Consider the following 72,089-nt stretch of genomic DNA (forward strand, 5'->3'; position numbering starts at 1 on the left):
ATTGGCTGGTGATTTCTCTTTTTTTTTTTTTTTTTTTTACTCGAGTTGGGTTCTTTTAGAAATTGGATTTTTGACATACATTGAATTTCTTTGGGTTCTCATTCTGGGTTATAATGTGAGGATTCATTTCATGTTTTCTGATCAATGTGCACCCAATTTCCTAATTTTTTCAGTTCAATTTTGTGCATTAGATCTTAGATCGTGTCTCAGTCTATTCTGGATTGCGAGTATTTTTGCTTTACTCTTTGTTATTAACTGAGATTACAGGGTTTTCTTTAGTGTAATTTGGAATTTAGTATGGCACTAGTTTTTTTTGGGATGGCATCTTCAATTTCTATCCTTCCCCCATTTATTGCATGTTTATTTAATCATTAGATCTCATGATTATATTAGTTTTCCCAAATCTAAAATGAATTTGATATTCATTTTTTTATGACTTCGGCCGTTTTCTGGGCAGGATTGTTTTGATTTTATTTACTCTTGTTTGGTCTAATTCAGTATGTTAGATGAAATTATGATGGGTTTTTATCGTGTGAAGCGAAGTAGAAATTTCTCTTTTGGTTGATTAAGTGTAAAACAATTTTGTGCTGATTTAAGTTGTAATTTCAGTGTTTTTGGATGTTCGTCTTTTCTTCCTCGATTGTTAGGACTTAGGGTTTTTAGTTTCGATTAATTTTTCTTGGATGTGACTTGGAGTGGGGTAACTTGCAGGTTCTAACAAATGGTATAGAGGTGAAACTACAGCGGAATGCGCTTAGTGTGATTGAGGCTCCGACGGGTAATGAAGAAGACGACGATCTCGAATTTGAGAACTTGCAATGGAATGGAATTGATATGGGTGGGTCTTGCAGCTGATGATTCAATGTCTCAGCTCAATCATTCTTTTTTTACTATTTTTATTAGCTGTCTTAGAATAAAAATTGAGTTTATCCAATAATTGTTGTCTATCTTTGTCCGGCTGTTATTGGATTCATGTCCTGATTTTTCTTTTGTTAACTTGTTGCTAGTAAAAACGTATAGCTCTGCCTCTTTGTTGGAACCACAGCCATAGATTTATGCTTTTTTTAAACCAATTATCAGCAGAAATAAGTTTTAGTCTGTGTCTACAGTGATTTCAAGTGCACAAGTACCTTAACCCTTACAAATATCTTCACTGCAATTCTTGAAAATGGAAATAAGTCGTAAATTCTTTGAATACGTGCAATGGTGGTGAGAGGTTGCTGTGGTGTAGCAGGCTCTAGCCCGATTGTTTGTTGGCTCTAGATAGTGTTGATGGCAGCATAGGATCCTTTGTGAATTCACTTTGTACTTTTCCTCTTTCTGAATCGTTGTTCTCCACATTTTTCTGTAATCCTTTTTCTGACCCTTGTCACTCATTCATGATAACGCTTTCAACTATTATTGATTCTCAGCATCTGATGACGCCCAAAAATCCCACAAATCAAGGCATAAATTACACAAATCATCTGGGTCATCTCACAAGACTATGAGCAGATCACTTTCCTGTGACTCACAGTCGAAGAGCTCGGTTTCTGCACTGCAAGGATCCACGGTATACTCTCTTAATGTTCCGTATTGCAAAATGTGTTTGGCCTTGTAATTTAAATTGATTCCCTGTTGCCTTGTCGCCTCCTGTGTAGAAGGTTGACCTTAGTAAATTGGAGATGGCTGCATTGTGGAGATATTGGCGACACTTCAATCTGGTAAGGTTCAAAAGCCGATGCATGGTTTGTTATGAAGTTTCTTTCTTTACATCAATGGATTTGTGCAGGTTGGTGCTATTCCGAACCCGTCAAAAGAGCAATTGGTAGATCTAGTTCAGAGGCATTTCATGTCACAGGTAGTTGGAGTTTTTCCCTTTTCTTACATTGAGAACTGTTTTTCTTCCATGTTACACACCGTAATTGTCTTTTGACTAATTGTCGAAACCTTACGTTAGCTTTGTCTTTAATTTCATTTTCGGTTGCGAAGCAACTGGATGAGTTGCAGGTCATAATGGGTTTTGTGAAGGCTGCAAAGAGGCTGAAGACAGTGTGCAAATGAGGAGTAGAGAAACTGGGGAATCCATTGAGTTGATACTCATGCTAACAGATAATTCAGCTGAACCAAAAATGTTCCGATTCTCTCTGTAACATATGTATCAATCGATCGCAAATGGTTTTTGTCTATCGGATCGGGATTAGAAGGGGGTTATTAGTGCGATTCTATTGTAGTAGTTAATAGAGTAATATCTTGTTTTAGTGACGATGTTACTTGTAAGTTGTAATGTAGATATGTGTAAACTGCAAATATTAGAGACCTCCGAGAGAAATGCCCCAAACGACTTGCTTTCTAGCCTTTGTTTAATGTAATGCTGACTAGCTGTTGGGGTTTCCATTGCCCAAAAATGTACATATTTTGTTGTTTCCAAATCCCATCTCTTTGATCATTGCTCTCTTCTCTTGGAGTCAGAGGTCTAAATTTCCACATCTAACACAAAATTCTGGGAAGTTAACCATTAATTTGTTTAACTTAAATAGAATATAAGATGTTTCTGTAATTATTACTTTGTTTTTATTTAGTATACATTTTTTCAAATTACTTTATGGAAGTAGGAAGTAGTAGTATAATTTCTGATGGAAGTAGTAGTATAATGTCTGTTACTGTTGAACTAGACTTATTTTAATAAGTAGATGTTTTTGTTGTATTAATTTAATACTAATTATTACTATGTGTATTATAAAAATATTGAAAAATTCTTATAAATAGAAAAATTTAATTTTTTTTTATAATTTATAGCAAAAAGTTTCAAAAGTGTTTTATACTTGAATTTTTTTTTTTTGCTATAAAGTATAAATATTTTTAAATATATGTATACATATATATTTTATATTTAAAAAGATCCCTCAATAAAATAATAATTATTAGTGTTAAATAATGCTAGTTAAATTTGGTTTAATCATAAGTCGATTCACTAAACTTACAAGTTCAATTGCGTCTAAACAAAGATGTCCATTCTTCCTGTGGGATTGAGACTCGAGGGGATCCGTCCTAAACGAGGTGGGGAATCCCTGGTTGAACAGAAAATGGAGGGACTGGGAAGAATTTTCTCTCCGTTGACTAAATGGAGATAGGGACGGAGATTATATTCCTCAATCCCGTCCCCGTCCCTATTCTCCGCTCCGCGTTAGTGAATATAACACACATATTTACATATATACATACACTTATTAATAATAATAATAATAATAATAATATAAAAAACTCACATTCTGTAAACAGAATGAGTTTATATATATATATAATAAAGTTATTTCTTTATTATTTAATTTACAAATATCATAGTTTGGACATTTTCATCACAACTTTTTCATATTTAATACATTTTAAAAATGTTTCAAGATTAAGACTTTCTTATTTTTAAGATCATGAATGTAATAAAAAAGAGAGAGACAATTATTCTTAGAAATGAAGAAACTTTTTGCCATTTTATTATATTTGTAAATAAATTGGTCAATCTGCTATATATGAAAACAACCTCATAAAAATATTATTATTTTTATAAGAACATTTTACAGTTGTTTCTTTGAATAAAAAATGTATTGAAAATAACTCATTTAATATATAAATCTTATTTGGTCGAAGATAAATTGAAATTTTTGTTAAAAAATAAGTGGAATTTTTTTTTTCCCGTGGGAACCCGATCCCCGAGAGGAAATCTTGCGCTAATCCCCTTGGGGACTTTCGTAGGATGGGGGACGCTTTACCTCGTGGACATCTCTATGTCCAATAAGTCAGGTCATGAACTGTAAAGGTGTCTAAAAAATATTTAAATATTTAATTTTGTGTTGAATAAGCTTCTAGATTGTTAAAAAAATTAAAATTAATTGATCTAATTGATCTATAAGATATAGATTTAAATTTGATTTTTTTTTTCTTTAGGTTTCAAAATATTATACTTTTATTCATTTAGCTTTGAATTTGATTTCAATTCAATTTAGTCCCTAAATTTAAAATTGTACAATTTTAACATTGAGATTTGAGTATTATTTCAATTTGTTTATTATGGTTTGAAATTTACACTATTAATCTCGAATTTTAATTCAATACTCACTTCATTTTTTTTTTTTGACGTCAATGACCTAATTAATTTAAATGAAATGAAATCTTAAAACTAATTTTAAAAGTGATGAAAAAAAATAGTAAAATATAATTAATCATAATTCTTTTAAATTAATTAATAAATATTAACATTAAAAATAGAAAGTGAGTATTTAGTATAAGATCGAGGTTAAAAGTTTAAATCTTGAAATTTAGAGGTTAAGTTGAAACAAAATTCAAATCTCAAAGGTAAACATGTACTATTTTGATGCCTAGGAACTAAATTAAAATCAAACTAAAAACTTACATAACTAAAACTTGTAACCATTTGATTTTTTATTTTTGTTTTTGAAAATTAAACATATTTCATCCACAATTCTTACAATGATTGAATTCTTAGCCAAATTTCAAAAACAAAAACAACTTTCTCTATTTTTTTTAGTTCTCAAAATTTGGCTTGATTTTTTTAAACTATTGGTGAAAAGTAGATAACAAAGGAACAAATTTGGATGTGAAAGTAGTGTTGTTATAGGCTTAATTTTAAAAAACAAAAATAAAAAAGAAATGGTTACTAAACTGGGTCTAAAAGTGTAACATTTTGAAATCTAAAAACCAACTAAAAACTAAATCCAAAACTTATGGACCAAAAGATAGTTTTTTTCCCTTAAATTTTGTATCTATTGAAACTCTATACATTGATTTTGAATTACCAAATAGGTCAAAAGATTTACTAGATACAATGAAAATTTTAAATATATTGAATTCATTAGATATTTTTTTTTGAAGTGGAAGACCATAGTGTATATATATATATATATATAAAAGAATAATTATATTCCATCAAACTTTATAATAGTCGTTATTTTGTTAACTGTCGAAACCAAACACACACACAGTGCTACATAGCACCAAACTCAAAGTGATGTATGATTTTGTATTTAATCATGAAAATGTGTCCGTTCATCATAATGTTTTTTTTTTTTTTTTTTTTAAAAAAAGAAAAAAATATTATTTTAAATACCATATGATAGAGGTTGAATCATACATGTTTAGGAATTAGGACCAAAAGATAAAGGAAAGAAAAAAAACAATAAAACGTAATGAGTGTTTAGCATTTTTCTCGTGAAATTTTGTGTATTTTACACAAAGCACGAGATACCAATTAAAGTGATGGTTGGAGCCTCAGACTAATCATTTTCCTATCTATTTTTCTTAGAACCAATAACATCTTTTGAATTCTCAAGATTTTGTGCTTATTCTCATTCAAATTTTGTTCTAATTCTCATTTTCTATCCGCGAAAATATTGAGGATGATGAATATGTCTAAATAAATGTTTTATGCTTTTAAAATAAGTTAAAATATTTGTTATATCATATTTGTTGTAAAATTGAGGAGCACAACGAATCACAAATATTGGAAAATTATAATATTAAAATAATATAAATAAATAACTTAAATAAAATAAAGAAAATAAGAAAACAATGAAGTTATGAATTTTTCTCTAATTTTTCTCCAAAAAGTTGGGATTTCTCACTAATATTCACACACCTATATGAACCTATCAAATGACTCTATTTATAGACAATTTGGTAGGTAGGAAGTAAGCTTATTTGGATAGAGTAATGTGTAATTGTAAGACAGATGACCAACATGTACAAAGACACATGGAGACATGAAGGATTGACATCTATTTTATTGTAATATTTATATAATACTTCCCATTAGATGTCCATTATATATATATAATATGTCTTGTTAAAACCTTACTAGAAAAAACCCAATGAGAAAATGCCTAGTGAAAGAAAAAGGATACATATTTCATATAATTTATACTCCTAAAAAATACAATATATTTGCTTCCCCATGGAAACATCACTTGAGATCTCTGAGTCGTCACATTCCAATATTGTACACAAATTTTTTAAAGGTTGTGGTAGGTAATGACTTCTTAAGTAAGTCTGCCAAGTTATCATTCGAACAAATTTGTTGTACAGTGATGTCATCATTTTCTTTAAGATCATGAACGTACAAAAGCTTTGGTGAAATATGTTTTGTTTTATCTCGTTTAATATATCTTTCTTTGATTTGGACTATACATGTTGTGTTGTCTTCACATAACATCGTTAGAAGATTTTTACTAGAAGACAAACCACATGTTCCACAAATATGTTGAGTTATTGATCTTAGCCATACACATTCTCGACTTGCCTCATGAATTGCAAGAATTTCAGCATGATTTGAGGAAGTAGCCATTATGGTGTTTTTCACTGATCGTCATGATATAATAGTTCCTCTATATATGGATAGATAACCTGTTTGAGATCTAGTTTGTATGGACCAGATAAATATCAAGAATCTACATAGTCAACTAGATCAAAATTTGATTTATGTGAATAAAACAAATCCATATCAATCATTCTTCAGAGAAAACGGTGTATATGTTTAATTCCATTCCAATGTCTTTTTGTTGGGGAAGAACTATATCTTGCTAATAAATTTACTGAAAATGTAATATTTGGTATTGTATTATTAACAACATACAACACCAATTGCACTAAGATATGACATTTTAGAACCAAAAAGTTCTTCATTATTATCTCGAGGTCGAAATATATATTTCTTCACATCTAGTGAACAAACTTCCATTGGGATGTTCAATGGATGTGCTTTGTCTATATAAAATCTTTTCGAAATTTTTCCTGTATAAGTTGACTGATGAATAAATATCCTATCTGCTAAATGTTCAAAATTTGCAAACCAAGGCAAAAGTTTGTTTTTCCAAGATCTTTCATCTCAAATTCTTTCTTAAGATATTCTATTTCCTTTGAAAGCTTTTCAGGAGTTCTAATTATATTTAAATCACCAACATATACAGTTATAACAACAAATCCTGATTGTGGTTTCTTTATAAAAAACATATGGATATATTGGATTATTTTAATATCATTTTTTCAACAAATATCCACTTAGGCGATTGTACAACATTCGTTCGGATTGTTTCAATCCATATAATGATCTTTGTAACTTTATTGAATACAATTCCCTAGAATTGGATTTATATTTTTCAGCTACCTTAAATCTTTTTGGAATTCTCATATAAATATCATTATTAAGAGATCCATATAAGTATGCTGTGACTATGTCTATAAGATGCATGTCTAGACTTTCATACACAGTCAGACCAATTAAATATCTTAGTCTAATTGCATCCACCACCGGAGAATATGTCTCCTCATAATCAATATTAGGTATTTGTGAGAAACCTTATGCAACTAGTCTTGCTTTATATCTTGTGACCTCATTATTTTCATTTCTTTTCCTCACAAGTATCCATTTGTATCCCACAGGTTTGACACCTTCTGGTGCTCAGACTACTAGTCCAAAAACTTGACTTTTTGAAAGTGAGTTTAATTCTGCCTTGATTGCCTTTTTCCACTGAACCCTGTATTTTCTATGTCGACATTCTTCAATAGATTTTGGTTCAGGATCCTCATTTCCATATATAATATCAAGAGCAACATTATATACAATAATATTGTCAATAACTATATTAGTTCGATTCCATCTTTCCTGTTATGACATAGTTTATTGAAATCTCATTATCTTTAGGTATTTTACCTTCTCCACTAGTCATGTCAAAGATTTCTTCATGGGTGTTTATATACTCAACCAAGTCTTCTTGACTATTAATCATTTTTTTTCGAAGATTTTTATCTTTGGAACTCACTGGTCTACCACGCTTTTGGTTTTTGGTGTGTTTCAGACTCACTAGTGACAACTTGTTGTGTTGGAATATCAATTTTCGATGGAACATTTGCAGCTGGTATATGTGATTTAGTTACTTTTTTTGCATCTATAAATGCATCTGGTAATTGATTTTCTATATTTTGCAAATTAATTATTTTCTAAACTTCAAGTTCACATTGATCTGTACGGGGATCTAAATGAGACAATAATGATGCATTCCATGAAATTTTTTTTTTTCAACTTCTTAATGAAGGACTGTGAAGTCTAAAACGGAAGCGGGATCAGTCCAAATTTTAGTTTTTCACAGAATGTAAAATACAGAAATTATAAAATATGCATTCAAGATAAAAATTACAGCATGCATCGGAAAAAAAATAGAGAAAAGAAGAAATTAAGATTTGTCACACTTACCTGTGAAGCTAAATAATTATTCACGAATTTTCTCTTGATCAGTCACGAACAAATCTTCCTCCTTATGAATCATGGCCAAAACCCAATTCCAATTTGGAATGCCACCAAAAGTGAGACCTCCGTATTCTCCTTAAGGGTTGAGAATCACATGAGTGTGTGAGGCTTTGTGATCTTAATTTCGAAAGAGATGGAGAGGAAAAATTTTGAGAGAATATCTTTGAGAAGTTTCTTGGGAATAATAGTCAATTCTAGATAGATATATCGAAAAAAACTTCAGGAACAAATCTAAACAAAACGAAAAAAAACTTTTTTTTTTAATTTTTTTTAATTTTTTTTTTAATTTTTTTTTTTTTTTTTTTTATAATTAGAACCATCCACATCCCACGTAGGGATTTAGAGAGAATCGTGAAGGGAGTTACATAACTCTCTCTCAATTTTACTTAAAAAAATATATAAATTTATAGGGATGTTCAAATAACTCGACAATTCGAACAACCCAGATTACCCAACCCTAAGGTTGGGTTGGGTTAATTTTGTTCTTGGATTGAGTTGGGTTAAACATTTTCTGTTTTTGTTAGGTCACGGGTTGGCTAAAGAAAAAATTGGGTTGAACCATCCCAACTTGAATTATACACACACACACACACACACATTTCTCTTTGTTTAAAGTTTATTACTTTGTATTGATTCGTTTGTGAATTTTTAATATTTTTCTTTAAAATTGTTATGATATTTATTTTTATTTAAAATTTGTAATAAATATCATAGATATTTGATGTTTAAAATTTGAATTTTATGAGATTTTAATCACTAGTCATGTGTTGTAGATAAATTTACATATTTTTAATTAAAAATAAAAAAAGATATAACCTGAAGTAAAAAAGTCTCCCATTCGTCCTAGCGGAGGAGTGTCCTCCCTTTCCTACTCTTACTACTCCTTGAAATGTTCGGGAAGCATACAAGCGATGGACAAGGGCGAACGAGAAGGCCCGAGCGTACATCTTGGCCAACCTTAACGAAGTTTTGGCCAAGAAGCATGAACCCATGGTCACTGCACGTGAGATCATGGAGTCCCTGTGGGGAATATTCGAACAACCGTCCGCATAGCTCAGGCACAATGCTTTTAAGTACATCTTCAACTCATAGATGCAAGAGGGGTCATCTATTATGGAACACGTTCTCAACATGATGATCCACTTCAATGTGGCTGAGATGAACGGGTCAAGCATCGATGAGGCCAGCCAGATTAGCATATTTCTGGAATCTTTACCAGATAACTTTCTTCATTTTCATAACAATGCTGTTCTGGACAGGATTGACTACAACCTTACTACTCTGCTCAACTAGCTGCAGACTTTCCAATCCTTGGTGTAAAGCAAGGAGAAGAAGGGTGAAGCAAATGTTACTTCATCATCTAAAAAGTTCTACAAAGGTTCGACCTCTTGAACTAAGTCTGCACTTTCTTCATTCAACACCAAAAAATTGAAGAAGAAGAATGGTGATAAGGGGAAGACACCTGCTAACCCACAAGCTCCTTCTTCAAGGGGTAGACAACTATTAAGGGTTGACAAAGAAAAATGCTTCCATTGCAACCAGGACGGGCACTGGAAGAGAAAATGCCCCAGATATTTGGCAGAGAAAAAGAAGGCTAAACAAGGTAAATGTGATTTGCTTGTCTTGGAAACTTGTTTAGTGGAGAATGATGATTCTGCCTGGATTATTGACTCTGGGGCCACTAACCATGTTTTTTCTTCATTTTAGGGAATTATTCCTGGCGACAACTTGATGCTGGTTAGATGACGATGTGAGTTGGAACCGGACATGTCGTCTCAGCTGTGGCAGTGAGAGGTCTCCGATTAACTTTACATAACAATTTTGAATGATGTATTTGTTGTTTCTGATTTAAAGAGGAACTTAGTGTCTGTAATGTGTCTGTTAGAATGTAATTATCAACTGATTTTTTCTTATAATAAAGTGTTTATTACTAAGAATGGAGTTGATATATGTTTTGTCAATTGAAAAATGATTTTTATGTGCTAAGGCCGTTAGCAACAAATGCCCTCCATAACATAGAGATGTTTAAAACTACCGTAACTCAAAATAAATGACTTAGAATTTCTCCTAAGGAAAATGCCCAACTTTAGCACCTAAGACTAGGACACATTAATCTCAATAGGATCGAGAGGTTGGTGAAGAATGAACTTCTAAGTGAGTTAGAAGAAAATTATTTACCTGTATGCGAGTCATGCCTTGAAGGCAAAATGACTAAAAGGTCACAGGGCAAAAGAATCTCTAGAGCTAGTGCATTCAGACCTTTGTGGTCTGATGAATGTAAGAGCCAAGGGAGGTTATGAATATTTCATCACTTTCACTGATGATTATTCAAGGTACGGGTACATTTATTTAATGCAACATAATTCTAAGTTCTTTGAAATGTTCAAAGAATTCAAGGCAGAAGTTGAAAACACATTAAATAGAATGATTAAAACACTTCGATCTGATCGAGGTGGAGAGTTTTTGGATTCTACTTTCCAAAACTATTTGATAGAGCAGGGAATAGTTTGCCAACTCTCAGCACTTGGTACACCTCAACAGAATGGTGTATCAAAGAGGAGAAATTGAACCCTGTTGGACATGGTTCGGTCCATGATGAGTTATTCTTCCTTACCTGACTTGTTTTTGGGTTATGAAGTGGAGACTGCAGCTTATATCCTGAACTGTGTTCCTTCTAAGAGTGTTGCCAAAACACTTTTGGAGTTACGGAATGGTCGTAAAACCAATTTACGTCATTTCAGAATCTGGGGTTGTTCAACACATGTGCTTGAGACCAACCCTAAGAAACTGGAACTACACTTAAGGTTATGCCTATTTGTAGGCTACGCCAAGGGAACGAGAGGTGGTTATTTCTATGATCCTAAAGAAAACAAAGTATTTGTATCGACAAATGTTACTTTTTATGAGAAGGACCATATAAGCACAGACCCAGAAGTAAAATCGTGTTGAATGAGCTTTTCAAAGGAACTACTGAATCTTCAACAAGAGATGTTGAAGAGCCTATTACCTCAACAAGAGTTGTTGAAGTAGGTCTATCTAGTTGGTCAAATCCACCTCAAGTGTTGAGAGAACCTTGACGTAGTGGGAGGGTTGAAAATCCATATATTCGCTATATGAGTTTAACTGAATTCCTAGCTATGGTAGCTGATGACAAGGTTGAGGACCCATTGTCTTATAAGAAGGTAATGGAGGATGTTGACAAAGATGAATGGATCAAAGCCATGGATCTAGAAATGAAGTCTATGTACTTCAATTAAGTTTGGAATCTTATAGATCAACCTGTTGGGGTTAAACCTATAAGTTGTAAATAGATCTATAAGAGGAAACAGGGTGCTAATGGGAAGGTGCAAACCTTTAAGGCTAGACTGGTGGCAAAGGGTTATAACTAGGTAGAGGGAATCGACTATGAAAAGAATTTCTTGCCCGTTGCCATGCTGAAGTCTATCCGGATCCTCCTATCCATTGACTCATATTATGACTATGAGATATGACAAATGGATGTCAAAACTGCTTTTTTGAATGAAAATCTTGAGGAGACCATTTATATAGTGTAACCCGAGAGATTCATAGTCCAAGGTCAAGAGCAAATGGTTTGCAAGCTTAATTGGTCCATTTATGGACTGAAACAGTCATCTTGATATTTGAATATAAGATTTGATACTGTGATCAAATTTTATGGCTTTGATCAGAACGTCAATGAGTCTTGTATATACAAAAAGATCATCAACAGTTCAGTAGTTTTTCTAGCGTTATATATAGATGATATCTTACTCACTGGGAATGATGTAGGTTTACTGACTACAGTTAAGTACTGGCTAGCGACCCAATTCCAAATGAAATATTTGGGAGAGGCTCAGTTTTTTCTTGGTATTCAGATCTTTCGAGATCGAAAGAACAAAATGCTAGCATTGTCTCAGACATGTATATTGACAAGATGCTTGTCAAGTATTCGATGCAGAACTCCAAGAGGGGCTTATTGCCTTTCAGGCATGGAGTTACTTTGTCTAAGGAACAGTGTCCTAAGACATCTCAAGAGGTTGAGGATATGAGACAGGTCCCCTATGCAGTATGCGATATTATGTACCAGACCTAACATCTGCTATGCAGTGAGGATAGTAAGTAGATATCAGTCTAATCCAGGATTAGATCACTAGACAACCATTAAGAACATCCTTAAGTATCTACAGAGAAAAAGGACTACATGCTTGTATATAGTTTTAAGGACTTGATCTTTATAGGATACACGGACTCTGATTTTTAGACTGATAGGGATTCTTGAAAATCCACTTTAGGATCAGTGTTCACTCTTAACGAAGAGGCAGTAGTATGGCGAAGCACCAAGCAGGGGTGCATCGTGGACTCCACCATGGAGGCTGAGTATGTGGCGGCTTGTGAAGCTGCTAAGAAGGCCGTTTGGATCAGGAAATTTCTGACTGATCTAGAAGTTGTTCCAGACATGTCAAAGCCCATCACACTTTATTGTGATAATAGTGGTATTTTAGCTAATTCCCGTGGGCCTAGGTCATAAGTGTGATAAGCACATAGAGCAGAATTATCATCTCATCCGAGATATTCCGCATCGAGGGGACGTGATTGTCACAAAGATAGTTTCGGAGCACAATGTTGCTGATCCGTTAACGAAGGCCCTCATGGCTATAGTGTTTAAAGGTCACCTACAGAATATGAGTCTATGAGATAGACCACGACTGGACTAGGGCAAGTGAGAGATCTTATACTGGGCGTGTTATGCCTTAATTTATTGTTTTGTGTACTTGTATTTTATTTTCTTGTACACCCCACTAGCTTTTGGACAAGTGGGAGATTGTTAGAGTTGATGCCCTAAATCACGTGGGGTTCTATAGTTTGTAAACCTTGTATGTGATTAATAATATTTGATTTTATTCACTTTGTTTATGAAATATGTGATATTTTAGTTTCATTAACCACAAACCAATAAACTAACATCCAAGATTATCGTTGTAACATCCAATATCCTTTGTCAACCCTGACAGGTTGTCTACCTTTTGGTGCAGTAACTCCTGGGTTAGCAGCAACCTTCCCCTTTCCACCATTCTTCTTCTTCCACTTTTTGGTGCTGGAGGAAGAAGGTACAGACTTAGTTCCAGAGGTCGAACCTTTGTGGACCTTTTTAGAAGATGAAGCAACATTTGAGAACATGTTGTCGAACAGATGCCCCCTCTTGCATACGGGCATTGAAGATGCACTTAAGAGGAGTTGGGGTTGATGCCCTAAATCTCGTAGGGTCCTATAGTCTGTAAACCTTGTATGAACAAACACTTATGTGATTAATAATGTATAATATTTTTATTCACTTTGTTTATGAAATATGTGATATTTTAGTTGTATTTACCATAAACCAGTAAACTAAGATCCAAAGTTATCGTTGTAACTTAAACATGTATGTGGAGACATACAAGTGGATCATGTTTAAGTGATAACCTAAATAGTCTGTAGTATATGGATAAAGCTAGTACCTTATCCTATTGACACTACGAGTATGGCCCGCTTTGTAGGTGTTACAAATGTTATAAAGTACTATAAATGATCTGATCCTGATCATTCATGTATTAGACATGCGAGGGGGGATATTCTATACAAAAGAGTTTATATAAGACCGGACCACGAAATGTTTAGTCTCATTATATAACACCGTTCATAATAGAGACTTTCATTTCACTAGGATGACCATAGGTAACGTGACCTTAATCCTGAATGAGTGTTGAACTCCTACCTACGAGGGCGGTCCTTTGATTTGTATGGGTGAGAGTGGTTAGATCGTCGACTCAACAAGCCTACCATTTTGGGGATTCGTCTAATTGGGAGCTGGGAACACAATTACACAAGATGGAATTCACTTCTTTTCCGAAGCATGGATAAGTAGATAAATTGCTCCCTTAAGGATTGATTCTGGGTCTTAAACAATGTAGCGCCACACCCTCTCCTGACCTGAAAGGGGTTTAGTCATAGTGAGACTATGATCCTATTGTTCATTAGAGGGACCAATGGTACTTAAGGAGTTAGAGGTAACTACAGGGACAAAACAATAATTTGGCCCAACTGTACTTACAAGCAATTTGTAAAGGGTCATATTGTATTTGATAATGTTATAATGTATTTGATATATTATAGTTTAATTGGAGGAAAGAAATATTTGAATGAGATTCAAATTATCGTTAATTTTAATATAAATGTGATTTATATTAATTGCCATAAAATAAAGAAAAAGAACTATAGTTTATATTGTATATGATGCAATATTAAAACTATATGTTATAAATATAATATGATAAGTTGTTTATCATATTTATTATTTTGAATAATAATCATTTTTTTCTCTCCAACCACCTTAGTGGTGGTAAAATAGTTTTTTTTTTTTTTTTTTTTTTTTTTTTTTTTTTTTTTTTTTTTTAAAAAAAAAAAGGCAAATGGGATAAATGAAAATAAGTTTCTATTTTTCCCTAACAAGTCTACACGAAAAATATAGAGTCTATATGATAGGTTGATACACTACACGATTGAGAAGCTTTCTATATGATAGTGTTCTTCCTCAATCTTCTTCCTCCCTAAAACTCAAACTCCTTCCTAACCAAAATAGTCAGAGCCCACAACTCCTGGAACTCACCCCGAGTATACTGAAGGTTCCAAGTGGCCGTGTCTTTCATTTTGGTTTGTGATTTTCTTGAAGAAGGTCTTCAAGTTCTGTTGTTGTTTGTAGAGTTCATGACAGTTCGAGGTTTTTACGAGAAGAAGTATTCTTCAAAGGTATAATCTCTTGAACTCTATTTCTTTTTTAAAAACATGCTGTAGTTTTACTTAGAATGCGTAATTTGTATGTTTACTGTAAATTTGTGTTTTCAATCTAAATGGAATTTGGACGATTTGCTTCCGCTCATGGATTTCCTTAAAACGAGATCCTTCAATTGGTATTAGAGCCAAGTTTGCATTCTGATTCCAAATTCCATTTCTATATTGAAATAATTTACAGTTTGGTGCGTTTTAGTTTCTATTTTATTGTAATATTTATATAACAATATTAACATCGTTGACATTACTTTGCTCATTTCTTATGTTTTGAAAGAATACATTTGCGGGGTTATTTTTCTATATCTTTTTCAAGGCTAAAATGCTTTATTCTTTGTTATTCTTTTCTGTTATCTTTTCGCCATTCATGTAGTTTCACATGGCATGTATTTCCCATATATATGTTCTAACTTGTTCATTCTTTTGAATTAGTGAAGTTTACTTATTACTCATATTGGTAATATTTTATGATGGCATTTGAGCCGTGGCTCATTTGATTCTATTCCATGGTGTCAGGTGAAGGGTCATTTTCTTCATTTGAGCAGTTCACATATGTGGCTATTTCATCGACTGCCTTGATCAAAGATGAAAATATCTATGGATATATTGATATTCCACCGATATATCTGTAAATTCAAGGGTTTGATATCAGTACTAAATATCCATGGATATCTTCAATATATTCTAAACATGCTCGTAAAACATAAAAATGTTTTCTATTTTTCCAATATGAATATGGCTATTAGTAACTGTTGGGGTTGATGCCTTAAATCTCATAGAATCCTATAGTTTGTAATTGTATTGTACAAACCTTTTATTTATTTAATAAAATATGAGATGTTTTAATTGACATTTAGTAGCATTAAACCCACAAACCAATAAATTAACATCCAAGGTTATCTTCTGTATCTTAAACATGTATGTTGAGACAGACAAGTGGATCATGTTTAAGTAATAACCTAAATGGTCTATAGTAGATAGATAAGGTTAGATACTTTATTCTGACGACACTACGAGTATGGTCCGCTTTGTAGATGTTACAATGGTTATAAAGTGTTACAAATGGTCTAATCCTGATCATTCATTTTCGCTTTATAGATGTTACAATTGAAGTTTTTCTCTGGAAAAATAGTTTTTCTTCTTAATCACTTCCTCTCTTCCAAAAACTTAAGAGCTCACAACTCCTTAGTGATTCCTATCCCATTAGAGAATACATGAGGGTTTTTTTCGTAGTGGAGACCATTTGGGTCGAGTATGTTCATGACAGATCCAGAGAAAAGAAATACATGAAGAAAAGTTCTTCAAGGGTAAGTTTCCATTTGGGTTGAGTATGGTCATGACAGATCCAGAGAAAGGAAATATATGAAGAAAGGTTCTTCAAGGGTAGGTTTTCTCTCACCATAATTATCTCATTTTCTTTTTGTTTGCTTGCTGTAAATTTATGATTATGCATAACATTTGTACTCTGTAAGTTTGATTATGTGAAAATAAACTTTGGATCGATCTCCACGCTTCCACTCAAGGATCTTCAAAGGCTCTTTCAGTAACAATATCCATAGCTTAGTTTTGGAGTAAAAATAACTTAATTATGAAACGAAATAAATTTTATAAATTTCGTGACTTACAGAAATATCCGTCAACATCAATATTTTATCGATATATCCGTCAATATATTTGTAAAATTAAGATCTCAATACCGATTTTGTCATCGATATTTCAATCCTTGCTCTAGACTACGTCTTTGGTTATACCGAATCGGTTTGTTTAAACCACGATTACTACATCTCCGGTGATTACTCCTTATTACCGATTTCGGCCTCTAGGTAATCATTTTACACCTACGTTTCGACCGCGTCCTCTACCATGAGGTTATCCTCAACCTTGTTGGGGTTGATACCCTAAATCTCGTGGGTCATGTAGTTTATAATTGTAATGTACAAATATTTTATTTATTTAATAAAATATGAGATGTTTTATTCGACATTTAGTAACATTATCCCACAAAACCAATAAACTAACATCTAAGGTTTTCTTTTGTAGCTTAAACATGTATGTAGAGATATACGTGTGGATCATGTTTAAGTGATAACCTAAATGGTCTGTAGTAGATAGATAAGACTGGGTGCCTTATCCTAGTGACACTATGAATACAACCCGTTTTGTAGATGTTACAATTGTTGTAAAGTGCTACAAATGATCTGATCCTGATCATTCATGTGGAGACATGTGAGTGATGTATTCTATATAAAGGGGTTTGTGTAAGACCGTACCATGAAATGACTAGTCTCATTATATAACACCTTTCATAATAGAGACTTACATTTTACCAAGATGACCATAGGTGACATAACCTGAATCCTAAATGAGTTTTGAACTCTTGCCTATGTAGGTGGTCATTTGATTTGTATGGGTGAGAATGGCCAGATCGCTGACTCAATAAGCCTACCATTTTGGGAATTCGTCTGATTGGAGAGTTGGGAACACAGTTACATATGATGGAATTTATTCATTCTCTAGCGTTTGGGTAAGTAGATAATTTACTCCCTTAAGGACTGATTCTAGGGCTCGAACAATGTGACACCACACCCTCTTTTGGTCATAATTGGACTATGACTTAATGTTCATTAGAGGGATCAGTACTTAAGGAGTTAGATGTAACTGTAGGGGAAAAACGGTAATTTTGATCCAACTGTACTTACAAGCAATTTGTGAAGGGTTATGTCACTGATTATATTCAATGGACAGAGAAATATATTTGTAGTGGGAAGAGTACGGTCTTTAATGACAATAGTTAATGGATATTGAATAATTTAATTAAAGAAGTTTAATTAATTATTCAAGTATTATTGAAGCTTCAATCTACAGGTTCATAAGGTCTTCTCTTTAACTCAACAGGGATTAATGAGAATCAATTTTGGATTAATTTGATTTGTTTAAATTAATTGAGAGAATTAACTATATGTGATATAATTAAATTAATTATATATGTGATATAATTAATAAAATATATTTGATACATTATAATATAAAGTTTATTTGAGAGGAAATAAATATTTCAATATGATTCAAATATTAATTAGATGGATTGAATTCATATAATTAAATTTAGTATAAATGTGATTTATATTAAATACCACATATGATTGAGAGAATTAAAAACTATAAGTTATATTGTATTTGATACAATATAAAAACTATAGATTATGTGTTATATTTGATATAACATATAGTTATATATACATATAATAAATTAGTTATTATGAATATATATAAAAATATATATAATTGTTATTTAAATTTATTTTATTTTATTTTAAATTTAAATTTCAAAATTAAAGGGAACTTCCCCTTAATTTTCTCAATCAGACGTGAGTGGGTCAGTTTTTTGGTTTTTTTTTTCATCTTCATCGTTTTTCACAGACTCTGTGTGTGGATTCCGCAAACTCTCCCAATAAAAAGAATTTTTCTCTCCTCTAAATATTATTCCCTCTTCCCAAAATACACAAAGCCCACATATCATGTGGATTCTTATCCCAAAAGAGAATGCGGAGGTCTCACTTGTGGTGATGTCATCATTGGATGTTCGTGTTTCAACGAATTGTTATTGACTTGTTCGAGGATTTCGTGAAGATCTTTGGCTTCAAGACTAAGCACTATTCTTCCTCTATTTTAAAGTATGCTGTAGTTTTTCTTGTTAATGCATAATTGTTTGTTGTCCAAAATTTTTGTTATGTGAAAATAAAATTGGACCGATTCCGCTTCCGCTATGAAACTTTAGAGTGTCTTCAAACCTTTCACTACATCTCATACTTGTGCCCACCACCAATTTTCCCTCCTAAACATTTTTATTCTCAAAATCTTTCTCCTCAATCGCATCAGTTTTACAATCAATTCACTCATCGCCCTAATTTTCTCAATATTCCATAATTTTCTTCAGCATTTCCACTGAATTTTTCACCTAATCCTTACCCGTCTCTACCTACACCACTTTCTGTGAAGCTCAACGACAACAATTTCCTGCTCTGGGAGAATTAGCTGCTGAATATTGTACTTGCAAATGGTCTTGAAGGCATTTTGTATGGCACGGTGACAACTCCTCATAATTTTCTGGATCAACTTCAACTTCAGCCGAATCCTGATTCTATGGTATGGGGGAGGTATAATCGGTTTATTATATACTGGATTTATTCTTCTTTGTCTGAGGAAAAGATGGGTGATATAGTAAGTTTAGGCACTACTTCTGCTATCTAGGTATCTTTAAAACGAAGTTATGATTCTAATACTACTGAAAGAATTATGGGATTAAAAACTCAATTACAGAAAATACTTAAAGATGGTCCGTCTGTTAGCCAATATCTATCTCAATTAAAGAGGTTGCTGATAAATTTTTTGTTATAGGAGAGCCTATCTCTTATCGTGATCATCTTGCCCATATTTTAGATGACTTAAGAAGTGAATACAATGCTTTTGTCACATCTATTTAGAACAGATCTGATCATCCCTCTCTTGAAGATGTTAGGAGTCTTTTGATTGCTTATGAGACTCATTTGGAGAAGCAGAATTCAGTTGATCAACTTAATGTTAATAAAGCTAATCCTCCAAAGCCTTTTAACTTCAACTTAAGACAATCCTCCCTTCCATTCCCGAATCAAAACCAACAGGCCATGCCTTCTATTGTCCCAGGTAAGTCCCAGAACCATCCAAAATGGCCACCCAAACCCAAACCACAATGTCAGATATGTAGTAAATTCGGTTATACAGCCTTTACTTGCCATCAACGCCATAATCTTTCCTTTCAACCAAACTTACCTCAAGCCCAGACACATATGGCTTCCGTTCATTCCAGACCCCTCCACGGTACCTGACTACTAACACCTGATGAAGGATGGTTGATGGATTCACGAGCTACACATCATTTAACTCCCGACTCATCTTCATTATGCACCTTATACCTTATCATGGTGGTAAGCAAGTCATGGTGGGCAATGCTAAGCATATTCTATTTCTCAAATTGGTTCTGTCTCATTCTATAATTTTGTCAAAACGTGTTTTACTTCAGCATGTTCTTCATACTCCTGATATGTCCAAATGTTTCATGAGTATTTCACGCCTTTGCAAAGATAATCAAGCTTATGTTGAATTTTATACTTCTTTCTTTCTTGTTAAGGACCTGAAATCCAAGAAGATCCTTCTTCAAGGCAAACTCGATGGTGAATTGTTATCACCCGTCTTCCGATCCTTCTTGTTCATCTTCCAATACATCTTCACCTTCCGCTGCTGATTTTCTGTCTTCGATTTCAGCTTGGGACATCCTGCTTCCTCTAGTTTGAAGCAAATTTTGGTCTCTTGTAATGTTCCTATTTCAAAGACTCATGAGTTTTGTAATTCTTGTCAACTTGCTAAGTCACCGTATTCCTTTTCCTACGTCTCAAAGTCACACTAATGCACAATTTGAACTTGTGCATTCGGATTGTTGGCTTTTTAACCTTTAACCTCAAATTAATTAATTTTAATTAATTAATTAATTAATATTTTGAAGATAACAAACCTGTTTTTATTCATTAACAATTTGAATATTTTGAAGCGTCTATTGCATAGAGCTTGGAACAACGGTTCCAACGTAATTTGAATTGCTCAAATTGAAATTCAAATGAAGAAGATAGGATCGAAACAAACTTAATGGAAAAGTGGATGTAGGCCGATTGTGTCGAATCATTATAAAATTCTTGGTGTCAATTTAATTGCTCATATATGTTTATTTTGATTGGTAGTTCTTAAATTTATATATCCTTTACCAACCATTTTATTATATTTAAAAATTGTGTTTTAAAGTGTGATGGTTAATTTCTTTAATTCAAAGTGAAATTATTTGTATAGATTTATTGTTTAAATTTCTTGTTAACAAAAAGTTTGTTAATTTTTTTAATTAGGCTTACATTAGTAAAAAGTTTTAAAATTAGTTTCATTAAACCTATTCACCTCCCTCTCAAGTTGCGATACTACCATTGGTATGAGAGCCTGTTGTCTCTTGTTTTGATAAAAATTTCATAAATCATTTTAGATTGATACCTATTGTTTGAGTTCTCACTCTTACAATTGGTATTAGAGTAGACAACTCTTCTACGAAAAATTACATTTCAAATATTATTTTGGTACTTGAAGTATCTTATTAATATTTTGAAAAATTATTTGAAAAGCTTAATTGCTTGAGCTGTGGAAACTTTAGATCATTGTGTTGAAAGATCTCCATTCTTTGATGGTAGTAAAAATTATGATGTTTAGAGAAATAGAATGAAATTTTTTATACTTTCTATGGATTTTAACATTGTATATGTTCGTGAGCATGATTTGTCAAAATTGCAAATAAATAATGAGTTGCTTACTTTTAATGTCAAAGCTATAAATTGTTAGCATAAATTCTTTATATCTATATTGAATAGATAAACCCTAGGATTATTCATGTCAAATTGTCAAGAATAACATACCGGATTCCATTACAAAATTGATGATAGCTTCAAGATGTTGATGGATGATTATGGTCTTCCTCAACCAAAACTCCGAATGCCCTTAGTGGGATCTCTCTAGATGGGATTCAAGAAAGACTGAGTGCTTAATAGCCCTAAGGTCTCTTTATATACTAGTTCAATTAGAGCTTCTACCCATTAAGTTCATACTCAATTAGGAATCTAAGGCCTTAATTAATTAGATCACATAATAGGGCCCAATCTAATAAAATAACCCTATTAATCCACATACATAGCCCATACTTTAATTAAACATATTATTATTTAAATATGTCTAACAATCTCCCACTTGGGCTATGTCTATATACCTAATATAATTAAATCAAATAAACGTTAAACGCGCATAAACAGGTTATTTCAATAATAGAATTCCCCTTTAGTTCAATTCGGTCCATCTCCTGTATTAACATGGAATCAAGGCGGCTTTCGTCACTACCCTTATGACTAAAGCTTCCTTGATCACCAATTCCAATACATTTAATGATATAGATCAAGTATGGATGGATAACATGGAAACTACATGCAAAGTGATCTGGATCATGTCTGTTTCCAACTGGTCCAAATTCCTTAATGAGATCATTAAAAAAAAAAAAACTTTATGCTAAACTGCATGCATGATAAATAAGTTCAGATAATAAAACACAAACCATCAACTTTATTCTATATAGAAAATAAACAAAATAAGGTCAAAGAACATCCTCAATAACAAACTTCCACTAAACCATGGAATCAGAAAAGTGACTAACACCCATGTGAGCAACATGCTCATGAAAAACTTTAGGTGGTAAACCTTTAGTCAATGGATCTGCCACCATAGAATTTGTTCCTATGTGTTCTATCGAAATTTGACCATTCTGAACTCTTTCTTTAACACCCAGAAACTTTACGTCTACATGATTTGACTTCCTATTGCTTCGTCGTTGTTGGAATACATTACAGTCGACTTATTGTCACAAAATAATTTTAGTGGTTTTTCTATGCCAACCACTATCTGCAGTGACAAAATTTCACAACCATATTCCATGATTGGATGCTTCATAACATGCTATAAACTCTGCAGCCATGGTAGAAGAAGCCATAAGTTTTGTTTAACACTTTTCCAGGATACAGCTCCTCCAGCCAACATAAAGATATAGCCTGAAGTAGATTGCAAAGTGTCTTGACATCCAGCATAATCAGAATCATAATACCTAATGATCTTCAAAACTTCCGATCTTCGATAAGTGAGCATATAATCTTTTGTTCTCTGTAAATACCTTATAACCCGTTTGGCTGCTTTCCATGGTCCATCCCCGAGTTACTCAAATATCTGCCTAATACTCCAACCATGAACGTAATATCTGGACGCATACATACTTGAGCATACATTAGACTTCTAATGGCCGATGCATAGGGAATCTTCTGCATCTTCTTAGTCTCGAGTGTGGTCTTGGGGCATTGACCTAAATAAAATTTATCACCTTTAGCGATCGGGGTATCTCTCGGCACACAGTTTTTCATGCCAAATCTACTCAAGATGTTTTCAATATAGTTCTTTTGTGACAATCTCAAAATACCTTGAGAACGATCTCGTAGTATTTCAATTCCTAATACAAAAGAAGCACTAAGATCCTTCATCTCAAAATTTCTTTTGAGAAATCTCTTAGTGTCATGTAATAAACCTACATCATTACTAGTATGTCATCAACATGTAACACTAGAAAGATTGATTTACTCCCACTGAACTTGTGATATACACAATCTTCCACAATGCTCACCTCAAAACCAAATGAGGTTATCATTTCATGGAATTTGTGATACCATTGACGAGAGGCTTGCTTGAGACCATAAATGGATTTCTTTAATTTGCACACCATAGACTTTGAATTATTAGACACAAAGTTTTCTGGTTGTTGAACCATATAAATCGTCTCATCAATGTTCTCATTCAGAAATGCAGTTTTTACATTCATCTGGTGTAGCTCTAAATCAAAGTGAGCTACCAGTGCCATGATTACCCTAAAAGAGTCTTACGATGAAACCAGAGAGAAAGTCTCTTTGTAATCAATATCTTCCTTTTGAGTAAAACTCTTTGCAACAAGATGAGCCTTTTTCGATATTGCCATGTGAATCCCTTTTGGTTTTAAATATCCATTTACAATCTATGGGGTTTCACTCCTGATGGCAGTTCGACAAGTTCCCAAACGTCATTGTCTTTCATGGATTTTATTTCCTCTTCCATGCACTTATCCACTTTTGAGAGTTATTATAAAACTTGTTGGAAGTTGATTGGATCATCTTCCATTACGCCCACATCATCCTGATGTTTTTAAAGAAACACAATATAATCATTTGGAATTGCACTTCTTCTCTCTCTAGTAGATCTTCTTAGTGGCACTTCTTAAGTTGTTGAGTTTGAACTTCAGGTTCAACAACGGGGACTTCAATGTTGTCTTATTCTATAATTGGTTCAATAATGAAGTCAGGAATTAGAGCCTGAACATCATTTATAATGAAAAGAAACCAACAAAAACAACTTTCCTTATGTTATCTTCCCCTTAAACTCAACATTCTTAAGGAATCTAGCATTTCCTGTCTCAAACAATGATCTAGAAGTGGGTTCATAAAACTTGAAACCTCGAGAGTGCTCAGAATACCCAACAAAATAGCAGCTAATAGTTCTTGAGTCCAATTTTCTTTTATTAAGCCTATAAAGCCTAGCCTCAACTGAACAACCCTATATGTGAAGATGCCTAATGCTAGGCTTCTTTCTTGTCCATAACTCATAAGAGGTTTTAGCTATTGCTTTACTAGGTACCCTATTAAGGATATATGTTGCAGTCATTAGTGCCTCACCCCAAAGGATTTTGGTAGAGAAGAATGACTAATCATACTTCTTACCATATCCTTAAGTGTTCTATTTCACCTTTCCGCTATACCATTCATGCTGAGTTTGCCCGACATAGTGTATTGCAGGACGATTCCACATTCCTCTAGGTATTTAAGGGCCCTGGACGTTGTTCACCTGATCCATCATATCTACCGTAATATTTACCACCACGATCAGATTTGACAGCCTTAATTTTCTTTCTAAATTGAAGTTCAACTTCAGCTTTGAAAGACTTGAAAACGTCCAAGGATTGAGACTTCTCATGAATTAAATATAGGTACCCATATCTTGAATAGTCGTCTATGAATGTAATAAAATATTGTTGTCCATTCCAAGAGGCCGTTGGGAATGGACCACAAATGTCTGTATGTATTAGTTTTAAGACGTCTGAGCATCTGTTGGCACCTAATTTTTTTTATGTTTGTCTATTTTCCCTTAATACATTCCACACAAACGTTGAAGTTACTTAAATCAAGGGAATCAAGAATTTCATCTGGCACACATTTCCATAATGTATTCCCTTATGTTTCCATTGCTCTTATACCTCATAGAAGTTAAAGAAGTCACTACTTGCTTTCCCTTTCTCATTTTTAGCAAAATATTTCTCAATTTGAGCAAGGACCTCATTGGCATTTTCACATTCCGTGATAGAGTCTCGAAAAAACTCCGGAATGGATTGCCTAATGATCATTAGACACATGCGATTTGATCGTTCCCACTTCTCTATATTAGCTGTATTTGGTTGTTCCTCAGTAGAAGTAGGTTTATCGGTCCTTAATGCAAGGTCCAAATCCATAAACCCAAGAAGTATCTCTAGGATTTCTTTCCAAATCTTGAAGTTCGATCCATTAAATTAGGGATTGAACTTAGATTTCCAGATATTTGAGTAAGACCAACTGAAACAATAAACAACAAAACATATGCTCACAATTAAAACATAACAAAATAATTTCACATATGTGGTGGGTCCCTTTAACAAGATACCTAGCACAACATTGATGTCCAGCCTTTGGGCAAAAAACACCAACTGTAAATGGTACTCTCAACGTAGTAATCAAGGTACTGACAATTAACTCTGTAAAAAAAAAAAATAGCCTTTCTTTGGACTGACTACTTTTCACAGGAGCAATCCTTATAATTGCCACATACTCATTACCACATGCATACCCACAATTTGGCCAAATAATTATCTTCCTCTGGGCCGATAATTATCCGCATAAATTCATGAATATGCACATCTTATATTTCATAATTAAAACGATCTAGATAATAGAGGCTACTTTTGTAATATATTATTTTTGACCAATTCAATCTAAAATATAAGATACAATAATATTAGGAGGAAGAACACCAAATAGTCTTTTACAAAATTCACTTAATAATTGCATACACATAATATAATTAAAGTAACATAAACATGTGAATATCACAAAAACAATCAAATTGTAGATTTTAATTCACAAACTTATCCATCAAGAACTAAGAACCCTTTTCAAGAATTTCACCAAGTTATTAATCAATAAAACTTAGAAACGCAGGCAAGAAGTTCAATCAGCAATTAATCCAAATAGTTGACAAATTCAATATTATCAAACTATTAAAAAATAAATTCACTAAATTCAATCAGTTTTTTTTTTTAAAATTAAAAAAAAAAACCACCAGTTTCCAAAATTATCAATCACAATTCAATTTTTTTTTAAACTCATATTCATCAATTAAGTATTAACATAACTTTTCAGTTAAAAAAAAAAAAACAGCGACAACATTAACTTTTCTATTATTAATCAAATTTAAAACCGAACTCATAAAGTCATCCATTAAGAATTGAAGAAAAAAAAAACTGATAATTAAAACCAAGAACCGCCGGCAAGACTTTAATCGGTAATTGACCGATACCTTCGCCCAACGGCAACTCCAGTCAGTCATTAACCGAAAGTCTTGATGGGTAAAACTTGCAGAACTAAAGACCTAACTCTTTCGATCGGTCTTTAACTTTTTTCCAATAGATTTCATCACATTGGTGGACTTTTGTCAAGAATGTTGAACTGAACATCCTTAATTTTGACAATAATAGAACTAAGGTTTTTTTTTCCTTAAAAAAAAAAACTTTAAGAAACCACCTTTAATCAAAATAATCAACCAAAAAAAAAAATCACTTTAATCTACCACTAGCACATCATTCATAATTGGTGATGGGTATGCCAAATACCACAGACAAGAATACGGGTTGCAAGAACACATATTGCCAAAGAAAAAAATGACCGCCGAGATTTCCATCCTACCATCGATGAGTTTACAATGCTGCTATAATAAACCGACCATTTTTTTTAAATTCTTTAAATTCTTTACCGAAACCAAAATTTAATTAATAATGCCAATGGAAAATGCATAAACTAACAATCCAACATGAAATTCATGCTCTGATACCACTTGTTAGCATAAATTCTTTATATCTATATTGAATAGATAAACCCTAGGATCATTCATGTCAAATTGTCAAGAATAACATACCGGATTCCATTGCAAAATTGATGATTGCTTCAAGATGATGATGGATGAATATAGTCTTCCTCAACCAAAACTCCGAATGCCTTTAGTAGGATCTCTCTTTAGATGGGATTCAAGATGAGTGCTTATTGTTTTGGTATATATTGGGGACCATAGCCCTAAGGTCTCTCTTTATATACTAGTTCAATTAGGGTTTCCATTAAATCCTAATTAACTAGGAATGAGCTTCTTCCTTTAAGTCCATCCTGAATCTAGGGCCTTAATTAATTAGATCACATAATAGGGCCCAATCTAATAAAATAACCCAATGTGATAAATTATTAATCTACATACATAGCCCATACTTTAATTAAACATATTATTATTTAAATATGTTTAACATAAATATCATAAATTATGCATTGGATAGAAAAGTATGTGATAAAATTCTACATTTTGATTATGCATATGACATTTGAAATTTTCTTGATAATATATATAGTGTAGAAATTTTCCTTGTACTAATGATTTATTTGATGTGAAGGATAATTGTAGTCCTCAAAATCAAGAAAAGTTTCATGAAGAGAAAAAGGAAAAAGGTGTTCAATCCTCTTTATGTTTGATGGCTCATTCGGATAACAATTCTAGAGATGAGAGCGAAGAAAATGAGGTAATTCATAAATCTGTTTCTTACCATGAGTTGTACGATGCTTTTGAAGATATTCAACTTGATTTAGAAAAAATTAGCTCTAGATATTTGAAATTATCAAAGAAGTTCAAGGCATTGTCTTTTGAAAATAAATCTTTGATAGAAGAAAATTCTTGTTTAAAGAATAGGGCCAATAACACATTGTTGCATAATTTCTTGTTGTGATGAAAAAATTGACTTGAATGATAAAATTATTTTTCTTGAAAAAGGGAATGATGAACTCAAATTTTTGTCACGTGAATTGAATGATTTAAGAAATAAAAATGAGAAATTGGAATCTTTCTATTTGGAACTAAATGGTGAAAATATTAATTTGAAAAATAAAATTATTGATTTAGAAACTAGCAATACTTCTTTAGAAAAAGATAAAATTTCTCTTATTGACAAGATTAAATTTCTTGAATATGATATTGATGAGAGAAATAATCTTTTGCATACGCTTAAAGAGAAAGAATTACTTGTTAATAAAGAACTTGGAGTTACAAAAGAGTTTATAAAGAAATTGTCTGTAGATACGCAAAACTTGGATAAAATTATTGACTTATGTATACCATTTAACAACAACATAGGATTAAAATATATAAATGAAAATTCATCATCTACTTCTAAGACTACTTTATCAAAGTCACATTTATTATGTCTAAAAATATTTTATCTAACGTGTCCAATTTTGTTGAATCTAAATTTGTGCCAAATGTTAGACACATCAATGGAAATTCAAATTTGTGCATAAACAAAATCATGCTCAACCAAATTGTGCTTAATGTGAAATTTGTGCCTAAACATATTCATGAAAAATCTAAATGTATGCATAGTTCTAAATTAGTGTCTCGACATGTAAACGCTAGAAATGTGCATGAAAACCTAAAATTTGTGCCTACATATCATTATTGTGAAGTTAAAGAACATATTAGACAAATTGTTTCAAATTTAAAAATACTCTTAAAAAGATTATCTTTGAGAAAAAAAAAATGTGAAAAATCAATTAGTTATAAAGAAATTCTTGCCAAATAGTGTATGAAACTCTTGTAGCAAAATTGGTCATAAACTCAATATTTGTTACTTGCCATAGGTCAATAATTTTGGAACTAACTTGGAACGAGTTCCAAAATCTTTGCTCACTAGCAATGAAGGTCCCTAAGAAATAGGCACCAAAATCTTTTGGTTGAGCTTTCCTTGTAATTATGATTCAAGAAGCAACTTGGACTTTAAATGGGGAACTAATTCAAATTGTAACAACTTTTATGGCTTGCTTGAATCTAACAAAGGAAAATAGTTTTTTTTTTGTAATTTAATATTTTTTTTTATTATTGAGATAATTATTCTTCTAGTATCTTTATGAATGCTTTTTTTTTTTTTTTTTTTTTAAGTTTGGATTTAATGGCATGAGAAATGAATGTATATCTATTTGGCATTTATCTATTTTGCTTATAATTTGGCTTTTTTGCCAATTAGATGTTTTGCTCTATCGTTGTATTTTTCTTGAAAAGTTTTAAGCTAAAAGGATATTGAGTTTGAAATAGTTTGATTATCCTTTGGATGAAATTGATTAGAGTTTTTATTAAATACCTTTTGAGCATGAAGTTATGCATATTCTATGGTTTATATTGTTGAATGAAAATCATTTAATCCATAAAATTGCTACATTCTTGAATTCCTAGTAGCATATATTCAAAATTAGTATAAATTCATTTGTGTTGCTTCCATACTTATATTGTTTTGCTAATATGGCTTTGCAATTATTTGGTATCATTTGTTTTACAATTGGTGTTTATGTTATAATATTTGATAGTTTGGTATATTAGTTGTTTGATTTACTTGAGTTATTTTATCTACTTGGTGTTTATTGATTTTTCTCATTAGAAGGAGATTGCTTGATTTTAAGAGGAGTTATGTATTTTATGTATGAATTCTATGTATGAATGAAATTAATTCACATATTAGTTTATTGATGTGTGCCCCTCTTATTTATATTGTTTATTCTTTTAGAGGGAGTAATTGTCTAGAGAGGGACTCGGTTTAGTGATTAGATCACAAACCAATTGTTCACTAGAGGATCAGTGGGACTTAAGAAGCAAGATATAATCTTGGGGGTAAAACAACTTTTGACCCAACCGTTATTACGAACAACCTGTGAAGGGTTGACTTATTAATCATGGTTATATCGAGTGGACATAATATATCTACGGTGAGAAGAGTGCAACTACTGGACTTTAGTGGAGTGACTCGGTAGTAAACGAATGGTAGTTAATTAGGTTAAAGAGTTTAGACAATTAATTATGGATCGTTGGAGCCCATGATTTGTAGGTCCATGAGGTCCCTCTACTAGCTCATATTGGACTAAACCTTAGAACAGTATGACGAACGAATTTGAAGTGTTCAAATTAGATTTTTGGAGCAAAGCGTTAAATATATACGATATATTTAACCTAATGTTTAATTGTGAATTAAACATAAAGAGAGAAAATAAGAGATATTTAAATAAGATTTAAATATCAAGATTATGAATAGTGATTCATATCGATTGGGATTAGTGTTGGATTTAATATTAATTTTAAAATTAAATGGAGTTGGTCAAGATTACATTAAAAATCAAATTGTTGACTAGGTCAAAAATGCAATGGAAGTCAAATTGTTGACTTTTGATTTTGAAGGGAAAAAAAGTCAAATTTGTTGACTTTGGACTTTGAGAGTCAAACTTTGACCATTGACCAAGTTAGTGCAAAAAACCAACAAATTGTGAGTGAGAAATGCCAATATTTGCATTGCTAAGAGTTGTCTTCATTTGAAGACACTTGCCCCACTAAATCCCACTTTTAGTTAGTGGATTTTTTAGTGTTAAATTCTCATCAAACTTAAAGTTACATGTTTTACATGTAATGGTCTTTAAAAAGAATAGTTTCTTGAATCTCAAAGCTTCTAAGCCATAGTGAAATTTGATGAGATTATGTGATAATCTCATTACAATTTTATCTCAAAGACTTAATCTTTTCCTCTCCAAATTAGTCACCCATTGGATTCCACCATTCTATTCTAAGGTTGGAGAATAGTTGGGAAGACTCTCGTGGTGGTCTACGAACCGTTCATGAGGAGATTGGAGCTAATTTAGAGAAGATTCAAAGTCTACAAAGGCTGTATTTCTACTTCCCTTTTATTGTTTTTAATTGCATGTTTCTCCTTTGTGATTAACATAATTAGAGTAATTTAGATCCATTTTGTTCTGCTGCGCATGTGTTCATTCCATCACCTTTGAATTGGCAACTGCTCTATCTGGAACCACTTCCAAATCTGTCAGGAATTTTTTGAGCTATATTGCTTATTTAGCTGATTCACATGTAGCTACATATTCAACTTCCATAGTGGAGTTAGAAATACAACTCCGTTTGATACTTCTCCATACTATAGCTCCTTCATTTAAAGTGAATATTGATCCTGAAGTAGATTTTTTAGAATCTACATCAGTCTGAAAATCAGAATCAGTGTATCCCGTAAGGATCAAACTTTTAGCACCATACACGAGCATATAGTTCCTTGTTCTATGAAGATACTTGAGGATGTTCTTAACTGCAGTCCAATGGCTATGTCTAGGGTTGGACTGAAACTTGCTGACTATTCTGACTACAAAGCATATGTCGGAATGTGTACATAACATCACGTACATCAAGTTCCTGACTACTAATGCATAAGAAATTCTTTTCATTTCCTCAACTTCTTGAGGTGTCTTAGGACACTGTTCCTTAGACAAATAAATTCCGTATTTACAAAGTAGCATACCCTTTTTGGAATTTTGCATATTATATCTTGACAATATTTTATCAATATAAGATGTTTGAGATAGCGATAGCGTTATGTTCTTGCGATTCCGAATAATTTGGATTTCAAGAATATATTGTGCATTTCTCAAATCTTTCATTTGAAATTGTGATGCTAGCCATCTCTTTACGTTAGCAAGGAATCCTGTCTCATTCCCAATGAGCAGAATATCATCAACATAAAGTACCAAGAAAGCTACAGTCTTGTTGACTATTTTCTTGTATATACAAGGTTCGTCAACATTCTGCAAAGCCATAAGATTTGATCCTTGTGTCAAATCTTATATTCCAAGATCAAGATGTTTTTTTTAATTCATAAATAGATCTATTAAGCTTGTAAACTTTTTACTCCCGATCCTGTTCAATAAACCCTTATGGTTGAGACATATAAATACTTTCATCAAGATGACCATTCAAAAAGGTTGTCTTGACATCCATTTGCCATATTTCATAATCATAGAAAGCAGCAATGGATAAAAGTATTATAATAGATTTAATCATGACAACAGAAGAAAAGGTTTCTTCATAGTCTACTCACTCTCTTTGGGTAAAACTTTTTGCCATGAGTCTGGCTTTGTAGGTTTGTACCTACCAGTTTAGTCTCGTTTTCTCTTGTAGATCCATTTGCAACCAATAGGTTTTACCCCAGCTGGTTGATCTATAAGTTCCCAGACAGAATTTAAGTACATCGACTCAATTTCTAGGTTTATGGCTTTTATCCATTAATCTCTATAGACATCATCCATTGCCTGTTTAAAGGTCAATGGATCCTCTAAGCCATCATCAGGTAAGATGAGTTGAGTTTTTGTTAAATCCATATAGCAGTTAGGCTTTAAACAACCCTCTCACTACGTCAAGGCATTCTCAAGTCATGAGAAGGATGTGATGGACTAACAACTTTTGTTGAAAGACCAGTTTGATCAATAACTTTTGTTGATTTATCTGTAGATTCTCTTGACATCTCATCTAATACTAGTTTACTGCGAGGTTGATGATTTCTTATGTTAGAGTTAGAGGTCAAAAGACGACATCCAGGTGATAGAGTTAGAGGTTAAAAGATCTCATCTTATTCTAACTTATGGTATTTCATATATATTCGAGATTTGTTTCCTTAGTCCTCATGAGTCTTTTGAGTCTTTTATTTGTTTCGACTCTTTTGGGTCACTTGAATCTTTCGATTCTTTCTTTTTACCTTTTTTTTTTTATCATATTCTAAAAAACTCAAATTCGACTTGTCTGGTTCTTTTTGAAAGACGAGGAGCCTTTTAACCTTACGAGGCTATATTGACTCATCCAAGAAGGGACCAGAGAAATACAAGAATTTCTTTATGAAGGATTATATCAACAGTAGCAGAAGCACAAGGATCATCTAAGAACTCAAATTTACTAATTTTGGCAAAATATAAAGCATGCTTTTGTAGAAACAAGTAAGTTTCAAGACATATCTCTTGTAGAACTTCTTCAAAGCTCCTTCACCAGCTGCTATCTTCTCCAAATCTTGTTGTAAACCACATCAAGATCCTCCCCATTCTTGGTGCTCTAGATTGAGTTGTGGGGCTCAAAACAAGCTTGAATCAAGAGTAGAAGGAGAAATGCTCACTGCAGAAAATCAGCTGAAGAACTCTTTCTTCAACCAAATTTTCTCTCAAAATCTCTATAGATTGCATGCCCGATTTTCACTCCAATCTCTTCATTATATTGCAGATCAACATGCAAAGAGAAGAGTTGCATGAGTTACAACTCATGCTTGGAAAAGACAAGACAAAGATAATGCCATTTGAGTGAGCTACTTGGTGGTGGATAATAGAAAAACCTGTTTTTCCATTTTATGTGTTTTGTTTGTTTTATTTTATTATTTTTTTAAATTTTATCATAAAATAAAAAATTTGATTTAAAAAATCTATTTGATTTTAAAAATGAAAAAATTAATTAATTTCATAAATTAATTATTAAATAAAACTTAATTAATTTAATATCAAATATTAAATTAATTTTAACACCTATCCATCTTTATATATTTAAATCATATTTAAATATATAAATTCTCTTATTTTTTTTAATTCTAAAATTAAACATGTAATTATATCTCATATAATTACTAATTTCCTTAATTCTAATTTGAACGATTCAAATTAACTTATCACGTTATTCTAGAGCTAGTTTATTACGAGCTAGTAGGGGGACCTCGCAGACCTACAGATCATAGGCTCCAACGATCCGAGATTAATTGGCTAAACTCATTAGACCAAAGTAATCCCCATTTGTTAACTAATGAGTTACTTCATTAAAGCCCATAGTTGCACTCGCCTCACTATAGATATATTATGCCCATATGATTTAACCATAATCAGTAAGTCGACCCTTCACAGATTGTTCGTAATAATGATTGGGTCAAATATCAATTTTACCCCCGAGATTACATCTTATTCCTCAAGTCTCTACTGATCCTCTAATGAACAATTGGTTTGTGATCCAATTACTAAACCAAACTCTCTCAGCCCAGTGAGAGGGTGGGGCCCCTTGTTCAAGACCTGGATTCATTACTTGAGAGAACAACCTTTCTCCTATCGCTAAATCGGGTAGGCGTGAACTCTGTCTTGCACCCTATGTCCCCAACTATCTATCTAGTCTTACCCCTGAAATGGAAGTCTTATTGAGCCGACGCTGTTGAGCCAACCTTCAATTATGCAAATCTAAGGGAAATCTCGAAAAAAAGAGGAGTTCATAGTTAGCTCAGAATTAAGATCGAGTTACCTAGGTCATCTGGATGAAATAATCAGTCTTAAACAGTAAACAACGTTATAAAGTAAGAGTGACTTATTTCTTGGTTTTGATCTTATGCAAACTCATTGCATAGCACACCCTCACTTCTCATGTCATAACATGTATGAATTAGGATCACATCATATGTAGCACTTTACAACTCTTTGTAACAACTACAGAGTAAGCCGCATCCTATGGTGTTACCAGAATAATGTACACAACCTCATTCATTTACCATAGATCATTTTGACTATTTACTCGAATATGATCCACTCTTATGTCTCCACATAAAGTTCAAGTACTCATACAATAGTCATGGGTCTTAGTTTATTGGATTTAGACTTTCATACAATTTATGAGATCAATAACAAGTATATTGATTATAGAAGATGTTTATTATTTTACAATCTGCGAGTTTTTAGGACATAAAACCCAACAATACTCCCACTTGGACTAAAACTTCAGTGGATCAATATATACAAATATATACAATGTTAAGTTTACATGGAGAGAATAAAATGTACAAATACAATAAGCTAGGGCATTTCAATACCCACAAATTGTCCCACTTGCCCAAGTGATACAAAACTCGTAGACCTAGTCCTACTAGTGGCTCTTGAACACTTCAGCCGAGAGGGCCTTCGTAAATGGATAAGCTAAGTTGTCTTGGGAAGCAATTTGGGTGACGACGACGTCTCCTCTGTGTACAATCTCCTTGATGAGATGGTACTTCCGTTCGATATACTTTCCTCTTTTATGGCTTCGTGGTTCCTTTAAATTTGCAACTGTGCCACTATTGTCACAATAGAGAGTGACAAGCAGGTGCATATTAGGAACTACTTCCAGATTTGTCAAGAATATTTTGAGCCACACTACTTCTTTTGCTGCTTCGCTTGCAACTACATACTCAGCTTCCATTGTGGAGTCTGCAATACAACACTATTGATGCTCCTCTACACAACTGCTCTGCCGTTAAGAGTGAATACTGACCCTGAAGTTAATTTCCTTGAATCAATATCGGTTTGAAAGTCAGAATCAGTGTATCTAGTAAGAATCAGATCCTTAGGACCATACATGAGCATATAATCTCTCGTTCTCCGAAGATACTTGAAAATGTTTTTAACAGCAGTCCAATGGTCATAAACAGGATTGGACCGAAATCTGCTGAAAATTCCTACGGCGTAGCATATATCGGGACGAGTACACGACATTGCATAACTGCAGATGCATATGGAATTTGATTCATTTCATCAACCTCTTGAGGTGTTTTAGGACTCTGTTCCTTAGACAAATGAATTCCATGCCTGAAAGGTAAAGATCCTTTCTTGGAATTTTGCATTTTATACCTAGACAACATCTTGTCTATATAGGATGCTTGAGATAATGCTAATGTTATGTTCTTGTGATTCCAAACTATTTGGATTCGAAGAACATATTGTGTTTCTCCCAAATTTTTCATTTGGAATTGTGAAGCCAACCATCTCTTCACGTCTCGGAAGTACCAAATAAATGATTATTTGAATTGGGGTTTTGAGCATAAGCTAAATATTCTACCTCATTCCCAATGAGTAGAATATCATCAACATACAACACAAGAAAAGTGACAGTTTTGTTGACAATCTTCTTGTATACACAAGGTTCGTCAATATTTTGTTCGAAGCCATAAAATTTGATCGCAATGTCAAATCTTGTATTCTAGGATCTAAAAGCTTGTTTTAATCCATAAATGGATCGATTAAGCTTGTAAACTTTTTGCTCTTGACCCTGCTGTATAAACCCTTCTGGTTGAGACATATAGATACTCACTTCAAGATAGCCATTCAGAAAAGCTGTCTTGACATCCATTGCCATATTTCATAATCATAAAATGTGGCTATGAACAAGAGTATTCTAATAGACTTTATCATGACAAATGAAGAGAAGGTTTCTTCAAAATCTAACCCCTATCTTTGGGTAAACCCTTTTGCCACGAGTCTAGCTTTGTAGGTCTGTACTATACCAGCTTGGTCTCATTTTCTCTTGTAGATCCATTTGCAACCGATGGGTTTTACCCCTTCAGGTTGATCTACAAGATCCCAGATAGAATTGAAATACATAGATTCCATTTCAAGGTCTATGACTTTAATCCATTGATCTTTGTCCACATCGTTCATTGCTTGATTAAAAGAAAATGGATCCTCTAAACCATCATTTGGTATGATGACTTGAGTTTCAATTAAACCCATGTATCGGTGAGGCTATTACACAACCCTCCCACTACGATGAGGCATTTTCAACTTTTGAGAAGGATGTGAAGTATCAGTTTCATCAACAACTCTTGTTGATGGACCTGCTCTATCAACAACTCTTGTTGAAGAACCTGCTCGATCAACAACTCTTGTTGGTACATTTGTTGTTTCTCTGGACATTTTTTCTATTAATAGCTTACTGCGAGGTTGATGGTTCTTTATATAATCTTCTTCCAGGAAGGTTGCATTTGTCGATACAAACACTTTATCTTCTTGAGGATCATAAAAGAGACCACCTTTAGTTTCTTTTAGATAGTCTACAAATAGGCATACTTTTGTATGGTGTTCCAACTTTTTAGGATTTTGCACCAACACATGTGCTGGATAACCCCAAATTCTGAAGTGATATAATTTCCTTTACGTCCTCTTCAGAGCTCGTAAGGTGTTTCAGAAACACTTTTTGAGGGAACCATATGCAAAATATACACCGCAGTCCTAACTGCGTGTCTCCAAAAAGAATTTGGTAACTGAGCGTAACTCATCATGGAACGAACCATGTCCAACAAGGTTCTATTTCTTCTCTCTGCCACACCGTTCTGCTGAGGTGTGCCAAGGGCAGTGAGTTGAGACTGAAATCTATGTTCTATCAAATAGTTCTGGAATTCTATGTCCATATACTCACCACCTCGATCTGATCGAAGTGTTTTATTATTTTTACCTAATTGGTTTTCAACCTCAGCCTTATACTCTTTGAACTTTTCAAAAGTTTCAGACTTTTAGTGCATTAGGTAAACATGCCCATACCTGGAATAATCATCTATAAAAATTATGAAATATTCATACCCTCCTCTTGCTCTAACATTTAAAGGCCCATAAAGGTCTGAGTGAATCAGCTCTAGGGGTTCTTTGGCTCTAAGACCTTTTCCAGAAAAAGATCTTTTTGTCATTTTACCCTTGAGACAGGACTCACAAGGTGGTAATGAACTGTCTTCTAACTTGTTTAAAAGACCGTTCTTAACCAATCTCTCAATCCTGTTGAGATTTATATGACCCAGTCTCAAGTGCCAAAGATAGGTATTTGAAGAAATCTTCCTCTTCTTATGAGTCCTAGTAGTTTTAAACATCTCTATGTTCAAGATAGCTTTGACCTCAGTTGGTTTTAACATGTACAAGTTATTTTCTAATTTTGCAGAGCAAATCTGTTTATTTCCCATTTTGATGAACACTTCATCATTTTCAAAATAAACTTTATGATTTTGTTCTAGCAAATAAGAGACAGATATTAGATTCCTTTTCATAGAAGGAATATAATAAACATGCTTCGATAACAAGTAAATCTTGTTGTTCGAATTCAGCAGTCTCATCTACATAATTCATAATTTTAGATAAGTTGGGAGATAGAGGAAAATCCTCTGTTAAAACTTTTTGGTGTAATTAACCGCTAGTAATTTGTTTGTTGATTTGATTTTACTGTTATGTTCATCGGAAGTGAGTATACTAGAATTCGACATGCTGATAAAATTCAAACAAATTCTAATTAGCAACTTGTAACTAAATCCAAAATCAAGTTTTAGTAAAAAGTAATAATGTACCCATAATCATTATTTATTTGTAACGATGTTTTAGTGAGTCAGAATATGTGCTACCGAGAGGTAATCAGATACTCTTTCACTAAAACAAACAATTTTGACCAAACACTATCTTTGGAATAACTCTTATTCCTATAGTCGTTTAGTTTTCGTTTTCGGTCAAGATCTTCACTAACAACTTATGTGACCCGCCATTTTCAGATCCTATAGAACGGTATGAACTTGCCTCTGAAATAGAAGACAAGATCCAAGACGGAACTATAAGTCCCTATTCATTTTACTGAAACCTGTGTTGTTCCGAATCCTATGTTACAATCTTCCGAGGGGATAGCCATCGCTAAACAACTAGCAAAAGGCCGCTTAAAGCAAACCAGCAGGGGCAACATAGGAATCTCACGGTTCAAACTAATGGAGGAGACCGTGGGATATATTGACACATATCCTTCACCCACTTACTATGAACTACTTCCTCCATTTACCTTGATATTGACTCATACAAAAAACTTTTCGAATGAAGGCCACTTCCAGGGTGACACGAAGCGTCATATGAGTCTCATGGCGTAAACTATATGGAGACGTGGCAGTTGAAATCTATATATCGAATAATAGACTTATGTTTGAACAACTTCCCCTTATTCACCGAAATCTATATTTAAGCTAAAAAATACTTTCCGAATGGAGGTCACTTTCAGGGTGACACGAAGTACCGCTTAAATCTGGATTGTGAACTCTTAGAGACGTGAGAGCTAAAAATAATTTATCATATATGTTATTCATCTCCCGTTGAAGTTTTCTAATAACTCTATCATATAGAAGTTATTAAACTGCCACTGAAGTGTTCTATTTGGGTAGATTTATACTTAGGTTCTTTTCGGCTAATAAAACAACCCTAAGTCAATATGGTTTATCCAAGTATAACTCTTATAATTGGATTTTAACCTATGATGTATAAGTGATAAACTATTTTATTACCTCACATCACTCACGTGTGCTCATAAAATCGATTACCAACGCTCAATAATTCGGCCATAATCCCCAGGTAGGAGGTGTTCCATAAAGCATAAACTTAAGTACCCTCAGCCTTAGATAGGATTATGTACCAGTTGAGTTTGTAACCTAGGTTTTATAAGTTTTAACAATTAAAAAAGGTGGTCAACCTACGTGAGCATGCAACTGTTGTTTATGGATTTTAAATGTCTAACCCAATTTTATAACAACTTATAAAACTTTAGACATGCTATTCATCCATAACATACATGAGGCATTCAACATTTAATATAACATTTATTAAAATACAATAACCCTAACATGCATACTATATATTATAACAATTATAACATACTTTCAATGCATGTAACATGCTTCCTATGGTGGGATTTTAAATCTAAATGGCATACTATATGCACATACAAGGTTTATTTAATTATAACATACATCAAATGCATAAATAATTAAACACAGACTAATATGGTTTTAGTTTTGGCAAAAACAAGCAAACAGAAGCCTAACTATTACAAATCAGCTTCCAAATCGAACCCAAGCGTCTTGAACCGGATTGGATGAGTCTGAACCGGACCAACCAAAACATTTTAAGGCTGAACTGGATTGGACCTTGAGAAAATCGGTCGAACTGGCTACTCTTGATCCAACTCAAAATCTTGCAAAGGCCAATCGTATAGCGCTGAAGATTATCGTCTTGCTCCATCACCTTGTGTGGTGGAAGGACTACATGATCACTTAGTATTTGCCTCAACTAAACAATCGTTTAGCTTTATCGCATAAAGCTACACGATCACTTAGTGTCTGTCGAAGCTAAACGATCGCTTAGCTCTATCGTATAGAACTACACGACCGCTTAACTCCATCGCATAGCTATTGTATAGCTATCACATAACTATCGCTTAGTTCTATCGTATAGAACCAAACGATCACTTAACACCATCGTCTAGCGCTTCATGTCATCATTTAGCATCCGCCATAGCTAAATGATCGCTTAGCTCCATCGTATAGAACATCATCGTGTCGTTCAACATTGTAGGTAAGCGATTGTTTAGTTACATCGCTTAGAAACTTCAACGCATCGTTTAGCACTTCGTCTACACGCCTAGCTAAACGCCTCTAAATGGTCGCTCAACACTATCGTGTAGCACTTCATCGCATCGTTTAGCGTGCATCATTGCTAAACGATCGCATAGTACCATCGTATAGTAAATTCAATGTATCGTTTAGTTCCCACGCCAAAGCTAAACAATTGCTTAATCGTATAGCAAATTAAACGCATCGTTTAGCTCCCGCAGGTAGACGATCGTCTAGCATTAAACATCACAACGACTAGCGTCCATTGCTATACGATCGCCTAGCTTTTCTTCACATCGTGTAGCGTCTGGAGCTAGACAATCGTTTAGCAACTAGAACCTCAACAACGATTCTGAGCAGAAGCTGAAAAATTGGAACAGTAGCTCGACCTTCTTCACTTGTTTCTTCAATTACATCTGAATTTCGACTCTAACGACTCCAAATAAATTATAGACTCTTGCTAACACATAAGTGCTTATAAAATAAGAGCCAATTAAAAATTTGAATGAGAAATTAAAGAGATTAAATATCCAAAACTCAGAAAACCATATCAGTGTACCAATTTCATATTTCTCATATAAACACCCACCAAACCAAAATTAAACCAAATTGAATGCTTATTTGATGCTTTGATACTAGTTGAAGAATTGTATCAACGGTAGTTGAAGTACAGGGATCATTTAAGCACTTAAATTCACTAATTTTGGCAAAATATAAAGCATGTTTTTGCATAAACAAGTAAGTTTTAAGACATACCTCTTGTAAAACTTCTTCAAAGCTTCTTCACCAGCTGTTATTGATAACTTGTAGAAATACAAGTTATTGTGGCTCAAAAGTTGGAACAATTAGGGTTTTTAATGATAAAATCTCATCTTTTTTAGAGAAAATGCATGGAATTACTCGAACACTATCAAACTTATGCAAAAGAATGTTTATTGCTAAAATACTGCGACATCAACGCATGATATTGCAGGATCTCAACAAATATTCTAAGTGTCGCAGGCAAAGTCTAACGCATGGGACATGCGTTGGAGGGATTCAATGCAAGGAAGATTCATTGATTCAAGCTATTTGTGTCAAATCACCACTTGCAAGCATGGGCATCTTCAGCGGGCGGCGTCTAAAAAAATCTGAGTGTCAGCGGCCGACCAGGGTATGGAATTTAATTCTGCCCATCATCAAGTTGGAGAAGACCGACGCCTATAAAAAGAAGAAATCCCACTAGATGAACGAATCTTTTTAGCTTATTGAATAATTTTGAAACTTCGAGACTTTAGAGTTGTGCTATGGTGACGAGAAGAACAAGAAGGAAGAGAACCACCACCATCGCCGATCAAGGAATGGAGAAACTGAGCTCGAGAGAGAACTTTCTTCCAATTCTTCCACAAGTGGTTGTACACAAACTAGAATTGAGCTAAAGAGGACAAGAGATTAAGTCCCTTCATTTCGTCTTACTTATCATTATCATCATGTCATTTGATTAAGCATTGGTTTTGTAAAGACAATCAATTTCTTTATAAATTCACATATTTGATCTATCATACTTTGCCACTGTTTATTTCTTGTTTTATGTTGGATGCATCTATAACTTCATGCAAAATTCCATTTTGAAATGCTTCAACCACTAAATCAATTGGTAAAAGCAGCTTTAGCTTAAATTATTCGAGAGAATAAGTAAGCCAACATTAAGTTAGAAACGCTTAGTACATTTAGAGATAGACGCACTGGTGTTTTATTGCATCTTGTAACTGAAGCATATATCCTAGAGATAGGTATTGTATGACATTCACATTGAGAAGTGCCGAATAGAAGTCTAACGCATAAACGGAGATAAGCAAGTCATCTCATACACATCATAATCTTGTTTGTGTACATATAACTTTGATCGACACATATCACTTGCATCAAACTCCATTTTCACACGACCCCTTATTCCCTACTTGACCTTTTTGTATCTTCTTGCACGCACACAGCAGCTTAGTGTAAATAACTCATTTCTACATTCACTTAGGATATTTCTACAACAGTTACAATGCAAGGTCTGCGTGAGTTCGACCCTGGACTTACTAGGAACCTGAGTTAGATTTACACTTGGATCTGATTCAAGATAACTTGAACGCCTATAGAGGAGTATCATGCGTCCTGTTGCATATCGTTAACGCATCAACGCGTCACTAACACATCATAAATGCAGAACCGCATCATTCACATTTACACTTATTTTTCCATTTACTTTATACAATACACTCTTAAGCTCGCATCACTAATTCAACGAATTAGTTTTTGGCGCTGTTGCTGAGGATTCAGCAACAAAACTAACCAGAAATTTTTCTTGTATCTCTTGTAGGAAAACTATAGCTGAGGGAGTATTACAAGCTAAGCCGAATCTTGTAAACATTTATGAGCAGGGAAAGCACTCCTGAATTTGTATACGACCCCGAAGTTGAAAGGACCTTCCGACGAAGAAATCGATCTAATCATCGCCGTAGGTTAAGGCAAAAATTACTCAGACAACAAACCAGGCAACAAAAAATGGCGAACGAATAAGTGAATCATAACTTAGCTCAACAGCTAGACCACGCTGCATAAAATCCTATCATAATGGAAAACAGTAGTACGCATCCCATGCGGGAGTATGCATCTCCTAGGTTGTATGATTTCTCACCAGGGATCATATATCCAACACCAGATGGGACAAGATTTGAGATGAAATCTGTGATGTTACAGATGCTCCAAACAACTGGACAATTTGGGGGGTGCTCGAGGAGAAGACCCTAACACTCACATGAAACGTTTCCTGAAGACGTGCAACTCATTTGTGATTCCTGGAATCACTCCAGAAGCTATCAGACTATTTTATTCCCATATTCTTTACGTGACGACACAAAGCAATGGGTAAGTTCTTTGGAGCCTGGAGAGATCACGACCTGGGAAAAGTTGGTGGAGAAATTCATGCAGAAATATTTCCCACCCACCACAAATGCAAAGAGGTGGAGAGAGATCATGAACTTCGAGCAGGAAGAATTTGTAACCTTGAGTGCTGCATGGGAGTGCTTTAAAGGATTAGTCAAGAATTTCCCCAATCACATATTACCATTAACCATTCAGATGGAGACCTTCTATGGCGGATTAAACAGAGCGTCTCAAATGGCAGTCGATGCAGTTGCAATTGGCGGTATCATGGACAAATCTTATAATGAAACTAAGGAAATACTGGATCGCATAGAGAAGCATAATATGGAATGGGTGGATGACACTTACGACGTAAGAGCAGAAAGGAAGAGGCGATCTTAGAATGTGAATTCTAATGACTCTAACACAATAGCCACACTCTCTGCACAAGTGGCTACTATGACAAACCTTTTGCAGAATATGTCACTGGGGAACAAATCAAACCCGCAAAAGGTAAATCAGGTAGAAACATTTGTACAACCTATGTGTAGCTGTGTGGCTGTGAAGATCTCCATTCCTACTCTGATTGCCCAAACAATTCGCAATCGGTATGCTTTATTAAAACAACTCATTCTCAAACACATATAATCCCGGATGGAGGAACCATCCAAATTTCTCTTGAGCAGATAATCAACAGGAGCAATACCAACCAGGGGTAAACAAGCAGCAAAGGCAAGAACCGCCGCCTGGATTCCAGCCAACGTAGCAGCCGCACCAATAATCCTTTAATAGAGAAGGTCATGCGTCGAGTTCATCATCTCGTTTAAAAACCTCTTAAAGGAATATATTGCTTAGAACGATGCATTACTAAAAAGCCAGGCGTCTTCCATCAGAAGTTTGAAGATCCAGGTGGGGCAGATTGCCAGTGAGTTGAAGAATCGGCAGCCAGGAGTCTTGCCCAGCAATACGGAAACCCCAGGGAATAACCACGGAGCATTAGAGTTGACGTGGAATGATGGCACAAATACGTTCAAGGTAAATGGGCAAGAGTGAAGCCCTACTTTGAAGATCGTGTAGAACGACAGAAGTCATCCCTCGTATTACGCGAAGCCAACTGAGGCTTGCGTCGAAGCATCCCTATGTTCACATCGACACATATTTCAGGGACACTTCTTCTACCTTCATTTCTTTTGCATTATGTATTTTATGACTGTGTTTGTGTTTATTTTGATTGTTTGCTTGTCTTTGTGTTACACTTTAAGTGGATTGATGATTGTTATTGCTTTCTTACTTGAGAGATTTATTTAATTTAAATAAAAAAAATTTGTGTACAACTGGAAGAAGCTTAGGATGGGAATAAAACTAATGCGTTGGACTTAAGCCAACGCATGGCCCAAACCGAAAGTACGTATCTCGAAAACACAAAGCACTCGATTGCCTAGAAGCCCTAGGCACGTTCTTTCGTCTGCGTAATAAATGAGGATGTCAGGCACCACCTGACGTCACCACGTCCTCTCCCACAGACCTATAAAATGCACACTTTCGACATTCTCTCTTCTTCCATCTCCTCCAACCCTATTTCGCGAAAACCCTAGTTCCCGAAGCTTTACCGCCTCTTCGATCAAATCCGCTACTCTGGTCAACCTTCAACAAAAATGTCTTCATCATATGACAGCCAAAACCAATCACTGAGCTATGGAGGCGTGTCGCCGGTAAGTTCCTTTTTATCTTCTTCTGCTTCAATTTCACCCCCTTCAAACCCTCATCGAACCTAAAAAATTCCCTTTCCGAGCAAACCTTCACACGGTGGACCTTCTTCCATATCCCAACGACCATCTTGGTGGAAACCTATCGAAACCACCATAAATCCAAAATCCTCTAAAACCCACCAAAAACTCAAAACCGTCGCCAAACCTAAGCCCAAAACTCCCACCAAACCGAGGTGGCAGCGCCCTTCTACCTCAGCAGCTGTCGAAAAGCCCTACACACAACCCGCTCCACCACCGTTTATTTCGAATATTACGCTGGTGGGTGTGACGTATGACCCTATTCCCACCCATCTCCACACCGTACCCTCGCCCGCCGTGCGTCCACTTCCCCCCTTATCCATCCAACCCTTAGCCACCATTTACCCCATTGAAGCAGAAGGAGCTAGCCAACCCCTTCAGCCGCCTTCACCCATTATCATTTCATCTCCTGGGTCGCCGCATACTCCATCCGGCACCCTACCAATCACTTATTCAGGACCAGCTCTGATAGTCCTGCGTCAGAGCAAAATGGCGCGGAACTTGCGGAATTGGCTCGAAGAGACGAGCAAGAAGATTTTAGAGAAATTTTGGCAAGTTTGAATCAGGGCCAAGTCGAAGAGGAACAAGTGATACGTCCTGACCCAACCGACGCATCACTTGAAATTGATAAAGCAGAGTGTTATGCGATGATGCTTGAAGTAAAGTTGGAAGAAAAAGAAGAGAGAGAAAGGGAAGTTGGCCTGGACGCATTGTAACCTCGCCAATCTGACGCAGATGAAGGGCCATCGAAAGGAAATTAATTTTGGTGGATGAAGAAGAACAGTTCGTATCTGGTCCTAAGGGTATGACACATGAGAGTTGTTCAAGGTCTAGAGTGTTGGAAAAGGAATTGGAGCGGTACCAGCCTGCACGACAGGGGCGAAGGAAGTCTGCCCTCCAAAAAGAGTTGAAAAATTAATTCAGGGAGCTGGTGTGGGAAGCCAAAGCACACGAGGCGAGCAAACACAAGGTAACTGCCGTGTTACATGAAGGAAGCGCCAATTTCGTGACATCCTTGCCGAGAAGGGCTTCTTCCTCGAACACAACCCATTGCCGCCATATATAATCGAAACTGTGGACCCAATGGGCTGGGGTCAACTATGCGTTGGGCACACGAGGATTTGGCCCAATCTTGTACGCCAATTTTATAGCAGTGAGTTTGATATGGAGAAAAATACGGCATTCGTTAATGGTGTTTTGGTGCACTTCTCAGCCGACAAAATTAATGCAGTGTTCAATATTGCAAACAACCTGGACGTAGAGGGAAACCACATCTTGGAACATTCAACTCCAAGCTAGATAGAAGATGCGTTAAGAATAGTAGCCAAACCTGGAAGCACATGGTAGACATCAAGAAGTGGAGTAATGATCTTAGCTTCCAGGAATCTGAAACCAGATGCAAACTTATGGTATTACTTGATTAAGAAAAGGATCATGCCTACAATGCATGATTAAACATTATCAAGAGAACGCATTCTGGCCACTTACTGTATCATGCAGCGCATTCCTCTAAACGTAGGGAGGATAATCATGGACTAGATCAAAGCCATTAAAACAAAACCACGGGGACAACTTTACTTTCCTTGGCTGATCTATGCGCTGTGTGAACGTGGGGGCATCCCTCTGGGGGATGATCATGAGGAAATCGATGGTCTGATGGATATCAAGTTAATCAGGCGTCTACTTCGTGTTCGCCACACCAGCCTACCCTACCTCGCAAGGACGCGACAGCAAGACCTCGACCCTCCCAACGCGCCCCCCAAAAGAAGACGTGTCCGGGTAATTGAACACAGTGATGAGGCTTCAGAGAATGAAGATTACGAAGCAGAGCATGCGTTTACTGATGAAGAAGCGCGACCAGATTTAAACATCCCTCTCCCAAACTCACCTTTGGCCTCGTAAGAAGGGATTCTTGATCCAACGCAGCACGAGACTACCAGTTTAGATCAAGAAATCCCTAGTCCCCTTTATTCTCCCTTACCAGCTCCAATTCCAAGTTTTGTACCTCCTCTAATTATTTTTGAACCAACTGGGTTAGGGTCAAGCAACACAGGAAATCTTGAAGACCCAGTTGAAAGAACCGAAGAGCCAACATCGCCATAACCACGCATTGATCTTGACGAGTTGAAAACTTTCATTAGCGATCAACTCAGACCACTAGCTGCATCCATTGAAACACTTCAACAGTAAAATAGGGTTCTAAGGGATTACATGCGGCAGAAATCAAGAAGAATGCAGGACCAATTCGTCTATACAACGCAGTATATTAATCAGGTCCTGGTTGAAATGTTTTCCTTGCCACTGCTACCTGCCCACCTAAGAAACCCTCTGCGCTTCATGGATGAAGACCCTGCAGAAGAACGCAGGGATGACGCGCCAGCACAATAAGTTTGGGGGTGTTGGTTACTTTGTTCTTTGTTTCTTTTGATCTTTTGTATTTGTTTGTTATGTTTGTTTATTCCATTATTGAGTTATCTAATGAAATGAATGAAATTTCTATCATTTTTCATCATTGCGTTTGTCCTTAACATACCTTTTTTTTTTGTTCTTTAGCTATTTTTCTCGTCTTGTGCGTTGTTTTACCTCAATGATATTAGTAATATGAAATTTATAAGTACAGAGTAGGCGTTAGGAAAATCAACAAAGCCTGAACTTTTCTAAAATGTCTATATGTTTTCTTTCTAACGCATACAAGCTCTAAATAAAAACTCCTTTCCAAATTCTCAAAGCCTTTTCGAAATTTTGTTTCTCTTTTAGTAATGAGGATTTAGTTGATCTCCAAACTCTTGTGCGTTGTTTTACCTCAATGATATTAGATGCATTCATCGAGTACATCAAAAAGAAAGGAAACAAAAAAAAAAAAAGATATTAAATGCAACTCCTCTGTCAATACTCTAAAAGAAAACCTCAAATTGGCATGTGTTGAAAATTGGAACAGGCACTTAATCGTAGTTGGATGCTCGCATGACACTTGTGGGGGTAAGCAAAACGAAGTTAAGTCTCTAATATGAGTTTAGTTGGATGCTTGCATTGAAAATTGGACCAATGCGTCCCAAAATTCCTCTATCTAGTTTAAAGAAGTTGTATCTTGAAATACATGCATACTAGATATGAGTTTAGTTGTGAAAGGTTCTCACCCGTAGTTGGATGCTCACATGACACCCGTGGGGGCAAGCCAAAACAAAAGTGGGACACCTGGAACAACACATGGGTAACCCAAAATTCATATTTTTTCTTTTAACCAGCATCTATTTTTTTTTTTTTAAAAAAAAAGGAAAAGCATCTAATGCATTGCTGATTTAGAAAAAAACGAGAATGTTTTGAGAAACGAAAGGAGTTGTTGACAAAGGCTTGCTGCACCTGAAATAAAACATTCTTCCTTTTAGAAGAGAATCAACCTGCTTACATTTTCCAAACTCCAGTCTCAAGCTTATAAGTGGATATGATGAGAGGTGAACTCTGCACGTTAAAGACAATGGAGATAACAAAAAATTAATTGTGGAATGCTCGATGACAAGTATTGTTCAAATTTGGGGGTGTGATAACTTGTAGAAATACAAGTTATTGTGGCTCAAAAGTTGGAACAATTAGGGTCTTAAATGATAAAATCTCATCATTTTTAGAGAAAACGCATGGAATTACTCGAACACTATCAAACTCATGCAAAAGAATGTTTATTGCTAAAATACTGCGACACTAACGCATGATATTGCAGGATCTTGATAACGGGTAGAAATGCACGTTATTATAGTGCTAAGTTATTAAACAATGAAGGTTTCCGTTGATAAAATATATATAATTGCATCAAAAAAGCATTAAGTTCATAATATTGCGGTCACAGGCGTCCACCGCAAGAAAGCAATTCACTTATGTATTTTTGTCAGAATATGTGTTGACGCAATGTAGAAAATGCGATCACAAGAAATCAACGGTCAAACGCAGCGTTACCGCAAAGCTTTGCGGTGATTTGTGCTCGCAATTATCTACTCAAGAAGGATTGCTACATAGAGCCGACGCAACTTGGTGGGCGCATTTGGGTGAAAAGCATAATAAATCACGATGGGACAGAAAGCTGATGACGGTCAATTCCGAATTAAGTTGACAAGCCACTAACGAACTACTGTACACTCAACTTTTCGGTGACAAATATTCAGAGCATCAGACAGAGAATTAATGCCATCCTATCAGTGCAATCATAAGAGAGAAGCAGCCTTTCACCTTGAAGCTCTATAAATACTGAAGGCAACCTTCAGTGAAGGAGTTCGGATAGTTAGATAATTTTCCCTTAGATAGAAGTAATTTTTCTTTTACTTCAAAGGCAAAGCAAGAGAAGGAAAGAGATGCCGGAAGATCACTCTGGTCAGCTCGAGAGAGAATCCAGAGGCGTGGAAAAGCGAAGAGAGGGCCGACTCTCACGAAAGCGAGATTATCTTTGGAACAGAGTAGAGAAGAACAGTGTAAAAAGCCTTGAGAAGGAAGAGATTGCTACCGGGCTCTTTATTCTCATTTCAGATTGTTGTTTTGTATTCAACTCTATATCTATAAAATGGAACTTGCTTATCTACATCTGTTCACTCTCTTAAAAGCACGCATGAGTAGCTAAATCCATTGAATGGGTTGAGAAGAACTAAGCAAACAGGAACTAGGATCTTTATCGCATGCGATTGTCTTGACTTATGTTGCACCCAACATCTCTTTAGAGCTACTCGAGAGAGAGTCTAAAGAAAGAACCTAAGACTTGAGAGAGCTAGGTTAGAATCTAGACTCGAGAGAGCAAGAATAGATCCGCATAAGCAAGAGATAGGGACTTAGAGATAAGCTTTGTTTGCAAACATGCATCACATGCACCCTAGAGATAGGTTATGATATTATACGGTCGCCTTGTTTGTGTGTGTGCCATTTGTCATTGCATAAATAAGAATAAAGGCTTATGTGTAGGTCCTATAGACTTATCGTATATATCACGTGCGTTCTAGAACTAGAGGCCATAGCATTAGCATTTGCGTTCTAGAACTATAGACTTATCGCATAAATCCTTTCTCAACCCATTCCCCACATATTCATCGCATCTTCCGTATTATCAACTCTTGTACTAACTTCACCGCATACATTTATTTTATTACCGCAAACAAAAACCTAAAAATAAATCTTGATTTATTGGTTACCGCAAAGTCTTCTTAAAAATTATCACCGCATACCGTTTTCCCAAGTCCCTGAGTTTGACCCTGGACTTACCAGGAAACTCAACGGAATTTATACTTGGACTCTTGTGAGAAAACTTGTTGCTCAACGCATTTCCATCACCGCAATTCATTTCATAATTTCACCTCATAAAATAACGCATCAAATCTCAACAAATATTCTAAGTGTCGCAGGCAAAGTCTAACGCATGGGACATGCGTCGGAGGGATTCAACGCAAGGAAGATTCATTGATTTAGGCTGTTTGTGTCAAATCACCATTTGCAAGCATGGGCATTTGCAGCGGGCAGTGTCTGAAAAGCATTTGAGTGTCAGGCAGCCAAACAGGGTATGGAATTTAATTCTGCCCATCATCAAGTTGGAGAAGACCAACGCCTATAAATAGAAGAATCCCACTAGATGAACGAATCTTTTTAGCTTATTACATAATTTTGAAACTTTGAGACTTTAGAGCTGTGGTATGGTGACGAGAAGAACAAGAAGGAAGAGAACCACCACTATCGCCGATCAAGGAGCGGAGAAAGCTGAGCTCGAGAGAGAACTTTCTTCCAATTCTTACACAAGTGGTTGTACACAAACTAGAATTGAGCTAAAGAGGACAATAGATTAAGTCCTTTCATTTCGTCTTACTTATCATTATCATCATGTCATTTGATTAAGCGTTGGTTTTGTAATGACAATCAATTTCTTTATAAATTCACATATTTGATCTATCATACTTTGCCACTGTTTATTTCTTGTTTTATGTTGGATGCATCAATAACTTCATGCAAAATTCCATTTCGAAATGCTTCAATCAACTAAATCAATTGGTAAAAGCAGCTTTAGCTTAAATTATTCGAGAGAATAAGTAAGCCAACATTAAGTTAGAAACGCTTAGTACATTTAGAGATCGACGCCTATAAATAGAAGAAATCCCACCAGATGAACGAATCTTTTTAGCTCATTGCCTAATTTTGAAACTTCGAGTCTTTAGAGCTGTGCTGTGGTGAGGAGAAGAACAAGAGGGAAGAGAACCAGCACCATCGCCGATCAAGGAGATGAAAAAGCTGAGCTCGAAGAGAAATTTCTTCCAATTATTCCACAAGTGGTTGTACACAAACTAGAATTGAGCCAAAGAGGACAAGAGATTGTACTCTGCAGCTTGACTCCTTTCATTTCATCTTACTTATCGTTGTCATCATCTCATTTGATTAAGTGTTGGTTTTTTAAAGATAATCAGGGTTTTGTAAAGACAATCAGTTTCTTTATAAATTCACATATTTGATCTATCATACTTTGCCACTGTTTATTTCTTGTTTTATGTTGGATGCATCTATAACTTCATGCAAAATTCTATTTCGAAACGCTTAAACCAACTAAATCAATTAGTAAAAGCAGCTTTAGCTTAAATTATTCGAGAGAATAAGTAAGCCACCATTAAGTTAGAAACGCTTAGTACATCTAGAGATAGATGCACTGGTGTTTTATTGATCATGTGACTGACGCATACATCCTTGAGATAGGTATTATATGACATCCGCATTGAGAAATGCCGAATAGAAGTCTAACGTATAAACAGAGATAAGCAAGTCATCTCATATGCATCATATTCTTGTTTGTATACATCTAACTTAGATTGATGCATATCACTTGAATCAAACTCCATTTTCACACGACCCCTTATTCCCTACTTGACTATTTACTCGAACCCGATCCACTCTTATGTCTCCACATAAAGTTGAAGTACTCATACAATAGTCATGGGTCTTAGTTTATTGGATTTAGACTTTCATACAATTTATGAGATCAGTAACAAGTATATTGATTATAGAAGATGTTTATTATTTTACAAACTGCGAGTTTTTAGGACATAAAACCCAACACTTTGTACCTTGACAGGGGACAAGTCGCGTCGAGTAGTCGACGTTAAAAATTTTCCCTTCCTGGAGGGATCCAGGTGATAAAATTTACTGCTTTCCTTTACTGCTTTCTAGTTTAACTTCTTGTTTTTCTTTTGTAGGATCTTTCCCTCTACCCTAAAGAAGAAGAATATCAATTTGAGGGAGCGTTCTTACCACCATCCCGTGTGCAAAAACGTCATCAAGGGAAATTTTCTGTTCCCTTGGCTCTTTTATTTTGTTGGGCTTAGATTAGAGATATATTGGGGACAATGTATCATTTTAAGTTAGGGGTGGGATATGTTGTGATTGTTGGGGTCCTTGAGCACTGTGCTCGGACAATGTTTGTGTACTTGAATTGCTTGCTTTCTCTCTTGCTTGGTTTGTTATGATGAAGTAGTTGATGACACACCCTTTTTGTGATTAGGTTTGCATGAAACTATGTTTAAAGAGCATGATCATGATTTTTAGCCCGTTTTAAAAAAAAATTCTTACCTCTCATGCATCTTTAAGTCCCTTGTCCAACAAAGTTAGTTCTTGCGTGTTTAGGATCGTATTATTGGGCTTATATTTTTGTTGTCACCCAAAAGGCCTAGGTGATACGTGTTAAGTGACTGAAAGCTCAACCTAGTAATGCATACCTAAGTTTTTGCCAAACTCTTGTTATGTATTGTAAAAGCCAAGTGTAGAGTAAAGTAAAGGCAAGTGTGTATGTTATTTTTGAAGGGGATTACTCATCTTTCTTGGGTTATGATTAACATGGGCCAACTATGACACCCGTAGTTTCCCTCTAAGCTAAAGTACCCCAAGGAATGAGTAAGCTTCGTCACCTTGTTAGGAGACATTGCTCGTAGTTGGATGACTTGCATGACACCCGTGTGGGCAAGCCAAAACGAAGGTGATGTGTCAAGATAAGGTTTACTATTTTATGTAAAATATAAAAAAGAGAGAGAGACAGAGAGAAAGAGTAAAAAAATGGAAAATAAAATAAAAGTTTAGTTGCCTTAAGTGTGTCATTGCAAAGTTGAGCCTAGGAAGCTTGACTGTTGAACCTTCGAGCCAGTGTAGGGGGATAACGAATTGAGGGCCCTATAAAACCATTCATGGCTTTTCAGCTTAATTAGTAGGATTTTTTACTCATCATGCATGAAAAGTTGAGAATCATTTTTAAATATGCTTCATTGATTGATTGTTGAGACTAGAGTAACGACCCCTATGATTGAGCAAGCATAATATTTTTTCTGTGTGAATGTGTGATTCTACCTTGCTCGAGGACGATTAAGAATTAAGTTGGGGTATTTGGTAGCATCGAAAATGTGCTATTTTCCTCTTCTTAATTCTATCGTTACTATGTTTAATGTGTTTATTTAGGGATTTTATAGGTATTAAGCATCTTGGAGGTAGAATAAGTCGTTACAAGCTATATGGGGTTAATTTGGAGCAATCAGGAGCTAATTTGAGCAATCGGGCTTTAAAAGGACGTGAACGGACGAAAACACCCCTGGATGGAGCGTTGCAGTGCTATAAGGCAGTAGCTACCTATTTCGTGCAAAATAGGGCAGCATTGCGACGCTACGTGTAACGTTGCAATGCTACGAATTGAAGACGGAAGCACGCTTCAAGGCAGAGTAGCATTGCAACGCTACTTGCAACGTTGCAACGTTACCACTTTCCATTTGTGCAGCATTGCAACGCTGCGATGGTGCTTTATAAATATCAGTTTTTCGTTTTGGGGTAAAGAATCCGTCCACCTTTGGCCTCCAACCAAAATTTCCCTATCTTTTCTCTTCCACTTTGTATTTTGAGCATTTCTTTAGTAATTTATCAAGTAATGTCGGATCGTAGCTTCTCATCCCCCATGGGATGGTAAGATTTTGGTTTCTTAGCTTAGGGATTCGGAGGAACTCGATGTAATTTCTTGAGATTTCGATTTATTTATGTACACAAACTTATCTATAAGTCTTAATCCGAATTTATATTTATGAATCGCATGATTTTAATTGTTGATTGACACTCAATAATTTTGTTGTGTGATTCTAATGCTTTGTGATTAACTTGTAATATTTGACACATATTTATAAGTTAATCCCATTGGAAGCAATAGGTTCGTTAGGCAAAAAGGACTGCTTCTAGCTGAGAAAAATCATATTGGTTGTTTAATTAGACGTAGGAAGTTAAACACTTATCTTAGCGTAATCCATAGAGTTTAATTCGACTTGTTAATTTGTATGGAGCGAATTCGTTTTCTGTGAATTTTGATTAATTAGATAATTAGTGTTGGGGTTGATGCGCTAAATCTCGTAGGGTCCTATAGTTTGTAAACATTGTTGGACAAACTCATTATGTATTTAATAAATTATTTGATATTTTATTCATTGTCTATAAAATATGTGATATTTTAGTTGCATTAATCACAAACCAATAAACTAACATCCAAGGTTATCTTTGCAACTTAAACATGTATGTAGGGACATTCGGGTGGATCATGTTTAAGTGATAATCTAAATGGTCTGTAGTAGACGGATAAGGTTGGGTACCTTATCTTGGTGACACTACGAGTATGACTCGCTTTGGAGGTATTACAATTGTTGTAAAGTGCTACAAATTTTCTGATCTTGATCATTCATGTATAAACACGCGAGCGGGGATATTCTATACAAAGGAGTTTGTATAAGACCGGACCATGAAATACTTAGTCTCATTATATAACGCCGTTCATAATAGAGACTTACTATGAGGGCAGTCCTTTGATTTGTATGGGTAAGAGTGGCCAGATCCCCGACTCAACAAACCAACCATTTTGGGGATCCTCTGATTGGGGAGCTGGGAATACAGCTACACAAGATGGAATTCACTCTTTCCCCGAGGCAGGGGTAAGTAGATAAATTGCTCCCTTAAGAGCTGATTTCGGGTCCTTAACAATGTGGCGCCACACCCTTTCCTGGCCCGAGAGGTGTTTAATCATAGTTGAACTATGATCTATTATTCATTAGTGGGATCGGTGGTACTTACGGAGTTAGATGTAACTATAGGGGAAAAATGGTAATTTGGCCCAGCTGTACTTACGAGCAATTTGTGAAGGGTCATCGTACTATTGATTGATTATATCCAATGGACACAGAAATATATATGTAGTGCAAAGAGTGCAGCTATCGGTCTTTAGTGAAGGGTCTTTAGTGCCCGATAGTTAATGGATGGTGAATAATGTAATTAAAGAGTTTAGTTAATTATTCATGTATCGTTGGAGTTTCAAGGTACAGGTTCATAAGGTCCGTTGGTAGCTCAATAGGATTTAGTTGAAAATCAATTTGTGGATTAATTTGAATTGTTCAAATTAGTAGAGGGATTTAATTACATATGATATAGTTAAGTTGTTTCAATTATATGTGATATAATTATCATAATGTATTTGATACATTATAGCTTAATGAGAGGAAATGAGTATTTGAATGAGATTCAAATATAGATTCTATGAATTAGATTCATAATTGTTAAATTTAATATAAATAAGATTTATATTAAATGCCATATTTAAAAGAGAAAAGAAACTATAGTTTATATTGTATGTGATACAATATTAAAATTATAGGTTATATGTTATATTTGATGTAACATATAATTTAATATATATACTCCCTTGCCCATCTTTTCTCTCCACCCACTAATATTTCTGACAAGGAGAATAAAAAGAAAAATGTTTTCTTCTTCATTTTGTTATTGGTTGAATGATTGAGATAGTGGAGAAAAAGATAAAAGAGTTGTGTTTTGTCTTGATTATAGAAAGTTCTCAATCTTTCCTCCTACACATTAAGTTTTCACTCTTAACCAAAATAGTCAGGGTCCACAACTCCTAGGTTCTCACCCTGAGAATACCAAGGTAACTTTTGTGGTAGTGTTCGGTTTTGTTCGAGGTTAATCTTGAAGGACTTCAAGTTGTTCGTGATTTGTTCGAGGGAAAACGTGAAGAAAAGGTCTTCAAAGGTGAGGTTTTTTGAAACCTTTACTAAAGCATGCTATAATTTAGAATTAAATGCATATCTTGTTGCTTGTTTACTGTAAAACTTTATATTAAATGAATAATGGAATTTGGTCGATCTGCTTCCGCTCAAGGTTCTCCCATTAGAGTTCCTTTAATTGGTATCAGCGCCAGATTTCAGGTTTCTAGTCCAAATTCCATTCTCTTATTGAATCGTTTTAACAGTAATGATGGGTTTTATAATTTGCATCTTGTTTCATGCGATGAATGGTTGCAAATGTAATTTGTTGATGGATGTTTTGGGATAGAACTCTCTGTTTCAGGCTTTCTTTAATTTACAATTTTGGTTTGTAAAGGCCCTAGCATTTTTTGGCATTAATCTTGCTATTGAGTCTGTAATTTGTAAGTTTGAGTCACTCGTGCTGTTCCCGAGAGGCTTCAAAGAAGGGTTGCAGAGCAGTGTTTCGATGGAAAAGACGAAATAGAGGTTCCAGATCGTATAGCTATAGCTAAACGATCGTGTAGCTCTTGCTATGCCATTAGGTAGCTTTTGTTATACGATCATGTAGCATTTACTAAACGATCGTGTAGCTAATGCTACGTGATCGTGTAGAGTTTACTACACGATCGTATGGCATTTACTACAAGATCGCATCGTTGCTTGTTCAATGATCGCGCAGTCTTTAAATGCTCATCACATGGTTGCTTGTTACACAATCGTGTAGTCTTTCATGCTTATCGCATAGTTGTTAGCTACGCGATCGTGCAATCTTTCCGCGTAGATGCTCGTCACATAGTTGTTTGCTACACGATTAGCTGCAAGGTGGTTATTTGAAGGGTGGATCGGTTCGAGCAGTTCAACCCATTTCACTTGTTTTGAACTGGTTGACTCATTTTTTGTAATAGTTAGCCTTTTGTTTTTGCTTTTAGAGGTCCTATCCCAGTCCATCAACTATTAAAGTAAATATATATGCAATATATGTTTTAGATTATATGTCATAATGTATGTCATATAGTTTTAAAACCCACCATAGTTTATACATTTATATTCATGCATCATTTTATATTATAAGTGTTATAATATATGAATATACATGATTTAAATTACACAAAGCATGCTCATGCATCATATAGTATAAATGTTATAATATATGTATACATACATTATAGCACATCCATGCATCATTTAGATTATAAGTGCTATAATATATGGTTGGAAGGATGTATGGAATGTATGCTATAGCATGATTCATTACTTAGTTATATAATTGTTATATATTAGTAATAAATGAATATTGCATGAAGCAAGACATTACCTTAGGTTAATTTATAAATGTTACAATTAACTAAAGTATGTCTAGCATGCAATGTTTGGTTTTTAATTGTTTCATTTATTTATAATTATTATAACTAAATGAAATTAGAATTAAAATCAATAATAAAGAGTTGCATGTAAAACTTAGGCTATAATCATTTTTTAAATTATTTTAAATATGATTGGGATAGACCTAAGATAAATTTTTTAATGAGATTAGAAATCTAAGTTTAATCTTTTAAATTGGTTTTATAGGATTAAATTGATTCTTAATAAAAGATTAAATATGTAAGAAATGTATTATAATGGACCTTTTGGCTAAGGCGGGTTCTGATAGACTAGGGTACTTAAGTTGATGGAAACGTCGCACTCCTACTTGGGAACCTACATGGAAAGGTAAATTAGATAAATTTGTTACATGCATGCAAGTTTGATCAAAGACTATTAAAGAGTTTAATGAGACTTCAATAAAAATTGTTTAATCATCAAAGACAAGAGTTGGTTTTGAGCAATTAAACAAACATTTAGAAAAAATCAATAGCCTGATTTTTCGTAAGTTAATTAACCCTAGGTAGAACACTCGGTGGGAAGAAAATGGGGTATATGATACTTCATTTTAACCTCTACACATTTCTCCTTAAAAGTTCACACCGTGAGATCTACTCTCGGCCTCGAGGCACCATGGGTGTCCCCTTACAGGTGGCATTTGGGTAGGTCAATATCAAGGTGAATGGAGAGAATATTTATAGTAAGTGGGAGCAGGACGTGTGACAACACATCCCTCGATCTTTCTCATTAGATTGAATAAAGTTTCATGCATCGCCTCGAGGCATCGTGGGTGTCCCTCTAAAGGTTGGCTGTATTGCATGATGCTTTATTTGATCTCTAGAAATGGATAGAGTTGCTTTAGTTTCATGTTTCAATCGGTTTTTCCCTAAGGTTGGCTCATTGGGTGAAATTCTAGAACCTAAAATAAGGGGTTACACTTATATAGAATTTTTAAGAATGTTAACAAATTCTGGACCGAAGAATGATAACTATTAGTTATAGTGACAATGAGTTGTTTCTGTTTAATGGTTGAGAATGTCTCATTTCAGTGAAGGGACACTTGATCACCCTACGGTGACTTTTGTCCTGCCTCACTGAAGCATCATTGCAAAATAGATGTCACTTAAGGTACACTAGACTATTTATCTAAAAATTGATTGGTTTTCTTAAAATGGTTTAATGCAAGTAAACTAAAATAGTTTGTTTTATTTCAGCAAATTCATTAAAATGGCTACCAGTACTTTAAGCTTACTAGCCGCTGATAAGTTAACAGGAGAAAACTACGCTAGTTGGAAAAACACAATTAACACTATTCTGATCATCGATGATCTTTGCTTTGTCCTGATGAAGGAGTGTCCTTCCATTCCAGCTGCCAATGCTCCTCGAAATGTTCGGGAAGCATTTGAGCGTTGGACATGGGCAAACAAAAAGGCCCGAGTGTATATCTTGACAAACCTTAATGAATTCTTGGCCAAGAAGCATGAGCCCATGCTCACAACCTGCGAGATCATGTAGTCCCTAAGGGGAATGTTTGGACAACCGTCTGCACAGCTCGAGCATGACGCTCTCAAGTACATTTTCAATGCTCGTATGCAAGAAGGGGCATCTATTCGAGAAAACGTTCTTAACATAATGATCCACTTCAACGTGGCAGAGATGAACGGGTCAAGCATCGATGAAACCAACCAGGTTAGCATAATATTGGAATCTTTACCTGAAAGTTTCCTACATTTTTGTAGAAATGCTGTTTTGAGCAGGATTGACTACAACTTGACTACCCTGCTTGACGAGCTACAGACCTTTCAATCCTTGTTGAAAAGCAAGGAGAAGAAGGGTGAAGCAAATGTTACTTCATCTTCTAAAAAGTTCCACAAAGGTTCGACCTCTGGAATGAAGTTTGTACCTTATTCCTTCAGCACCAAAAAGTGGAAGAAGAATAAGGGTGGAAAGGGGAAGGCTACTAATCCAGTAGAGTAGTTGCTGCAAATAAGGGTAGACAACCCATCAAGGCTGACAAAGGAAAATGTTTCCACTACAACCAAGATGGGCACTGGAAGAGAAACCGCCTTAGATATTTGACAAAAAAGAAGAAGGCCAAATACGATAAATATGATTTGCTTGTATTGGAAACTTGTTTAGTGGAGAATGCTAATTTTTCCTGGATTATTGACTTTAGGGCCACTAACCATGTTTGTTTTTCATTTCAGGGAATTAGTACCTAGCGGCAACTAGATGTTGGCGAGATGACGATGCGAGTTGGAACCGAACACGTCGTCTCAGCTGTAGCAGTAGAAGGTCTCCGATTGACTTTACAGAAAAAATTTCTTGATTTGAAAGATATATTTGTAGTTCCTGAATTAAAACAGAACTTAGTTTCTGTAAAGTGCTTGTTGGAACATTGTTATAATATCAACTTTTCTTTCAATAAAGTGTTTATTCACAAGAATGGTGTTGATATTTGTTCTTAAAAACTGAAAAATATTTTGTATGTGCTAATACCATTGGCAACAAATGCCCTCCATAATACAGAGATGTTTAAAACTGCAGTAACTCAACATAAAAGACTTGAAATTTCTCCTAAGGAAAATGCCCAACTTTAGAACTTAAGACTAGGACACATCAATCTCAATAGGATTGAGAGGTTGGTGAATAATGGACTTCTAAGCGAGTTAGAAAAAAATTCTTTACCTGTGTGTGAGTCATGTCTTAAAGGCAAGATGAATAAGAGATTTTTTACTGGAAAAATTCACAGGGTCAAAGAACATTTAGAGCTAATACATTAAGACCTTTGTGGTCCGATAAATGTAAAAGCTAAGGGAGGTTATGGATATTTCATCACTTTTACTAATGATTATCGTTTATTAATGCAACATAAAGTTTAAAGAATTAAGGGCTGAAGTTGAAAATGCATTAAATATAATGATTAAATCATTCGATCTGATCGAGGTGGAGAGTTTATGGATTTAACATTCCAGAACTATATGATACATCATGGAATTGTATCCCAACTCTCAGTATCTGGTACATCTCAGCAAAATGGTATATCAGAAAGGAGAAATTGAACCCTGTTGGACATGGTTCGGTTTATGATGAGCTACGCTTTCTTACTTGCCTCATTTTGGGGTTATACAGTAGAGAATGTAACATACATCCTGAACTGTGTTCCGTCCAAAAGTGTTGCCAGTGTGAAACCCGGATCTTAATTTCCCTACTTAAGCAAGTAATCAAGGGAATTAACTAAGTATGAGTTAAATCCTATGTTGAAGAAAAGGAAATTTCTAAGTGTTGAATAGATTTTCCTTGAGCAGCTTTGAGTTAAGCCTTAATTGGTGAAATTTGGCTAAGTGTAGAGTCAAAAGAAGCCATGCGTTTAGAGTTCCAGGGCGCTGCTAAGGTCAAGGTCTGCCATAAGCCACAGTCACACTTCCGATGTTTTAAGAGTTGTTATAAACTTTGTAGTTGAGTCTTGGAGTTGTATAAACATTACACTGTTGTAATAAAATGGGCTTACTCAATCAATTGTTGTTTATCTCTTTAACTTAAAGTACTGAGAGTAAAGAGGTTTAGATGGGTAGTAGGTATCACGAAAGGGTGGTATCAAAGCATAAGTTCTTGGTAACAAGAGGGTTGAGTTAGAAAAACTTGAGGTTTGAGTTCAGCAGAGGGAAGTGTGGTAGAATAAAGGTTTAAAGAGAATCCTAAGAGTTAGTCAAAGTGAGACTAAGAGGAATAGCGGAAGTGGCAGGACCTAGCAGGCAATCAGAGCTGGAACTCTCAACGCTACCTAAAGATCTACCAAGGAAGGTAAGTATGAATTTAAGTTATTCTCATTTTGAGTTTGAGATTGAAAAGCTATTGTAGATAGTTTGGTTCAACGACTAGCTAAGAGATGGCTAGAAGAAGTATCGTTGACAAACTAAGAAGTTAATATCAGAGTAGCATAGTGGAAGCTGGTAATAGACAAGGTTATAAGAGTTTACAATAGTGGTTGTTGTAAAACCTTAAACCAAAGTGAGGCCGAGTAATTTCGAGGACGAAATTTCCTTAAGGGGGAAGTATTTGTGAAATCCGGATCTCAATTTCCCTACTTAAGCAAGTAATTAAGAGAATTAACTAAGTATAATTTAAATCTATGTTGAAGAGAAGGAAATTTCTAAGTATTGAATAGATTTTTCTTGAGTAGCTTTGAGTTAAGCCTTAATTGGCGAAGTGTAGTATGAAGCCGAAGGCAACCATCTGTGAGCTTGTGAGGTTGAACGCATGATTGGCCGAGGCGTTGGCAAGAGGCATTGCCTGATAACTAGTAGAAATGCCAATCATTATAAGCTTTTTATTTATAATTATGAGGGCTAACAAGTAAAAAATACGGTGATAATACTTAGAATTTGTGAAAAATTTAGTTTTGCATTGATCAGCACCTAAATCCTCACTAACCCCAATATTATGCATTATTCTGTGTCAAAGTGTCTGTTTTTGTAGCTATCGCAGGAATCAAATGCATGTGCTGGAAATAAGCAATCGCAAAATCAAACGCATGCGCTGAAGGCAGGCGACCGTAAAGACAATCACATTCGGTGAAAGCCAAGCTATCGCATAAACGAACGCATGCGTCTATCGACCAAATGCATCAATCGCATGGAGATTGCGGTGATCAACCAAATGCATCCATCGCATGGAAGTTGCGACTATCGATCAACTGCGCTCATCACTTGGAGATTGCGGCCACAGAGTGATAACCATAAATAGAAGAACGAACGCAAGATGGGTGGAATGCGTTGATACTTCAGTTGAATCAAGCTCGAACGCATACGTTGGAAGTATCAAAAGGATAAGATGATGTGACATTGCCCATACCGCGACAAAGGCAGCAGTGAGACATAATGCAATCATGATTGTTGTCGGTATTTAAACTCTATAAATAGCCCCTTAGACCGTCACTTCAAAGCATATGAATTTCTGCCTTAAGGCAGAGGTTTGTGATCACAGATGAGAGTATGAGCGAGATTTTCTATGAGGATTCTTCACCTCCACAACCCATTCTAAGTGACGACCAGAGCTTTCACCGGAGATAGAACTCGAGAGAGACGTCTCCACCATCCATCCATGGCACCACCAGCAGCCTTCATGCAGAGTCTTTTCATTTCTTCTCTGATCTCTGTATTGTATTACATTTTAGCTTAAGATATTAAGACATTTTGTAATCAATGCATATCTTAATTCCTTCAATACCATCTTCTTCATCGTCTTTATCTTTATCATCATTTACCTTCATCATTTATTTATTAAAGGCGATCGTATACTCAATCATGTAGCCTAGAGATAGGACGCATGTAGCAACCCACCGAAAGGTGTGCGTTGTGCGAGTATAGAGAAATAATACTCTTTGCTTGGTGAAAGGCTGTAGCAACGCTTGTCGATGGGTTGTTGCAATGCTTTTCTATAAGTTAATTAACCGCATCTAACTACCTGAGAAGGTAAGAGATGGAACGTACTAAAGCAAAGTATGCATTGTTCCTAGAGATAGGCACGGTCTTATGCTCGATGCAACCATGCACTATAGAGATATAGTCATGAGGTTGACCACCGAGAGGTGTGTGATGCGTTAGTGTGACGAGCTGGGATTACTCGAGCGATTTAAGATAATAAACATTACTATACGTTAACAGTTGTTGCATATCTACCAATTCTCATCGCAAGTCTTCCATTGCTCAATCTGTTTAGTTAGGAGTAGGAGTAGTGTGTAACCCATTAACTTCTTCTTTTTACTTTTATTCATCGCCTCAAACGCATTGCTTCACAAGCATTATTTACTGACAAGTCCCTGTGTTCGACCTCGGATTACCCGAGAAACTTACGTTCTTGGTATACTTGGCGAGAAGGTAAGAAAACTTGTGATACGAATGCATGGTCATTGTATACTAGATTAACGCATACTTTCTATTCCAACCGAATGCATGGTCACTATATACTAGATTAACGCATACTTTCTATTCCAACGCATGACCTCCGACGAATGGGCTTAAATGCATAGCTTAAGACATGCAACACACATAATTGCGTTCAACCATTTTTTCTCATCAACATTGCCCAAGTTGCTCATGCGTTGAAGATGCGTGAGCGAGAGCGGAGAGAGCGAAATGTTGAGCGCAAGGCACTAGACAGATGATCGTATAGCAGTGAGTGGCTCTGCACGATGAGGTAGCAATTTGTGTAGCAAATGAGCGGCGCTACGCGATGAGGTAGGCGATCGTGTAGCAAATGTGCGGAGCTCAGGATGCATTAGGCGATCGTGCGACAAGGTGAGGGCGCTAGACGATAAGCGTGAAAGCTAAATGATAACGCTATGCGAAAGCACTATACGATAGCGTTAAGCGTTGAACGGGCGCTAGATTATGAGCTTAGACGCTAGATGATGCACGGGCGCTAAGCGATAGACTATATGATAGGCTGAATGCTAAGTGATGGCCGTTGCGCGATAAACACAGGCGCTGGGCGATGACACTATGCGATGAGCGGATGTGTTAGACGCTAAGGCATCGACGCTACACGATGGAGCTAAACGATGGGCACAACAGCTATACGATAGGCCATACGTGAGATCGCTGAAAACGAGATCTTTTAGTAAACGATTGAGCTACACGATCGGGCGTTGGTGCTATGCGATGGACGCAGACACTAAATAATTACAGCGAGAGATTCATTAAGCGATTGAGCTAAGCGATGAAGTGTAAAAGTTTCACAATGGACTAAACGATGGAGCGGTGTTGAGGCTTGTGTTACGCAAGGCTGATGAGTTCATCTGGAAAAATAGTTGTACCAAGAGAAGGTTGAACTTGAGTTAGTAGGAACTGGACAAATTAAGTTTCATGCAAAGGAAGTCTTATGCATGAGGAAGACAACACAAGCAGGTGTGTGGCATAAGAGTAGATGAATGTCAAGGAAGTAGGTTGTGGCAAAACATGGTGTAAACACTCCAAAGTAGGAGGTGTCTTATGTTGAGACTTGGTAAAGATGATAAGAATCATTTGCTTTGGCCTATAAATAGCAATAATTGAGCAAATGAATTAATTAGGTTAAGGAAATAATTAAGTTTAGTCAAAGCATGCTAGATGACATCTTCACCTATGAGAGCAAAAGTGAAGATGCCATTCCGCCTATCAAGAGAGGGTTGGAAGAATGCATTCACTAAAGCGAGAAGTACTTCCAGAGATGGAAGCAACCTTGCGTTCACCACGTTTATCCCTGTTTCACCATAGAGATATGGGAACGCGGCCGATCACCGAGAGGTGTACGCCAAAGGAAAGTGGAACCTTAGTTGTATCTTTAACACAATTAACAAACTTATGATGTTTGTACTAATTATTCTTTCTACTTCTGATTCATCCATTAAGCCTTGCCATAAACTTCACAGTCAGTCTCAAACTAAGCATCATGTATATCATGTATCTTGTATCTTGCATCACGTTAGCTTAGGTGTATCACACTTTATTTTATTAACACAACTTTAGTTTATCTGCACAATTTTACTTTACCGCAATTTACTTTCCTGTATAAACACACTCTTTATTAATTGTAAAAACACCGGTCGCATATATCACAAATGTAACACATTAACGACAACAATCCTTGTGTTCGACCTCGGATCACTTCGAGAAACTTACGTTGGAATTATACTTGGTTTCAGCGCAAGGAAACTTGTGACAACGCATAGCATACTACAAGCATTTAGTTAACAACACATATATCTAAAAGTAGTATCGCATAAAGTGTAAATAAGCATAACACAGCATCCACACTCCATCTCCATCTTTCCAAGTCATCAAGTTTATGGCAACATGAGCTTGTATGATTCATATTAATCATTATCCATATTTGTCTACATGCTTATTTAAAAGACATCAAAATCAGCGTTACAAGTTTATGGCACTGTTGTCGGGGTTGGTAACGGTTATTGTTGAGTACGTTTGTGATATTTTGCAAGACAGATCTCTTTGTACTGGCTGCTTATCGCAGAGAGCAGTCTGACGGTTTATGAGTACTGGAACTAATCCAGAATTCAAGGCTGACCCAGAGATTGAGTGTATGTTTCGCGCAAAGGAATGCATAACCGAGCAAGGCGGAAGAAGGCCAACATGGCAGATAATAATAATGACAATGATGCACCCGAGGTGAATCAGAGGGTGGGACGACCAGCGCAAGATCTTGTCTTTCTTGCGGCTAACTGCAACATCCTGATGAGGAACTACGCGGTGCCCAATCTGTATGATTTTTCTCCTGGAGTTTCAAGGCCGATAGTTGAGGAGAACGCAAGATTCGAGATCAAACTAGTCATGCTTCAAATGATTTAGAATGCGGGGCAATTTGGTGGTCTGCAAGGTGAGGACCCACATGCCCATCTGACCAGTTTTATCGAGATGTGCAGTAACTTCTCTATACCTGGCGTTACCCCAGAAGGTATCAGACTATATCTCTTCCCTTACACCTTGAGGGATGAGGCCAAGAGGTGGGCTCATTCACTAGAGCCAAATGATATTACTTCATGGGATCAGTTGGTTGAGCGATTTATGAAAAAGTTCTTCCCTCTGGCTGTCAACGCAAGGCGACAGAAGGACGTACTAAACTTTGAACAGATGGATAACGAGACCCTTAGCACCACCTGGGTGCGATTCAGAAGACTGTGAAGAATTGTCCGTACATCGGGAACCCGATTGCGTCCTGATGGAGATCTTTTATAATGGCCTGAATAGATCAACGTAGGTTTTTGCCGATGCCTCAGTAGCAAGAGGTTTTATGGATAGAACATACACTGAGGTCAAGGTCATCCTTGACCGTATCTTGCAGAATATGGATGACTAGGTTGACGATGGGTATGGAGGAAGAGGCTCCGAAAGAAGAAGAAATGATACTACCATTGCCCCTGTGGAGACAATGATGACTTTGGATGCACAGATGGCCGCGGTAACCTCTATCCTCCAGTCGATGGTGCTTAATCAAGATGCCCTCTCTCAAGGATCAATGTAACCCAATGTGCTGGCACAAGTGGCCACCATCAGTTGCGTTAATTGTGGAGGAGGCCATGCAGCGAAAATGTGCCCATCAAACATGCAGCAAATATGCGCTATCCATAACAAACCCTACAACAACATGTATAATCCTAGTTGGGGAGGGAATCAAAACCAAGATGGGCCAAGTAACCATTAGAATAGCAACTCAGGGAATCGAGGAAACCCTCCACCTTTTCACCACAATCAGAATCAGGGTCAACAGAGACAATCACACAACCAACCATCCTCTTCTAACACCTCTAGTAATTCATTGGATCCCTGCTCAAGTAATATTTGGATAAAAATGATGCGATGATGCAGGCGCAGGCATCTTCAATTAGAAATTTAGAGATTCAAGTGGGGCAGCTGGCATCCGAGTTACGTAATAGAACACCTGGAATGTTGTCGAGCAATTCTGAAGCCCCTGGATCTCACGGGAAGGAGCAATGTCCCTGAAGACATTGGGCAGGCAAGCTGGACCGCCTGCGGAGGTGTGGATTGCGTTCATCAGGAGAAAATTGTCTTCCGATCCATATCTCAATCCTATGCTTACTGCTTTTTGAATTTATTGATTTATGAACTTTGTCATTTATCGCTTCATTTAATTTATTATTATGACTTTATGAATTTATGCTTCATTTAATTCTCTTGCGTTTATTACAATGTTCTCTTTATTATTCACTTTTTCGTCATAAATGCGTTATTCTTAAATGTTAGTGAATGATTGATTAATAAGAAGAAAATTATTACCGCAATTTCCGTGTGACTTTCATTGATGAAAAAAAGATTAATAATAAAACAATCAACACCGGTATGCATTGCGATGATGGGTGCATCTTGTACCCACAAGATACACTTTACGTTCATCTAACTCAAATGCATTGCGTTGAGGGGTGTATTGCGCTCGTATGTGTTCTTTGCCCGTCCTTAGCAAAAATGCACTATGTTGAGGTAGTGTTACGCTGGTAGAAATACCGTGCGCCCGTCCTCCAGAAATGCATTGAGTTAAGGGGTGTGTTGCGGGAATACATGTGTTGTTGCCCGTCCTCAGCAAAAATGTATTTGTGTTAATGGAAGTGTGGTGTTAATTTTTATTCATGCACCCGTCTGAATAAAAAAAAAACAAAACAAAACAAAAATGTATTTCTTTGATTCTTTGTACATGTAAAAAATTTTGTATTGCGTTAATTGTAATTCCTTGTATACTTTGTCAAATTTTATCCATATGCCTTAGCCTCTTCCTTATCATACTTTGTCAAACTAAGTAACAATTCTATCCATATGCCTTAGCCTCTTCCTTATCATCCTTTGTCAAATTTTGCGATGTTCTTGATCTTTTATTTTTTGTTATTCATTGCGCTGCCGTGATGTATAATATGCATACACTTAGTAACATTTCCCACACCTTGTATTTTCTAACTAACACTTAGTTAATTCATAGCTATAGCAATACTTTACCTTTTATTTTTCAAAATTCTGCTCAAATCTTTTTTTCAAAATTTTGTTTAAGTGTTTGTCTATTCTGTCCAAACAACGCAATGAGAACCTTGCGCATCTCTAAATTTGGGGGTGGGGAAGATTTGAGCAGATGAGATCAAGTGATGCGGTCATTAAGAAAAATGCGTTCATCATTTCAAAATAATAATAATAATAATAATAATAATAATAATTTTTTCATATAAACTCCAATATCATCGCAAGGGAAAACTCAAAAACAATCTCAACCTGATAAGAGTTAAGTTGTGAAAGGAGCCTGCTCGTAGTTGGATGTTCGCATAACACCCGTGGGAGCAAGCCAAAATGAAGGTGGGTTTCCAAGAACAACGCAATATGAAAAGAGAAAAATGAGAAAGAAAAATAAGAAACAAGAGACAACTCCTCTGAAATTCAAGAGTTAAAGTTGAGATTGACACACAACCGTAGTTGGATGTTCGCATGACACCCATGGGAACAAGCCAAAACGAAGGGTGTAACCATGATCAACAGTCTCTAATAAATGAGGCAAAGTTTGACCACCACATCCAAATGCATCAATTTGTTTTGACAAGAAGAGGTAAACATTCTTTTTAAAACTAGAAAAGGATTTTTTAGTAGAAATTTGTAGTATAGAAGAATAAAGTAGGGCTTTGTTAGGAATTTTCAAGGATAGAAAGAAATTGCGAGGTTAAGTAATGTGCCTAGGTGGAGCATTCGGAGCAACCAATCGGCGCAAAATTTAGGATCAAAATTGAGCAATATTTCCTTAGTAGAAGATATGCTTGAGGACAAGCATATATTAAATTTGGGGGTGATAACTTGTAGAAATACTAGTTATTTATACTGTTTTATTAGATATTGCGGCTAAAAGAAAGGAAAGTTGCGTCAATTGTATGAAAATTAGCTAAGAAATGCGAGAATTATAAATTATCGTCAATACTCCCACTGACACCATTGCGATGGTAGAAAAGAATATTTCAAGTTTGTTTTGCAGGAAATCAAGTCACCGTATGCATTCATGGCTCAAGATAAAAAGAACAATGCATATACGTCGCATTACGCCCATCATTCAAGAATGAATAGACGATCAATGCAATGACGGCACATGCGACAATCGATCAAGAGCTCAACGATCAATGCATCAACTACATGCAGTAATCAAAAACAACACCGCATGTGGGTAAATGATCGAAGATGTAAAGAGCAACGCAATTGCGGAGGATTCTGACACATGTACAGCTGACCGTTGTGCATTTCTGAAGGGATTGATTGGGTAACAGAAGGAATATTCACTCCACCAATTCTGAAACTGCCTTAACAATACAATGGGGACCACAATGCAGAGAGTCAAAGCTTAGCCTATAAATAGCTCTGGCCATTCCACTGAGAAATTATGCTTGAATACAGAGAAAAATGTATATACTAATCTGAGAGAGAGACTGGTTGAGCGACTAATCAGAGTAGATCCGGGAAGAATTAAGAGACAAGGCCGAGAGGTGAGTCTCAAGGCAAGAATCCTTCCAATCCTCACCATTGAAGCTCTGTACGAAGGTCACTTCTACCGGACGAGCAAGCCTGAGAGGGAAGCTCTTCTTTTCATCCACTCCACACGCCGGCAAGCAAATCCACCATCCAGATCTGTGTCAAGACGTTGACACTTTTCTGTATTTGTTTCTATCTCTTTATCATCAATTGTATTCATCTTCTTAGTCTATCATTCACACCATGTATCAGACACTTAATTCTATAATTAAATGTTATGATCATTTTCATCTCCATCTCTTTGTCTATTTCCGTTCATCCATATTTCTCTTTCTCCACGATGTTTTCTTAATCCCTTGGATAATTAGCAATAATTGAGCAAATGAATTAATTGAGTTAAGGAAATAATTAATTTAGTCAAAGCATGCTAGATGGCTTCTTCACATGTGAGAGCAGAAGTGAAGATGCCATTCCGCCTATCTAGAGAGGGTTGGAAGAATGCATTCACTAAAGCGAGAAGTACTTCCAGAGATGGAAGCAATCTTGCATTCACCACGTTCATCCATGTTTCACCATAGAGATATGGGAACGCGGCCGATCACCGAGAGGTGTACGCCAAGGGAAAGCGGAACCTTAGTTGTATCTTGAACGCAATTAACAAACTTGCGATGTTTGTACTAATTAGTCTTTCTCCTTCTGATTCATCCATTAAGCCTTGCCATCGTATACCACGATCCTTTGTATAAACTTCACAGTCAGTCTCGAACTCAGCATCATGTATATCATGTATCTTGTATCTTGCATCACGTTAGCTTAGGTTTATCGCACTTTATTTTATTTCACAATTTTAGTTTATTTGCACAATTTTACTTTACCACAATTTACTTTCCTGTATAAACACACTCTTTATTAATTGTAAAAACACCAGTTGCATATATCATAAATTAACACATTAACGACAATAATCTCTATGTTCGACCTCGGATCACTTCGAGAAACTTGCGTTGGAATTATACTTGGTTTCAGCGCAAGGAAACTTGTGACAACGCATAGCATACTACAAGCATTTAGTTAACAATGCATATATCTAAAAGTAGTATCGCATAAAGTGTAAATAAGCATAACACAACATCCACACTCCATCTCCATCTTTCCAAGACATCAAGTTTATGGCAACATGAGCTTGTATGATTTATATTCATCATTATCCATATTTGTCCACATGCTTATTCAAAAGACATCAAATTCAGCGTTACAGCAGGACAAATATCACCGGTGGGGTGATCAGATGTATCTTTACTAGGATGAGACATTCTTAACTATTAGGCAAACCAACTCTTGGAACTAAACCAAATAGCCACCATTTGTTCGGTCCAGAACAGTTAACCTTTAACAACCCTGCGTAAGTGTAACCCCTCGTTTTCGGCCCCAGAGTCCCACCCTAATGCGTCCACCATAGGGGAAAAAGCAGATTAGGACAAGAGACTAAATAACTTTATCCTCTTACAGGAGATCAAATAAAGAAACATGCAAAACAACCATCCTATAGGGGGACACACCCAGGGTGCCACGAAGCAATGCACAGAAACTTTATGCAATCCAATGAGGGAGACCGAGGGATATGTTGTCGCACTTCCCGCTCCCACTTACTATGAACACTCTCTCCATCCACCTTGATATTGACCTACCCAAACACCATCTGTTAGGGAGACACGCCAAAGGTGCCTATGAGGGTAGATCTCACAGTGTGGACTATGAGGGAGAAATGCGAGAGGTGAAAACGAAGCATTAAATGCCCTAAGAACCTCCCACTAAATGTTGTACCTAGGGGTTTATTAACCTAGACTATTCAGCTACTAATAATGATCTAAGTCATTTATTAAGTTTGCTAAAAAACAACTTTTGTCTTTGAAATTTAAAAAAAAAAACAAAAACAAAAAAAACAAATCCAAGTAGTCACATTAAACTCTTTAATGGACTGGCCTTAATTTGCATGCATGCATCAAATCTATCTAAATTACCTTTTCAAGTAGGTTCCCAGGTAGGGGTGTTCCATTGCCATCGTCTTAAATACCCTAGCCTAGACAGAACCCGCCTTAGACAAACTGTCTATTATAGATAGACTTGCTACATATTAATCTTTTACTAATTATTTTAGTTCTAATTTCATTTTATAACCATTTATAAAACAAACAACTAAAACACCCATGCCACTTATCAAAGTATTTATAACGCTTATAAATATAACGTTAAATAAATAAAGCATACATAAATAAAACCCTTATATTATATGATGCATGAGCATGCACTTATGTAAATTAAATCATGCTTCACTAAATCATAACACTTACAATAAAGAGAATATGCATGACCTAAGGAGGGATTTATCTATATGTGCATACCTAATGACAAATATATATATATATATATATATATATATATATACACACATCACATGTATAAAACCATGGATTAATGGACTGGGATGAATCAAAACAAAACCGGAATGAGAAAACAATCTATTTACATAATTCACTTGAGCAAACCAGTTCACAAGCGAATGGGTCTTGAACCACCGAGCAAAGCTCCCATCGTATAATAAATGCCTCCAGGTAAACAATCGTGTAGCACACATTAGACGATAGTGTAAAAGCTAAACGATGGCATAGACAACAATAGACAGTGAAGCCTGATCATTTAGACGATCGCTTAGCACGTGAAAGGTAAACGATTTACCATGCAATTACTCCACGATCGTATAGTCAGTAACTAATGTTGAGCTATACGATCATCTAGTGCAAGTGCTCGTTAAACAAA

General features: G+C 35.4%; 1 protein-coding gene, 1 long non-coding RNA gene and 1 other non-coding gene across 14 annotated transcripts in view; 2 read left to right on the forward strand and 1 right to left on the reverse strand.

The window, feature by feature from the left end:
- Positions 1-2,411, forward strand: part of LOC120074938 (uncharacterized) — a 2,995-nt gene extending 584 nt beyond the window's left edge. Inside the window, exons 1-6 of one of the 2 annotated variants that reach the window (XM_039028047.2) lie at positions 1-8; positions 712-838; positions 1,413-1,552; positions 1,644-1,703; positions 1,772-1,840; positions 1,972-2,411. The exon at positions 1-8 is cut by the window's left edge and continues 584 nt beyond it. In XM_039028047.2, coding sequence (XP_038883975.1) covers positions 1-8; positions 712-838; positions 1,413-1,552; positions 1,644-1,703; positions 1,772-1,840; positions 1,972-2,043 — 476 coding nt within the window. In that variant the 3' untranslated portion in view covers positions 2,044-2,411. Of the gene's footprint in view, positions 9-711; positions 839-1,412; positions 1,553-1,640; positions 1,704-1,771; positions 1,841-1,971 lie in introns of both variants that reach the window. The other variant, XM_039028046.2, reaches the window with a different exon arrangement.
- A 16,131-nt stretch (positions 2,412-18,542) lies between these two features.
- LOC150036431 (uncharacterized) lies at positions 18,543-52,395 on the forward strand. 11 transcript variants are annotated; one of them, XR_016529029.1, is made up of 3 exons: positions 18,543-18,789; positions 19,115-20,079; positions 20,283-20,707. It is a non-coding gene; the product is annotated as an uncharacterized LOC150036431 (long non-coding RNA). The 11 variants fall into 11 exon arrangements; XR_016529028.1 differs by lacking the exons at positions 18,543-18,789; positions 20,283-20,707 and adding exons at positions 27,540-27,665; positions 52,054-52,395 and having other exon boundaries at positions 18,798-19,272; XR_016529034.1 differs by lacking the exons at positions 18,543-18,789; positions 20,283-20,707 and adding exons at positions 27,540-27,665; positions 52,054-52,395 and having other exon boundaries at positions 18,798-19,261.
- Positions 43,159-43,264, reverse strand: LOC120076922 (small nucleolar RNA R71). Its single transcript, XR_005481669.1, has one exon. It is a non-coding gene; the product is annotated as a small nucleolar RNA R71 (small nucleolar RNA).
- Positions 52,396-72,089: the final 19,694 nt, after the last annotated feature.

Source organism: Benincasa hispida, chromosome 4 (assembly GCF_027475165.1).
Source record: "Benincasa hispida cultivar pf3 chromosome 4, pf3_genome.v1.1, whole genome shotgun sequence".
NCBI lineage: Eukaryota > Viridiplantae > Streptophyta > Magnoliopsida > Cucurbitales > Cucurbitaceae > Benincasa > Benincasa hispida.